Consider the following 71818-nt stretch of genomic DNA (forward strand, 5'->3'; position numbering starts at 1 on the left):
CAACATCAGGGTCTTTTCCAGGGAGTCTTCCCTTCTCATGAGGTGGCCAAAATACTGGAGCCTCAACTTCAGGATCTGTCCTTCTAGTGAGCACTCAGGGTTGATTTCTTTAAGAATGGATAGGTTTGATCTTCTTGCAGTCCATGGGACTCTCAAGATATGTATTTATGGTTTCCACCAAACAAGGGTTTAGGATCTATTCTCAAATTTCTACCGTTAAAGATCTACAATCACCAACAAGCACCACAGCAGGGCAATGCTGCATTAGTCCATTTTGGGAGGCTTATCTTTTCAGGCCTGCTTAAAATGTCGCCCTACAAATATTAAATTTTCAGAAACATCAGGAGCAGTATCAAGGAAACATTAGGTGACCTTACAAGGTTTACAGTTTATGAACTCTGTGTGCGTGTGAGTGCAGAAATACACAATATGCATGCACACGTTTATAAAGATACCTACTAACTCACACTTGTAAAGACTAAAACCACCCAAGAAAGGGCAAATGTGCACCTCTGTGTATCTGTACACTAAGGTAACCTGGTGTTACCTTGTTATTTTTTCAGTAATGTCAGAAGCAGTGGATAAAGTTTGGGTTATTTTGCAGAAGTTGGCTTTATAATCAGGCTACTCCTTTGTTGCAAAAACACTGCCTGCCCTGTGCAAAATAAAAGCAATCAAAATAAAATGTAGCATTCTTTCCACCTGCTGTGTCTATAGGAGACTCTCAACATACGTTGGGTTTACGTTCGGGGGGGGGGGGTCCCAAAGTCTTCTTTTCCTGGAGGCCCTTAACGTGCAAAAGTTAAATGTGTGTAAGTTGCAAGTTACCTGTACTTCAGCCCTCCCCTTTCCATAACAGGATTGCTAAAGACTAAACACATTCCTTAAAAAGAACTGCAGGAGTGGGGGCAGTTCAACAGTCCCCCCCCCCCTTTTAGCTGTGTATTTTTGGCATCAGAATGGAGAGGTGGTAGTGAATGGAAATAAGTGCAAGCTTTTTTTATTTTAGGGCAAGGGGAGCAACAGTGATAGCAAGTGGAAGTAATGTATTATTCTTAGTGTGACTGCCTTTGTTTCCTCAGCTATCAAAACCTAATGCTTACTGCAAGCCCTTTGGGGACAAAGAAATATGCTGATGAAATGGCTATGAGCTACTCTGAGCCCATGGGATATTGCAGGCTATAATGATAAATAAATAAAATTGATAATGCAGAAATGCACTTCGTAACTACCAATTCCCAGTTGACAATTCTGTTCCCTACAGTTGTCAACACTCATACTGACATTTATCACTTCCTAACATGGGCAATTACAATTTCAATGTGTACACTAATGTCATTTTTTTATACATATGCAAATTATTATACATGTCTATACTTGCCTGTTTTGCATCTTATTCCTGGTAATGAGACCACAGCAGGCAAGACTTGGACACAAACAAGTTGTTCTTTATCTACACTCTTATATATGTTACATTCTCCCAAACTCTCCTTCCTCCATTTTCATCTTGCCCCTCCTTCCTTCTACTAGGGCTCTCTAGTGTTGTTTAGGGACTCCCAGTACGTTTCCGAGCACAATTCAAAGTGTTGGTGCTGACCTTTAAAGCCCTAAACGGCCTCGGTCCTGTATACCTGAAGGAGCGTCTCCACCCCCATCATTCAGCCCGGACACTGAGATCCAGCGCCGAGGGCCTTCTGTCTGTTCCCTCACTGCGAGAAGCAAAACTACAGGGAACCAGGCAGAGGGCCTTCTCGGTAGTGGCGCCCGCCCTGTGGAACGCCCTCCCATCACAGGTCAGGGAAATAAACAACTACCTGACATTCAGAAAAAACCTGAAGGCAGCCCTTTTTAGGGAAGTTTTTAATGTTTGATATTGTTGTATTTGGTTTCTGTTGGAAGCCGCCCAGAGTGGCTGGGGAAATCCAGCCAGATGGGCGGGGTACAAATAATAAATATTATTATTATTATTATTATTATTAGGGACAAGCTCTAAACATACCGTATTTTTCTGTGTATAAGACGCCCCCTATTTTTGGGACTCAAAATTAAGAAAATGCACTACACACTATCCATGTATAAGACGACCCCTTATTTTAAACTTCAAAAAATTAGGAAAAAATATAGTCTTATACATGGGAAAATATGATATGTGCACAGAGAAACAAAACAATATAGCTATAAGGATAAGACAGCCTATTCTATTAAAGTTTGTACTTTGTTTTCAAAACTAAATTGTGCTGTTCAACATAGAAATGAAAGTAACAATTGTTCTTTCTATTTTGATTTTGTATTCTGTGTTTTTATATCATGATTTTATCCTGTGAACTGCCCTGGGACCTGTGGGTATATGGTGGTTTACAAATTTAATAAATAATAAAATAATAATAATAATAACAACAACAACTACACAACATCCCAGTTTGCTTCTGCTTCATAAAGCTAAGCAGTGATGACACAGAAACACTGATGGGAATAAGAAGTGATGGGTTTGGACACAATATTATGAGAATAATTCAGATTAAAGCCTGGTCAGGTTCAGGTAAAGGCTCAATAACCTTCAGGGTAAGCTAGAAAACAATCTCAGAGCTGCTAACTATCTTGTCTGAGAACTGGAAGTATTCCAGAAGTCAGGGGGGAAATGTACTGGCACAATTAATACAATAGACAACACAATTTTAGATTATCAACAAGCAGGGCAATATCCCCTTTGTATGAGGTGGGATGGGGGGGAGGAACTTCTGCTTTCACTTTTTACTAAGCTGTATTGGCCTGGTTTGTAACAACATGGCAAAGCAAACTATGGCTCACCAAGATTGCATGGATGCACCTTGACTACAGCTGATGGTTAGCGAGTAGAGGTGTTAACTAACCACAGTGCAGGATTAAAAAAAATGTTCATGGTAGGGCATAGTTTGGCTTACTGTGTCATGCAAACCAGTCTAACTCTTAAGTTAAATATATCAAACCAAGGTTTAATTTTGGTTTGTTTGCACAGGAGCAAGTGTGGGAAACCTTTGGCCTTCCAGATGCTGCTGAACTACAACTCCTATAGTCCCTGGCCATTGGCCATGCTTGCTAGGACTGATGGGAGTTGTAGTTCAGCAAAAGGGCAAAAGAGTCCCTACACCTGAACAACGAGGCTAGAACTTCGCATTCCTCCTCTCCAAGCTGTACTACGTAAGGACTGGGAACCGTGGTTTAGTTCACTGGTCTTCAACGAGTGCGTCAAGTGGGTTTGCAGCCTGATCCAAGGTGGGTCACAATAGGAGCGCTACCACCATGCAAATATATATGTCAGTAGATTAAGCAATGGGACTCCAAATGCATGTTTGGCTTTAAAGTGTGTCCTGGGACTGAAAAGGGTGAATATAGCCCGTTTAATGTAACTCTAGTTCAGGAAAAGCCTCTCCTTTGTAACTTAAATTGCCAGTTTAAAATCTTAATTGTTTTAGGTCAGGCACGTCCAACAGGTAGATCGTGATCTACCAGTAGATCACTGGACGTCTTGTGGTAGATCACTGGGTCCCCCCAAAGAAGCTCAACAACTTTGGCTCCCCTAAAAAAAGCTAAACATTTTTGCCTTGCACCCCAAAAAAGTGGGGCTTTCCTCCTCCATCAAACAAGCTCAACATCTTTGACCTGAACCCCTAAAAAATGGGCCTTCCTAAAAGAAGCTCAACAACTTTGACCTGAAACCCCCAAAAGGGGGTAGATCACTGCCAGTTTTTAACTTTGAGTAGATCGCAGTCTCTTGGGAGTTGGCCACCCCTGTTTTAGGTGATGCATTCATATGCTGAATGCCTTGTACTCACAGCTGATCTACGGCAACCTGTATTCAGATATAATTACAGGGAGGCAAATAGCAGTCTGGAACACCACCCACTGTAAGCACTTAAACTCACATCTATTTTATTAGCATGCAGTGTAGCTGGAACTTATTTCTGGTTTCTTATTTCTAGCTGGCGTGTTTTTTAATGACAGTTTTCCTCCCTCAGCATAAGCAAGCTCATCCCCCACCTACTTCATATCACCACCTCGCCCACTGCAGCTTAATCTGGATCTGGTTTGCACAACATTAGGGTTGCCATACGCCCGGAATTTCCCGGACATAGCTGGAATACAGCAGCCGCAAACAGTGTCCAGGCGGAACACAAACATTTTTGTTTTCTGAGTTTTTAGTTTGCCCGAAGTTGTTGAAAAATGACATTTTTGAGCTATTTAAGAAAATTTACCAAAATCTTGACTTCTGACATGGATTGTCCGGATTTCCACTAATTGAAATATGGGAACCCTACACAATGTCACAAGTGATGAAGATCCCTTCAAGTATGAGTGAAGCACTCCCCCCCCCCCCATGTTAACTGCAGCCTGGTATCTTACTTTCCTCTTCTTTAATTCTAATGGGGATGGGTAATTCCAGAGGTTTGCACAGCTAGAAGACCCCCTAGGAGACCAGGGTTCAAATCCCCTACTTAGCTATGTAGCTTACTTGGTGGCCTTGGGCCGCAAGTCACTACTTCTAAGCCAAACCTACCTCACAGGGTTGTTGTGAGGATAAAATGAGAACAGGTGGTTTACAAATGCAAAGCATACATAAATAAAAAGCTCAACTCAGCCATGACCCTGACCTTGGACCTCTCTCTCTCTGCCCCCCCCCCATGTACCTCACAGGGCTGTTGTGAGGAAAGAGGGAGGGGGGAGAGAGAGAAAGGAAAACCTAGGATCCTGTTAGCCATCCTGAAAAGAACTTGAGATGATGGGCGAGGTTAAGAAATACTTGGGGAGAGAAATAGAAAACACTACACAGGCCTCATTCCTGATGCATAAAAATAGCTCCCAAACCGAACCCCCATCTTGTCAATTCATAACCATTTAGGCTTTCCCCCCCTCTGAAGGAGCAGAGCGGGGATGAAATGGGGCAAAGTGACGTTAAAGGGGGGGGGAGGAAAGGGGGTGAAAATGGGACAGGGGTGAAAAGGGAAGGAGAGTTAAAGTGGGGTATATAAAAGGGATGTTAAAAGGGAGGAAGGTGTGTTAAAGTGGGGTTTAAAAGTGGGGCAATGGGAGATTAAATGGGGGCAGGGGGTTAAAATGGGGGCAGGGGGTTAAAAGGGGAGGAAGGAGTGTTAAAGCGAGGTTTAAAAGAGAAGCAAAAGGGGGGCAAAGAGGGAGGTTAAAAGGGAGCCACGTTCTTGTCCCCCACCCCGCTTCACGGGAGCAGCAGCTAACGCTTCCCCACTGCCTCGTCGTCGCCCCACTCACCGGCTCTCCACATACACACTCCCAGGCGCGTTCCCGTCGAAGCTCCGCTGCCCCTTCTCCGGACCCCTCCTTCCCGCCTCTCGCTCTCCCCTTTTTATAGCCTCGGCCCAGAGGAGCGACGCGAGGACGGAGGGGCGGGGCCGCTCCTACCACCACGAATCGCTCCCTGATTGGCCGCCCTCGGGCGGCTGACGCGGCGCGCCCGCTTTCGGCGCACGTGGAAGGAGGCTGTTGTGGCTCCGCTTCGGGGTGACTCAGTGATTGGCCGGCACCCGGCTTCCGGGGCCGAGGGGCTGGAAGCCGGAAGCAGCTCCCGGAAGCGGAAGCCGTGGAAGGTGCGGGAGGCGTCGCGTTCGCCGCTGCTCGTTTTTTGTTTTTTTTTGGGGCGAAGCTGGGACCCGGGAGCTCGGAGGGCGGAAGGGGAGAGGTTTGCTCTGGCCGCGGCGGAGTCTTGCCTCCTCCCGCGGCCTCCGATTCGCAATGCCTCGGTACTGCGCTGCTACCTGTTGCCGGAACCGAGCGGGGCAAAGCGCCCGGGACCAGCGGAAGCTCAGCTTCTACCCGTGAGTACCAAGGAGAGGCTGAAGGGACGGGATGCGCGATCTCCGACCCGCCAGCTGAGCTGGGAAGTGGGTGGTGTCTTGAAGCGGAGGGGAAGGAGAGTGGGTTGTGGCAAAATAGGGGGGCGATTTTTCTTTTTCAGCTGGTGCTGAAATGTCACCAAAGAAAATCCCCTGTGTTGCAGAACAGAACACTCTGAACAACAACAAGCAACACGTCGGCTAATAATATACTAACAATATTTTTATGACACTATACTGTTTCAAAATTCATAAACAGAAGACATATAATATGTGCATGGAGTCACAAACTAATAAGAATCAAATAAATGTTTCATGAACAGGAATGGTAGGAGTGGTAAGTCACTGTCAAAGATCACTGAAAAGGAGGCAGAATGCCTTTCCAAGTCAATATCCTACAAATATGAGATGATGGGTGCTCCAAACGTCAATAAGGTTCTCGGAGCACAGTAGCGGACAGTACAGTTCTTCCAGGATAATGAACAAATTAATAGTACCCAAATGTACATCAAATGGCCATGGATCAGCTGTCACTAAAAACTGAAACTGACTTCAGAGCAATCCATTACAACCCATTGCAGCCCAACAGGAAGCCCCCTCTGGAATTTCTCCAGAGACATGTAGATGTTAATGTGTTTTAATCTGCATTTAATTGTCTTTTATGGATAATTGTAATGGATTGTGTGGGGTGGTTTGTTTGTTTTTTGTAAACTGGTCTGAGGTTTAATTGCAATCCAACGATAAGCAGTGTTTTTTTCTGGGAGGACACGGGGGTATGCATAACCCTAAACATTTTGGGAATCTTTGTCCTTTTACTGTATTTATTTTTCCTGATTTGAACTACAAAATGGTGGTTTTTCTTGAGTCAAAGTGAGAGTACCCCTAAACATTTGTTTAGGAAAAAAAGCACTGACATTATGTAAATATGGACTGGGACGTAAAGGAATGGAGAAAGTGGGAGTCCACCGAAACTTTTGTGTTGAAAGGGTAGCAGTGATTTGGCAGATTCATGTAAGCGCGTATATCTGGTAGACCGGTAACATGCACGTGTGAATCTGTCTGTGCTTGGCTACTCGGCACTTAAATACATGACCTTTCACCCCCCCTTGCTGTGCAATGCTGCATTGTATCAATTTACTTAAATTACAATTGTTACTAAGTGCTATAATAAATTGTCCAAAATAAATAAATACTCGGCACTTTACACACATCCATTCAAAAAGGGTACATTTTCAAAAAGTAATGTATTTCATCCTTTTCTCTGCACTTTGCCTGATAGTCAACTTTAAGATTGGCGGGGTCCAGTAAGAATGGTGTCTCTAAGGGGGCTACATACAGCTTGGTTAACAAGGGACAAACTAGCAGAGAAACATCATAGTGTAGTCGGGACCTAATTAATCTGCTCTTCAGAGCGAAGTTTCCAGAGAAGGTCCCTACACAAACAAGCTATATCCGTTGTGAAGTTTATCAAAATAGTAGTAGTACAAATAAATAAAATTTGAATCTACGATATTGACCTAAAAAGCGTGGGAAGCTGAAGATTTTCAGCTGTCTTCAATCATCACCTGCCTTTTGTCTGAAGGGACCCATGGAGGGATCTCCAAGGCAGATCATAATGAAACAGCAGTTTCATTGGGAAAAGCAGTCCCTGAGATACCCAAATCCTAAGCCATTTAGGATTTATGTTTCAGTGCTAGCACTTTGAATTGTGATGTTATACCACTGGCTGAATTGTGATGTTATACCACTGACTGATTCATTTTTCAAATCATATAATTTATCCAGAGTTCTCGTTCTTGCTAAGTATCTCCAGTAACAATATGTTTTGTAAGAAACTTAAATGGATACTTTTGCACATAAGAGCCAGCGTGGTGTAGTGGTTAAGAGCAGTAGACTCATAATCTGGTGAACCGGGTTCGCGTCCCCGCTCCTCCACATGCAGCTGGTGGGTGACCTTGGGCTAGTCACACTTCTTTGAAGTCTCTCAGCCCCACTTACCTCACTGAGTGTTTGTTGTGGGCAGGAAGGGAAAGGAGAATGTTAGCTGCTTTGAGACTCCTTTGGGTAGTGATAAAGCGGGATATCAAATCCAAACTCTTTTTTTACTTCTTCTTCTAAAAGGTTGCAGGTAATAATTTTACTTGAAGTGTTACATACTGTTCTTGTAAAAATCTTTTAAAGCAGATTTCCTCTTCACGATAAAGAAAGATTAGAGAAATGGTTACGGAATATGAAACGCGACACTTGGACTCCCAGCAAGCACCAGGTTCTCTGCAGTGACCATTTTACGCCAGATTCTCTTGATGTACGATGGGGCATTCGATATTTGAAAACGACAGCAGTACCGACTATTTTTTCATCATCTGTTAATCAGGTAAAACACAGAATTTCAAATCAGAAACAAACTGTGTAATACAGAGTAAGGATGTGCACAACCCCCACCCTCTGGCTCTGTTCTGAGACCGCTGGATGATGCCAACTCAGGGGCCACCTGCCCCTGAATTGGTTAGGGGGAAAGACTACTGTTTAATATTTGATTAAAACCCCAAGTAAACATATGCTTGGGAAGGACTAGGTGGGAGGAAGGAGATACCGTGTCTTCTTCCCTCCAAAACAAGAGTGGACGGTGCTTTGCTGAACATCATGGGACTTGGTTTTTTTTGCTAAATGTAATAATAAAAAATAATCATACTGCTATATACCAAAATGGGCTTCTGTGAAAGGTTTGTACTGTTATACCCAATGTTCTGGGTTTAAAAGGTAAAGGGGGCCCTGAACGTTAAGTCCAGTCGCGGACGAACTCTGGGGTTGCACGCTTATCTCACTCTATAGTTCCAAGGGAGCCTGCGTTTGTCCACAGACAGCTTCCAGGTCATGTAGCCAGCATGACTAAGCTGCTTCTGGCGAACCAGAGCAGCACATGAAAACGCTGTTTACCTTCCCGCTGGAGTGGTACCTATTTATCTAGTTGCACTTTGATGTGCTTTCGAACTGCTAGGTGGGCAGGAGCTGGGACCGAACAATGGGATCTCACCCCCTCACGGGGATTCGAACCGCCGACCTTCTGATCGGCAAGCCCTGGGCTCTGTGGTTTAGACCACAAAGCCACCCCCATCCCTCTATTCTGAGTTTAGTCTACCTTAAAGAGTGTTTCCAGTTGAACCTTTCTGCTCTCTTTAAGGCTGTATGGTATTTTATATATACATTTTAAGTTGGTTTTGTATTCTCCCAGGGGGTTTTGATGGCCCAGTGGGGAATTCAAGTTTGTTTGTTTGTGTGTGTGTGTCTAATGTACTCTACTAATTTTTGTGTTAGACTTTGCTTTTGGAATGTGATACCAGAAGTATTGATTGTTAAACTGGCCTTTAAAAATCGTTCATTACTTCAATATTATAACTTTAAAGGAGTCTATTGGACTGGAATAGCAGGTGGATGCTATCAATTGGTGTGCAAGCATCAAATTTATTTTGAATGGTAGGACTATGGAATAATATTTCAGGTTGCAGTACTCTGCTCACTTCCTGTGGAGTAAGCCCTCACTGACCACAGTTGGACTTGCATCTGAGAAAACATGCATAGGCTTATGCTGTAATACAATATAGGAGAGGGAACCACCATGCAATGTGTTGTAACAACTTTAATAAAATCAATTATTTTATCCTCTTTAGGAAAAAGGATTTTCCCAGAAAAGAAAACAAGAGAAAACAGATGTCAAACAAATGGATATGAGTATAGCAACTGCATCTCTTAAACTTGCTTCACCAAAGAAAAATATCATTGAAGAAAGCCTATCTAGAAAAGCACTTTTTACAACTTTAAGCAAGTCTCCAGAAAAGAAAGGACTGCTTAAGAACACAGTAAAAGTTGAAGATGACGTTTCCTGCCTAATTAAGTCTGTTACACAGAATACAGAGCAAAGCAGCCCAGTCTTAATGCCAGCTGATGTGCAGAATTCAGCAGCGCACAATTACAGCTCCTCAGAAAATTGTAGTTTTAATAACTCTATAGATAACATCTTCAGTGGCACAACCACAATTTTGCAAACTTCAGTTCATGATCTTCATTCATGTCTTGAGCGCCTTTCAGATTCCAAAGTCACAGTTCCACAGACACATCTTGAACACTTGGGTTCATCTCCAGAATTAAACAATATCACTGTACCAATTAATGACCTTCCATTTGATCAACTGGACTTTCCCATTGCAAGCTGTTCAGTGGAATTGCAAGAAACTGATGAAAACACTGTGTTGCTCCACACTGTTTCACAAGCTTTAGAACAGTTGAATGGTAATAAAGATTCTGTTATCACCATTATAGTTCCCTCTGAGGGTTCAAGAACACCCATGCTGTTAGAGGGTTCATTTCTACCAGCAGAACAGGAATTAATAAACATAGAAACGGAAACATCTGCATCTATTGCCAGTTACAGTGGAATTGATGTTCTGCAGACTGAGCATTCATATTGTAGGCAAGACTCTGACAGGGAACAACTCTGGCAGAAAATTACAAAGCTGCACTCCAAAATAGCACTTTTAGAAATCCAGGAGAGAAAAACCCTAAACAGGCTCAAATCCTTAGAAGCACTTATCGCAAAACTAAAGCAGGAAAATCTGCTCTCTGAAGAAAAACTAAAGATTGTAGAAAACTGTTTCACAACATTTGAAGTTACTATGATACAATAAAGGTTTTGCACTGATTGTTTCAACTGATTACTACTTTGTACTTTGAAGATGATTGATTCCTTCATTCATTTTTAAGGGTACTATTTAATGGCATTTATCAAATGCTCAAGTTTCTTAAAGGCGCAACAGCCACGTTATTCATAAAGGAGAACCCCTGTATTTTATTTCATGATTGCACTGAAGTAAGTTAGGCTTAGCAGTGAAGCTTGAGATCTGCAGGCTTTTTTTGAATGTATGTTCAGTGAGATTTTTATGCAGGCCCAAGTAAGTGTCTAGGGGGCAGCCTTAACTTTCTAAAAAGCAAAAACTTCACTCGAGCCCCATTAATTTAAAAGTTGCAGCTTCTTTGGTCTACTCGGTAGTAAATGTATTCCATGGAAGGTGCACATGGAATTGCAGCCTACATTAAGATTCAATAGATCGTGGTTTCCACTTACTGTGTTCAGGAGAGAGGGGCAGATGGAGTTGTTCTATGGAAATAAAAGGGATTTTATTTAAGATGGGTTAGGCTCAAGACCATAGTGTTTTTCTTTGAAATATTAGTGGAATGCCTCCACTTTCCCCAGAACCAGAAAAAAATAGCTCCAGTGGTTTAACTGAATTGTTGTTTAAACCACTGTAATACTGTAATTTCTAATATCTTATCCCATTACTTCCTCTTTCAGTTGGATAAATTGGCCATGCAAGGTGGTAATTAATTAAGTCTCCTACCAGATCCTGGAAAGGGAGATACTCTGTAGAGATACTTTGCCACTGAATTACAGTTGACTCTACAGTTTTTCTTATTCAACAGGTTGCATACGCAGCCTGAATACTGAGGGAGTGGCTTTGATGAGCCCCTCCCCACCCCCCAATAAGCTGTAGGCTACCCCATCTCTTTGATAGGGATATGGTCCCTTTCAAGATGCATCAGTACTATCCATGATCACAAGTTTTTTGTTGCACATTTGGCTTTAACACACAATGCTCCCAGACCTTTTTGAGATGAGCTGCAGTTGGAGAAGTGGGAATAAGGAAGCGGGAAGGGATAAAAAGTGAAGAAAGAGCAAACTGGAAAGGAAAGGTTATAAGCAAGGCAGGAAGTGCAAGGAAAGGGGAACCCAAATTCAAAGGAAGAGCTAATGGAGTTTCCAGCCACAATAGGGAGCTGATTCCATTACTTTCAGAAGAGTCAGATGGATTATGGGGCCTGATTGCCCCTGTCCCCATCAATCTAGCTACAGGCATTCCTATACAAGTAGAATTTGACTGAACACCTACTGGTTTATATTGATACCATATGAATTCTAATTCCGTAAGTGGGCATTTTTCACAAGTTTCCGCCAGGTGGATGAAGCCTGTGCCAAAATTTGTATAAATGAATAAGGAGCAGTAAGTGGTGTGAGCTTTGGATTACACAAAACCAGGCACGCTCCCAGTTTTTACTTTATTGCGTTCATGAATTGCTTCACATAAAATATTCCAAAGCAATTTCACAGCAAAAACAAACAATTTAAAGATACAGTGGGAAGTTTTCTGTGCAATGCACATTATGAATGTGATACCCTGAGACTGACACTTAGGAGTAAAGGAAATGAGCCATTTGCTGGCTTAAAATTATAGTTTGGACAGTTGAAATGTTTGGCACATCTAATGATCATTTATTGTTAGGTAAAAAAGCTCAATGGATATGAAGGTTAGTGCCATTCTAGATGGTATGAAACGTAAGTACTGATTATCCAGCTCTTACTAGGACTACATAATGGTTTGACGTATAAATAAGGTAATCATCTCAAGTCTTAATCGAGCAAGCTTGTGTTTGCCTTAGCCTGATGAACATTTGATCCACAGGTGAGGCCTTGAGAATATAATAATCTCTACACCTGAATAATTGCCTTAGAAAGTAATACCTTCTCTAATCAGCTATATTATTTTAAGAACAAAGAAGCTGATTTGTAATGTGGCTGTTCTGAAATAATCCAGCAAGTATAAGGAAGCTTTTTTTAGTGCATATGAAAGTTATATTTTATTTAACCCCAGATTCTGACATTAAAACAAATCTAAATAAATTATATTTTGTTACTAGCTGTTTTTACTTTGTTGTGGTGGTACATGTTTTTGTTGTGATGAGATACTCCTTTTCTTTCCTCTCCTAAAGCTGATCCCATTTTTTACTGATGCCAAAAGAGAAAAGTCAAGGGTTAAAAATGATTTATACAAGTCCCACATCTTAGTTAATTGAGTATGTATTAGTTACAGGTAGGTAGCCGTGTTGGTCTGCCATAGTCAAAACAAAATAAAATAAAAAATTCCTTCCAGTAGTACCTTAGAGACCAACCAAATTTGTTGTTGGTATGAGCTTTCGTGTGCATGCACAATTCTTCAGTATGTATTATTTGTTGACCGTATAGCACCATTTCCAATGTGGGAGTCTTCTATAACTATAGCTTTCTATATTTTTTTAATATGGGTGATATATCGCTTGTTTTCTTTGACTCTTTCTTGACATCAGCCCATATGACTAGGCCAATATATTGCTATAGTATATAAACTTCAGTTGGTTTTTCCCTTCATTTGATTTCTGTTTCTGAAATAGTTGGATCCTTTTACATGATATACATGCAATTTCCCTTCCCTATGTCTGTTTCAAACGTGAAAGAAATACTTGTGGAATTAAGAGAAGCTCCACAATCACTAAAATAGATGCCTGCAAATTATTATACTAAAATGCTACTTAATTTTTTTAAATTGGTTTTTAAACAAATACAATAACCATTAAACACTTATCCAGCAGTACGGCTAATGGTGTTTGTTTTATCCATTGTCTCTAGAATACACTTACACATTCAACATTCAAACATATTACTTAACGTAACCTCCCCACTGAGACTTGAGTGGTTGGTATAAGAAGGTCTTTATTTTGGTCACTAGCATGGTTAAAGAAAGGAGTCCATGTTTCTTGGAAGGTGTCTCTGTTCATTATGCCTTTAACTGCCCTCCTGTGTCTGGTGAGACATTCAGACATTGCTGTATCCCAGATACAGTGGTACCTTGGTTTTTGAACAGCTTAGTTTCCAAACAACTTGGAACTCGAACGCTGCAAACTCGGGACTAGGTGTTCCAGTTTTCGAACTTTGCCTTGGAAACCGAACGTGCTCCTGAGCTTCCGTTTTCACTGTTGCGCAGTTAATTTGACTCCCCCGCAAAATAATTAAGGCGTTTTCCCTTCCATTTTTACTATTGCGTAGCTCATTTGAGCCCATCGTAATTAAAGCCCTTTCCCATATGTTCAGGGGTATTTCAGTCTGGCTCTTCCATTGCCAAGCTATTGCTAATCATGCTGTGGTCAGTAAGAAGCCTGCTAGTTCTCTGTAGTGCAGGGTGGAGCCTAAGTCTATGTCCAAAGATAGTGGTGCTAAAGCAGGATTTGAAGAAAGGGTTGGCCTGTAATTGCGGATATAATGGAAAATACTCTGTTCCAAAAGTTGTTAACGTAAAGGAAATCCACTGAACATGAATAACGGGCATTAAAAAAGTGGCAATATCCATTCACTAATAAAAAAGTGACAATATCCATTCACTAATAATCAAATACTGCTTACGTCCAAGCCATTTGTGCAGGTCCATATTCCTTCATACAAACCTGCTTGGGTTTTAAGATCTCGGGGGGGGGGGAACCCTTCTTTTGCTTCCACCAGCTTCTTGGTGGCTGCTCCCAGACTCTGGAAGTTGCTCCCTGAGAAAATGCACTGGCTTCCTTCTTGTTTTCCTTCCATTGGCAGGTGAAAACCTCATTTTTTTCCAGCAGGATTTTGTGAACTGGTTGGTTTTAATGAAAGGGCTAGTGCCGTGCTGGTTAATTTTGAGCGCGTTTGCCTGCACCTGCAACTGGTCAGGCATGTGAAAGTGAGTCAGAAAGCACTTGGCCAGAGCATAGTCTGTATGCTGCTAGAAAGACTGTATATACAACTGTTTGTAACTGAAACAACATTATACGGTCAGTAAAGCAACGGACTCTTCCTAGAACCGTTCGGTGTTTCTCTGTTCTTTTGGCACACTCTGCTGGCATGAGGATGGGTGCTCTCCACATGCCCCAACACTTTTTCCTGTTGATTACATTGCTGTTGTGCCACCGGAGCCTACCTTGGGATGACGTGACATATTTTGCACCATAGAGTGGGGAAAGACACCGGTTTCCCCTGTACGATAACATACAAAAAGAAAAAAGAAGATGGAAGTAGGAGGGCTTGGTGCCATTCTGTGGACACTAGGCTTGCCAATCGGGCATCCAGGAACACAACATGGTAACATAAAAATAGATGACAGGGGATGGAGGAGGGGTTGGTCACAGAAAACGTTAAAGGTGAGACTGGACACTAGGCATTAATAGGGGGGCTGTAAAACCAACCCTGTCTTGTACCTTGAAACAAATCATCACCAAACTTCCACAGGACATTTGTACAAACAACGACGGGAACTGTGCTTTCAACTTTGATGTGCCATGGCGATCAGAAGGTCGGTGGTTCGAATCCCCGTGAGGGGGTGAGCTCCCGTTGTTTGGTCCCAGCTCCTGCCCACCTGGCAGTTTGAAAGCACATCAAAGTTGAAAGCACAGTTCCTGTCGTTGTTTGTACAAATGTCCTGTGGAAGTTTGGTGATGATTTGTTTCAAGGTGGAGGATCCTTGTCAGGGTATTTGAGACGCTCCTTTTCAGCTGCACGGTTTTATTCGGGAAAAGAGACAAACTGTTACATATCCCAAATAAGGGACTTTTTACCTTCTGCATCTGTGACTTCAAGTGCTGCTTCTTGTGGGTGCAGATCAGTATGTGACAGCTACTCTTCATAAAACCTTAAGCTTATGCAAGGCACTTGGGAGCCTGTATCTATCAAGCAACTGCACTGCACTCCTCCTGGAAACATCTGCGAATAGCAAGGATATTCCACTAATTCACATAGCACTGTGCTGTTTTCTGTAGCCTTTGGAGAAGCTCTTAGAAGCTTGGCCTTGGCTACACTAGGAGACTTTGAGCCACATGTTGATGGTCTTTGCTCCTGTCTCAGCAAAAAAAAATTCTTGCACTAGATCAGCATTATGTGCTTCAGTACATGATATCCTAGTGTGAGCTCCCCCCCCCAACCCCGGCTAGTTGTAGCTGTCTGGAACAGGTGAGATTTGAGGTGAAGCTTTATGGCTTCCTTGCTTTGGCTGGCCCACACCAGCCTGAATAGGTGGCCCATCCATTAAATTAGCTCTAGCCCCTTCAATTTGAGCCAATTATCTTCCATCTTCCTTGAATTTCTTGCAGCAACATTTTCAGAAACTCCCAATTCCATATGATACATGACCCTGCGGTGGGTCACAACTGTCTGTGCCTCAGAGGTGGCCTCGTCAACCAGGAGTTGTTGGTACGCCTGTGCCAAGTTGAGCTTCGCAAAGACTTTTCCGCCGGCCAACAATGCAAAGAAGGTGACTCATGACTGGAACAGGATACGCGTGCTGCTGTAGGGCCTTGTTGAGGGTGCACTTGTAGTCAGCGCCTTCCCCTCTGGCCACAAAGCTGCATCCCTCTTGGGGACGCTGGAGACATTGAGAAGCTACTTTGAGTAGCACAGCCCCCATGTGTGTCTCTCCTCAGAGGTAAGTCACCTTGGATTCAAGTGGGGCTTACTCGAATGTAAGTATGTGTGCAGGGAATTGCAGCCCAAATTGGGGGGGGGGGCAGCTGGGCACTTTGCAAAGAAAGGAGGCACTTTGGGTAGCACAGTCCATGCCATGTCTTCTCCTCTCCTTGGATTCACTGGGGCATCTTGAACCCGAGATACAATTTTAATCTAGCTGACTGTTTTGGTGGCCTTTTAGAGGGTTTTTTTTGTATTTACATTCCATTCTCTTTTTGGCAGTACTTCATTATTGTATCATCTTTATTTCATGCAAGGCGTATTGTATACTTGCATAAAATGGCAGAATATAAACAAACTTATTATCCCAAAATACAGACGTGCCTCTACACTTGCAAGACTGGATGTTCTGCCATCTGCTGTACTTGAGGGTCGATTCCAAAAGATCTTACCTGAGAAACGACTTTGCCCCTGTGGAGATGGTAGTATAGAATCAGTGGCACATGTCCTCCTGTCTTGTACCCTTGAAAAAGACCTGAGGAATGAGATCATCACCCCACTCCTACTAACCATCCCAGGGTGCTCAACCACGGCCATAATGCCCTTCTTTCTATCAGACCAAAATGACCAGGTAACAGCTAAGGTTGCTAGCTTCATAGCTGGGGCAATTATAATAAGGGCCATTAACTGATTGATAATTCAGGATTCTAATATCTGCTTTTATATCAAATTTTCTGTTCTGTATACATTGTAATGTTTTATTGTTGCTATGGCCTTTGGCTAATGAGAATAAAGTTTATTTACTTACTAAACAAGGTGTTACTTTTGACAGAAGTGACTTGATAGCTACTTTCCTTTCACACTGATAACATATCTAATTCTGCATCAATTTACCTTAATTAAACCAATTACTGTAATACGCACAAAGTAATTCACTGAACAAACAGTTCAACAGATATCATTACTGCAAAGCCTTCACATAAGCAAATACACATAACTGATAACCTTCTTAATTGCTAAAGACAGGATGTGTCCCTCTATGAGCTCATAATACTTTATTCATCTATGTCAAAATAGGATGATGCTAGCAGACCACAAAGCAGTTAATTTCATGCTCCACCTGTCAGGACTGGTCCAAAAGAGACATGTGATGCCTCTTATAAACACACTGCAGCCTGACATTGACCAAGAGCAATCATGCTCCCCCCAACTGCTGAGAATTGTGTGGTGACTCCACTCTCTGTTTGTGTTCACAATACAGGTGAAACTCGAAAAATTAGAATATCGTGGAGAGGTTCATTTCTTTCAGTAATTCAACTTAAAAGGTGAAACTAATATATGAGATAGACTCATGACATACAAAGTGAGATATGTCAAGCCTTTATTTGTTATAATTGTGATGATTATGGCATACAGCTGATGAGAACCCCAAATTAACAATTTCAACTTTGGGGTTTTCATCAGCTGTACACCATAATCATCACAATTATAACAAATAAAGGCTTGACATATCTCGCTTTGCATGTCATGAGTCTATCTCATATATTAAACTCCAGTAGCTAATGGAAACAATTGCTTACATAAATGGACTTTTCCATTATATTCAAATTTTTTGAGTTTCACCTGTAGGTATGTCTGGGGCAGCATTACTGTAGTCATTTGCACTACTGTAATCATTTGCACTACTTTATTCTACCCAACAGCCAGAAGAGAAGATTGCTGGGAGCCCAAAGTGAGGAAATACAGACGGAGCAAGTTTCCATTTCTCCAGATCCTGCAGTCAATTGCTCTCCTCATTTGCACATTGAGAGGGTAGACACAAATCCGCCATCTTCAGGTGCTGATGAGAACCCTCAAGCCATCGCTGACTCGCTCTCTACTAGGAAAACTCACATTTTACACCATCCAGTTCTTTGAGCTTTGGAATCTTGTCCCCAGTGAGTTTTAAAGCTCTGGTTCCACAGCCCATCTTGGAGTCATCCATGGAAGAAGAATCATCGTTGTAGAAAAAGATTTGGTAGGGGCTCAGCCTCAAAAGGAGGGGAAGGGGAAGTCCTCTGTGCTACATCATCATAGCTCCTTTTGAGGATCATGAAAATGAATCAACTCTACATAGATATGTTTTCATTTTGCATTAAACAGACAAAAAAAGAAGGTCTCCCTAAGGAGCTCTGTGATTTCCTTTTTATTTTTAAAGCATATTCTCAGCTTCATTGCTAATTCACAACGGAAGAATTCTTTAAAATATATAAAAGTCTTTTCATACATCTCTCATTTTGCCCTTGACTTAGACGAAGGACTTGTCTATCTCGCTGCTAGATTAAAAAGTATGCCTGCACTTGGAAGTTAATTTCGTGTTGCGATGGCATGTGTAGGATGGTGAATAGATTCTTCACCAGCGGTGAGGCTCCACCATGGTGGAGACTTGTTCTTTTATCTTGTATCTAATAGTAGTCAGTCAGATGTTTCTAAGCCACAGATGGAGGCAATGGTTTTCCATTTCTTTACTCCCCAACAATGGGGGTTCAGAGGCATTTTGCCCCTGAACATGGCTCATTCCGTTTTGCTGTTGTCCAATCCGTCCAATCTTCTTTGAAAAGAATCCTAGTGAGAGGCTATATCTTGTGCCAGCAAATTCCTTATTGTCTGAATAAATTCTTTCACCTGGGATCTACTACCAAATTTCGTTGGGTGACTTGAAGCTCTCAAGGGAGGAAGGGGAGAGCTCTGTTCACAATTTGATAGATGTCTATCATACTGTCTTATGAAAGAGAACCAAATATCTTAGGCTTTCTTTGTAGGAAATATGCTCCAAACCCTTGATCATTTTGGATTCTTGGGTTTTATTTTTCTGCTTTATTCCCAGTATTGTTGTAACCTTCCCAAACCAGAATTGCTATCTGCCTAGTTCAGTGGTTCTATTTCAATTTAAAAGGTAGGAAACAAATATTTTTTTAAAAAAACACGGTCCAAGCACTACATTAAAATGCAAGAATTTTAATGCAAGGAAGAAATATATTATTTTGTTTTTGCAAACACAGCCTAAAGCTGCTTTTCGTGCATACTATTTCCCAGGAAGAGATAGGGAAACATACTCCCCCAGCAAGTTACAGTTCATCATTTGCCCCAATCTGCAATCAACTTTTCATGAAGAAATATTTTGGTTCCTGCCTAGTTCATATTTATTTTTGTGGGTATCCAACAGTCCAAAGCAAAGTTTCCTTGTTTATTATGTGAACCATTTAGGGTGTTGTCACATAAATAAGAGCTAGATTAACAAGGACAGGCACCTGGCTAAGTTTTAACAAGCTAGCAAGTAGGGATTTTCAGTGAGCAGGAAGTCAGCCTTTAAAGGAAAAAGCTAAAGTCTAGAAGTTGCAGACCTGGTTCAGAGCCCTAAAAGATTTATTATTATAAACTAATCTGGCCAATAGGGAGTTCACATCTAATTTGCTGAGCAAAAAATAGAGGACAAGGCAATAACTGTGAACGCTCTTTGACTGCTTTCAGGTGCAGCAATTCCTACCCCCTCAGCTGTTTTGTCGTTGAGCTGGGAAGACAGTTAATAGCTTTTAATGAGATGAAAGCAAAGTGCTGACAATAAAATACAGCAAGTCTTGAGACTTGAAGGTTTTCTAAAGGAGCGAAAACACATGGCCAAGTAGCTATGAAACTGGCAACAAGCCCACCACATCCCTTGAACTAGTATGGGAAAAATGAGACAATGTTCACAATAAAAAGAACCCCCCACCTATTTTTCACCACAAGCAGGTATGCCCATATACTAAAGTGTGTTGTCTATCTTGTTATGCAAACATTTATAGACTTTTGAGCCATCTGAGCTGCTGTCGTCCGTTACTGGGAGAGACTCTTCTGAGCCTTACAATTTCCACTTAAAAAAAATAAAAAAATGGAGATGCCATAGATGGAATTTAGGTCCATCTGTGTAAAGCATAGGCCCACTTATAAGTTTTTACCCATGAAAGTGGTAAAGTCACCTTGACATAGTCCTGTTGACTTTGTGGCTTGGCTTCAGTATAACTGATTTATTTGTTATCACTCATAGAAAGACAAAAGGCATTTCTCTCAGTTGCTTGGCTTCAGGTAACATTCGCCCTCTGTGACTAATTTACTGGGGGGCGTTATTGGGCTGTTCGTCTGTGAACTGCCCTGAGACCTCCGGGTATAGGGCAGTATATAAAATAAATAAATAAATAAATAAATACCTACTGCTCTATGAGTAGTATGACATAACACCCTTGTGAATTTGTTTAACTACTTGAGTATTCAGAAGTATTTTATTAACTACCAATTGTTCTTTTAACCTGAAAGCTGGAGAACAGAAGAATGTTGAGCTGTGAGATAAGCAATAATTAACAAACTTGGAGCTTATCTGTTCTCTCAGCACCCCATTTATCAAGTGAAAGCCCGGAAGGTGGCTGAATTCAACACTCTAACTATTGAGATTTTAACTTAGCCTCTTGAATCTAAAATGCCATCCAGAGGCAAGAAAGAAATCCGGACCAGTCCCAGTAATGATACTGGAGCTCATAAATGCAGTATAGCAGAGAAAAAGATGAGGATGGACTCCGTATAGCGGAGAAAAAGATGAGGATGGACTCCTAACTCCCCACCGTAAGGACAATGCCCACTTTCTCCTTATGATACCCCCATTTCCCTGTAGCTTTTTAAATCGTTAGTAAAAAGTAAAGCTCCTAAAATAATCTGCTTTATCTCTCACACATTAAATGCAAGGAATTCTCCACTGCACACCTATCTCTTAAGCAATCTTTATAAGTAGGGCAGTTTCCTTACTAAGATCCTTTGACTCCACCTACAAGCTCATCCACCTATCAAACACCACTTTCAATTTCTCTCTCTCTTTTCAAATTATTTTTTATTGATTTTCCAATTTATTACAAATCAAACCAAATTGCTTTAATTTGTTGTTGTTTAGTTGTTCAGTCGTGTCCGACTCTTCGTGACCCCATGGACCAGAGCACGCCAGGCACGCCTATCTTTCACTGCCTCCCGCAGTTTGGCCAAACTCATGCTAGTCGCTTCGAGAACACTGTCCAACCATCTCATCCTCTGTCGCCCCCTTCTCCTTGTGCCCTCCATCTTTCCCAACATCAGGTTTTTTTCTAGGGAGTCTTCTCTTTTCATGAGGTGGCCAAAGTACTGGAGCCTCAACTTCAGGATCTGTCCTTCCAGTGAGCACTCGGGCTGATTTCTTTAAGGATGGATAAGTTTGATCTTTTTGCAGTCCATGGGACTCTCAAGAGTCTCCTCCAGCACCATAATTCAAAAGCATCAATTCTTCGGTGATCAGTCTTTTTTATGGTCCAGCTCTCACTTCCATACATTACTACTGGGAAAACCATAGCTTTAACTATATGGACCTTTGTCAACAAGGTGATGTCTCTGCTTTTTAAGATGCTGTCTAGGTTTGTCATTGCTTTCCTCCCAAGAAGCAGGTGTCTTTTAATTTCGTGACTGCTGTCACCCTCTGCAGTGATCATGGAGCCCAAGAAAGTAAAATCTCTCACTGCCTCCTTCATTTCTGGCCCTTCTATTTGCCAGGAGGTGATGGAACCAGTGGCCATGATCTTAGTTTTTTTTGATGTTGAGCTTCAGACCATATTTTGCACTCTCCTCTTTCACCCTCATTAAAAGGTTCTTTAATTCTGCCATCAAGGTTGTGTCATCAGCATATCTGAGGTTGTTGATATTTCTTCCAGCAATCTTAATTCCGGCTTGGGATTCATCCAGTCCAGCCTTTCGCATGATGAATTCTGCATATAAGTTAAATAAGCAGGGAGACAATATAGGAGTGATGAGCCTTTCTATTGGTTGTTGTTCAAAGTCTTCAGTTCTGTTGCTGGTGACACGTAATGTGCGCGCCATTTTTTTGCCTTTATTCTATATTTTAGGCATGATAGGTTTTTTTTTTTTAAAATTTTTTTATTATGCCAGATCCTTCCTTGATGGTCATTACGCTGTGTCCTAAATTTGATGCACTTTGGTCCAGCGGTTACGGAGAACATCGGTGTCCGCAGCGCACACAATGGGAACATTTTTATATATATAGATGGGGACAGGGAACAGTTCCTCCCCCTTCCCTTCTCATTGTGGCCTGTGTTAGCACAGGGAAACAATGGCAAGGTAAAGAAAAGATTTCCCACACCACTCCAGCAACATCTTTGCCCCTTACTGTTCCTCCCACAGCAGAACCACCAATAGGTTCAGTTTGAGGGGGCAGGCCAGCAGGAGCCCCAAACTCTCAGCTGCCTTGCTTTTCTTTTTGGAAAAAAATCTCACAGAATTAAGAGAATTGCTGTTTGTACTGTTTTATTTTGTATGTTTTTATTTTTGAAAATCAATTTAAAAAGATTATAAAAAGTGAGAGATTTTAAAGTGGAATCTGATATAATTTTTTGTGTGTGTGATTCTACAAAACCACCACCACCCTGAAGACGTTTATAAAAAGATAAAAGATAAAGAAAAAATTACAACCCTACTTTAAAACATGTAGAAGTTTAAATACTAAAGCAGATTAAAATTACCTCAACTTTCTAAGCACCTGGGTAGCCTTGTCTAAACAAGATTGTTTTATACAGTACAGGCACCAAAAAGTGTACAGTGAAGGCACCTGCTTGATCTCAATAGGCAGGGAGTTCCAAAGTGTAGGTGCTGCCATATTATTATTATTATTATTATTATTATTATTAGAATTTATATACTGCCTTATACCCAAAGGTCTGACTAAATGATCGAGTTCTTAAAAATGCAGAACAGGTATTACAGAGCACCTGCAGCAGTGCTGATTCTGCAAAGCCAAGTGGTTCAGTGGGCATGTTGGGTAAGGTGATCTTGTAGGTAAACTGGTCCCAAGTTGTTAAGGGTAGCAAATTGGCAACTGCTGCAGATCTCTGAGTACAAGAGAGCAGACCTACAGAGAAACAGGGAGGGGCCGTCTTTGCACCATCCCGGCCCTCGCCTGGCCTGCTCTCCCAGTCAGCAAGTGTGTGTGTTTTGTGCTACACCAGTGGAATATCTGGCTGCAGGTAAGCGCGTTTGTATTACTTGTAGTGTGACTTATTGCTTGATTGCTGGCTGGAAGAATGCAGCTGGGAGGGGTGTGGTCCAAGGCCTGCCTTACTATAACAGAAGGCCCTGCCTTACTTTCTCCCTGAGAGTAGACCCACAGAGAAACAGGGAGCAGGTGAGTGGCTGGTTTTGCAACATTCTGGTCCTTGCCTGGTCTGCTCTCCCAGGAGGCGTTCTGTGCTGCAACAGTTGAGCACAGATTTACTGCACATTCAAATGAATTTCTGCAAGGAACTAATAATGTAGAGAAAAATCTGTCCGTGGTGCTGATTATAAACAGAGCAGTGCAATACTGCATGACAAAAAAAGAGAAAAGGTTTTGGAAAGGTGTGATATACATCTCTTTAAATAAATAAAATATTCTTGATCACACCCATGAAGCACATATAACATTGATGGCGTTAATGAATATTGCAGAAACTGCCATCCACATTAACTGATGGCATCACTGGAGACTTTAGGCTTATAAAGACTTTCTCTAGGAAACAGAAGGTTAATGTTTCCATCGCGTGTGCTCTGCAATTGTTTTTTAAGTTCAAGTTTCTGTCCCCTCTGTTCTGCAGTTGTCGCTCATTAATATGGTTCACTTTCAGGCACCTTTTGCCCTCTTTGATTACACTCTAATCACTCTTTGTAAGAAGTATAATAGGAAACCTTCTCGTTATTTCTCTCCTGCACATTAAAGGCCCTATTGAAATCTGTCTTGAAATGGAATTAGATGTCTCTGTTCTTTCTGAACTGCACAGCTTGATCTGGCACAAACCGAGAAGCCAGTGGTCCCACCGAACCCAAACTTAGAGGAATAAACTTGAGGTCCCATGCAGTGCAGGAAACCCTCTCGCAGAGCACAGCAACTTCACTAGTCGTAATGTGGCATTCAGGAAACTCTGATCATGACGGCCAATCGTAGCACCAACCATAACATTACACAGGTTTCCCCCCCTAAAAACTGTTTAGGGGTACTCTCATTTTCCTACTCATATAGAAATACTGCCCCTCAATGAGGCCAAACTTAGATTCACAAAAAGTTTAGGGGTATGCGTACCCCTGCATCCCCCCAGAAAAAATGCACTGATGTTACACCAGGTGCTTCCCAGTTCCACAGCATCCATTATGACATTGGAGATACCTCCCTTTTGAATCCAAATTCAAGTGATGATAGCTGCTCTTTGTATACGGCAAGGGCAGAGGCAAGGATGGGGAGACTATGCTCCCCCTCAGATATTTTTAGACTTGGCTCCCATCAGCTCTGGCCACCATAGAATGAGATAAAACTTAAAATATATCTAGTTGGAGCTCAGCAGAACTGACTACATTTGAACAAACAGGTTTCGAATCTACCACTTTTCTAAAATAAAATAAAATAGACTGTCATATAAATTGTTCCTCAAAACATTGAATCCAACAAGCCAGGAACTGGCTAGTTTTATCAAATTAAAATCCTGAGAATACATGCAAAGCATTGATGAGATTAAGAGAAAATTAAGAGTCAATCTGTAAGAAAATCATTTCAGTTTGTCTTGCAAAGATTAATTTAAAAATTAGTTTACTGATTACTTAATCAGTAAACTAATTTTTAAACTCCAAGTTAATCTATTTCAATTTATTTGATAATTTACACTGAAAATGCATCAGTATTATGTTTTAGTTTGGCTGATTTGAGGCGCTTCCTGGTGATACAACTTTACTTGTGAATAAAATGAAAATATCCAAAGCTTTCTGTTGTATTAACTGGTTGGCTGGCACCTGTCTGTCTTGGAAGACAATGGAAGAGTGGTCCTTTGTGGGTGAAGTCAAACTGTTGGAAGGCTACAGCACCTGCTGTGGCTTGTAGAGACCAATATGGGAGAGACATGTTTTGTTGCAGCTGGAGCAGATGAAGACATCTGCTTCTCCTGCCTTTAAATGAGAAGTGAATAGCATCTCCCCACATCCCACCTCAACCTTGTAAGCCTTTCACTGTATATCATTTTAACTCCACTTTTTCCATTTTAAATTGCTATGGAAATACCATAGAAGCACCCAATATAGCTGTCTAGAACCCAACTTATAGATATAGATCTTAATTTTTTACTGTGTGTCTGCCAGTAAACGCTCCCCTCAAACTGTGCATGTGTCTGGGAGAGGGAGAGAAGAGGTTTGCTACTTGTGTAGTAACAGGTGAGGTGGAAGATCGCATGCTTTGGAATTTACCAACCGAAATTTACCAACTGACTACAGGTCTCTAGCTGAAAGCACATCCCTAACTTACCTCAAAGGTCCAGTTCAGATGTCAAGTTCCCAGTCTGCAAATTGTGGAACTGTTGTGTTGTTGTGCATAACTGCCTGTGAGTGTGCATTAGGGTCCCCCCTCCCTTCCAGGATCAAGACACTGCTTTTCAAAGTGTTGATACCCATTCCTAGGCTAAAATTAATAAGAGGTTTCTAAGCAGCCATTGCGGGTGGATCATTTTTCCCGCCTTCAAATTTTGGAGGTACTAAATCACACAAAGAGAGCTTTGCATTAATAACCCCTAAATTTTAATTAACATGGCGTCTCATTCATGTACAAAATTGAAAGCCCAGCTTTTCTGGAGAGGCTCCCCTATTTAATTAGGAGCTTTTGCTGCACTAATTGTTACATTTGTTCATTCCTTTCAAATCATACTAATGATGGCCAGATGGTCCGTTCTCCCCTCCCTTTAGATTACTTACGAAGGGCAAAATTCTGCTCTGCTCACACAGAAGGGGAGGGGGGAACCAACCTTTTCCTGCCGACATTGACCCTTTAGAAACTGGCTGTGTTGCCAAAGTACTCAGATTTCAGGAGCGACAAACACCAGCACAGTTTTTAAACATGTAGTTCCTACAGAAGTCAGTGGGAACACTCTGCTTATGGCTGTATGTAGAACTGCAACAAAATACTCAAATTATGCTGTGCGATCATCTTGTTCGCAAATACCGGTTGTATTTGTGTGAGTGTTTGGAGGGGAGGTTATATTTTTTTATGGAGGTGGACCCAGAGCACATTGCTGGTAGAACCAAGAAATTAGTTTTGTTTCCAACCTAGTACCTGCTGTGCCCTAGAAGGGACTGCATTAGTACTGGGGAAGAGGAAGATGGTAGGCAGTACAGAGTGTGCCGGTCAGTTATCACACAATAGAAAATTGTTGAAAGAGAGAATGCTGGTTTTGATGGGCTCCTTCCTCTGATCCAGCAAAGCAACTTCTACATTCTTGAAATCTTATTCTATCTTTAAAAATAAAATAAAAAAATCATCTGGGACAGAAAGCCCCGAATAAGGCAATTGTGATCTGTAAAATGACATTTGAAAATTAACATGCGGCTATTGTATTGTAAGCTGTGATAAAACTCCTATTATTAACACCCTGCCCTTTCTTATTGCCAGCTTAATTTCATTCAAGGTTTAACACTCTGCTCCTCAATTGTGCCTTGGGGGGTTGTAGTATAATAGAACAATCATTTTCCTTTCTAATTTCCTATTAAAATACCAAGCTGCTTTGCCTCTAAAGTTCAATACTCTGTTCTAGTTCTCATTTAGCTGCTTAGGTTGAAAACTTGTATCTGGGCAAGACCACTTCAAGCTGCAGAGGGGTGCTCACATGCTCCTCATCACATACCAAAAAAAAAAATTCATTGGAACTCTGGCGTGGCAGGAATTTCACATTTTGGGGGGCCCTGAGGAGCATTCAGTTGTGAGCCCACACATCTCAGCCACAAGTTGGCTATCTCAGTAATAATTAGGCTGCTCTTTAGTAGATGTTTCTCTTTGGATTAAGAATACCAAACCCAGACTGACAACCTGGACATGTACTTGTTCAGGTTTGTAGAACAAGATGTTAATTTGTGTTTTGAACTGCCCCACAAAGAACTAAGAATCATGTAATTGTAGATTTAGAAGGGACCCCATGGATCATCTTAGTCCAAACCCCTGCAATGCAGGAATCTCATGACAGATGGCCATCCAACTTCTGCTTAAAAACCTCCAAGGAAGGAGATCCACCACCTTCCAAGGGAATTCATTCTACAGTTGAACAGCCCTTACGGCCAGAAAGTTTTACTGGTGTTTAATCAGAATCTCCTTTCTTGTAATTTGAAGCCATTGGTTTGAGTTCTACATATAATCCTGCTACTTCCCAGTTCTTCAGCAATATCAAAAGCAACATGCTGACCAGAAACAAATACAATATGGAATGATTCAAAATATCAAAACTACCAAACTGAAGTCTCTGAAAGTGTCTGAAAGTCCTTAAATGAATCACGATGCCAGACTTTACCCAGCAGAGAACAAGCTGTGAAGCTTTGTATAGTTTCATTGAATTCTTCATCAGCGAATTAGTTCAACACTCGTTAATACAAAGATATGTTCTTCATTAACTGAAAATAAAATTTTCAAACAATGACCTGCACATGCATAACAACAACTTCAAACAGCGTAGAAATTATAAAGTGTAATATAAAGAAGTTACATACCCAATCTGTTTTCAAATATATATAATATACATGAAATTAAAAATACTCTGGAACACTGCTCATGCAATTATGTAGTCACTGCTACTAACAATATTTTTTGAAAATGTTGATACTAATGGTGATATTAATAACAAGGAGATTGAGTTTAAAGACACAGTACACAGTAACAGCCAAGAAACAGATAATCAAATAAAAAAATTGAGGACTAGTTAAGAGTTAAGTCCCCCTGGATGAATAATTTTAAACATGAAAATAAACCGGGTTTCTTGCTGCCATAACTGTCACTCATAATCTTTTCTGATACTAATTATCTTCTGATTCACACATAAAACTGTAAATAATAAATCCGTGTCTGAATGATTGTGAGAAACAAAATGTTGCTGACTGGTCTATTCCTTTTGAATAAGCTATACCCTTCAATTTCTACATTCCAGTCATGAGTCTTATCTCACCAGGTTTCCGTAATGCCTGTTAGATCATATTTGCCACTCAGTATTAAGAGCTCAAATTTGTCTTGCTTGTTTCCCATACTGTGTATTAATACAACTGAAACTATGAGCCATTCCCTCCAGCAGCTTCCTTCTTGTAGTCTCCTGCACTTTAGCAGGTTTCTGTAGCAACACTTCAGTTTCCTGTGCATCAACAAAGCTATTATCCCCAGTACCAGATGTTCCCCTGTCGTCTGTAATATTGTCTACCTCCTCTCCAGGAATTAGTTTAAAGTTATCCTGATCAGGTTCGTGAGACTCATAGCAAACATATTCTTGCCAACCACTATGAGGTGCAACCCAGCTCTTGCTAGAAGTATTTTTTCCCCCAATGAAGCAGAGGCCAGTGTCAATGCGGTAGTGCATATGGATCTATTAGCTTCAGAAAATTGTTCCACATATATCTACATGTGTGTGTGTGCGTGTGTGCGCACACACGTGTGCATGTGAATTCACCCACATCTGCCCCAAATCTGCTCAGGAAGCTCAGCAGAACCCCTGGAACAGCATGCAGGGAGTGGGGAGATTGTTCTATCTGCAGAAAATTGCCTTAGCAAGGCATTGCATTCCACCCATGTATGTTATTGTTTAGTCGTTTAGTTGTGTCCGACTCTTCATGACCCCATAGACCAGAACACGCCAGGCACTCCTGTCTTCCACTGCCTCCCACAGTTTGGTCAGACACATGTTGGTAGCTTTGAGAACACTGTCCAACCATATTGTCTTCTGCCGTCCCCTTCTCCTTGTGTCCTCCATCTTTCCCAACATCAGGGTCTTTTCCAGGGAGTCTTCTCTTCTCATGAGGTGCCCAAAGTATTGGAGCCTCAGCTTCAGGATCTGTCCTTCCAGCGAACGCTCAGGGCTGATTTCATTAAGAATGGATAGGTTTGATCTTCTTGCATTCCACGGGAATCTCAAGAGTCTCCTCCAGCGCCATAATTCAAAAGCATCAATTCTTCGGTGATCAGCCTTCTTTATGGTCCAGTTCTCACTTCCACCCATGTATACTTAATCACAACTTGATTCACTCATCTAATGATGCTTTGAGATTTCAGGAACCGAGGTCTTATTAGCATTGCTGGAAGGTGGTGTGACAGCTGTGGCACACATGAAGCATTTATTTGCTCTTGTCAAGTATTCCCCCTGGCCCATCCCTCAAATCATTCCATGAACATAATTCTGGTCTTTCCAGGTGGGATTCCTTCTCTTATAGCAGCAGTCTCCCCTTAGTGCTTTACTAGAACTAATCAGCAATGTTCTTTCCTTTTTTTTAGTGAAACAAGGTGGGGTTAGCTTTCCGGCACTTCCTGAAATGTGCAAAGGAGCTCTCAGAGTAAACATTCTTACTGGCCCTTCATACCTACATAACCTTACATTCTGCTACATATTCTCTCTTAAACATTTGACTTTCAGATCAGCAGCTACACAGACTGCCTGATGCCAGCATTTTTCAAGCCATTTGTTTCCCATATGCTTCTATTTTCTTCCTCTTCGTGCCTGCCTGCTTATAAGCAAGCAAGCAAGAGAATAACTTGTTCCCCACCTACACGTCCTTCCCCCTATTTGCCCTGCTTGCTTCTCACTGACATATTCTCCAGACAGACCTGCTGCTTACCTATTGAGGGATGTACTGTACAAAGGTACTGATTTCCTTTCTGACTCATGTTTGTCGCATGCCGTGATTTTGTTTCTGTTCTTCTGCAGTTTGGCTTCTGACAAAAACGTGAGTCATCTCATTGTCTGCTGTGGTGGAATTTTACATAATTAATTATGTGATTATTATCTTATTCTACACCATTTGTTTTGTTTAAAAGGAAACACAATTCAAATTGAGGGTGGGGTTCATTATGTATTGTTTGCATACTTAAAGCAACAGCCAATGCCAATTGCATTTGCTGGGTTGATTTCTTTTCCAGACATGGGACGAATAGGCAAACAATTGGCAATTTTTAGTTCCATTTCTGTTGGAATTCTCCAACATCCCTGCCTACTGATTTAACTTTTTCCACTAATGAAAGAGGGGAGCTAACATGATTGAGGGACGGCTTTTTAGAAGCACATCTGGCAACTGGCTGTGTTGAAGCCATGTGATTGCTACTGACTCTCACCAATGCCACACACACACACCCTGCACACAGACACATGTCATTACAGATTCATTGGGGTTTGGCACTTGACAGCAAATACTTGAAAGGCCACAACTGCAACTGAATGTCCAATCTGATTTGCTGACTTCTCCACATACCACTCAGCAGTCGCATAGCCACCTGTCTGCAGCAGCACTGCTAAAGATTAGCATGAATCAACTCCCCGCCACCACAAAAAAATCCCAATGGCGGCTGTAGGCTCTCAAGCAACTGGGTGTTCGGGGTCTGCAACACGTTGTTTTATGAGAGCTTTGGCCTGATCATGTCCCATGCTGAGTGAAAAACCTGGAGAGAAGCCCAGGGTTGAGATTTCAGTTGCCACAGCTTGTTTCCATGTGGAATGAAAATCACAATTCATAGTTAGTGGGGCAAGGCCAAGGGAAAATAAATATAATCTGAGTTAGTAATTGAGTATGGTCACCCACACTCTAGCCTCCACTTTTATGAAAACTGTCTCTAGTCTCAGGGTGGCATTAGGGACACATTTTGGGACTTGAAGGGCTGATCTTAGAAATTTGGATTGTTCAAGTTCTAGGGGTGCAAAATTGGAGAAGGGGCCCAACTGGGCACCATAGAGAAGTTGTGAAGGGACAATCTTCTAGTGCAAAGATGGCCTCCTACTTTCCCACCTAGCATGCTCCCTGAACTGCTGAGGCATTGTGAGAGGCATTTGGTTCCTCAGGGGAAGGAACCTACGAGAGTCCTGGCTCTGATTCTATGCGCTATGCTCCCATGGAAGATTGTTCTGTGGGTTCCTGTCTATCAGCTTCAGACTGATTGGGTTTCTGCTCTCCAGAAGCAACTTCACAACCCTGAAACTAGTCTAGCTCTTTAGGAGACTCTGCAGCCTCTGACCCTGCATCATGATCATTGCTGGACTCTGGTATCATGATGGATATCATCTATTCTGTTTAGCAGCTATTTGACTGTAGCTTGACCTTCACTTGCCGAGTCCTTCAGCTGGTGTTCAACTGGACCCTCTACAGGAAAGTAACATGAAGCAGTGACTGCACTCAGCATCCTCCAGTACCCCTATGACCTAATCAGAATTATTTTATTATTATTTTTATTAAACATTATTTGATTAAGCATATACAGAGATCAAACACATTTCTTCCCAAATCCATCATTATAATATTTAAACGTTCGAGGATTTTAACACATTGTTAAATATTATCAGGTGAAAGCTCTAAATATAGATAGTTTGGATTGAACTGGCCTAGTATTGTTGTTCTTTAAAGACTTTTTATTTCGGTTTTTGAACATTACAATTATTGTTGTTGTTGTTGTTCAGTCGTTCAGTCGTGTCCGACTCTTCATGACCCCATGGACCAGAGCACGCCAGGCACGCCTATCCTTCACTGCCTCTCGCAATTCCAGGTTCCTATGCAATACTTTTCTTTACAGCATTGGACTTTCCTTTCGCTTCCAGGCATATCCGCAACCGAGCGTCCTTTCGGCTTTGGCCCAGCCGCTTCATCAGCTCTGGATCTACTTGTACTTGTCCTCCGCTCTTCCCCAGTAGCATGTTGGACGCCTTCCGACCTGAGGGGCTCATCTTCCAGCGTCATATCTTTTATATGCCTGTTGTCTTTGTCCATGGAGTTTTCTTGGCAGGGATACTGGAGTGGGTTGCCAGTTCCTACTCCAGGTGGATCACGTTTGGTCCAAACTCTCTACTATGACCTGTCCATCTTGACCTGTCCATAGCTTCCCTGAGTAATTCAAGCCCCTTCGCCACGACAAGGCAGTGATCCATGAAGGGGAAAAACAATTATAGTAACATACAAATAAAAATTGCAAGTCAAAATAGGAATGATGTTGACATGAGTTATAGTGTTTCGACCATACAAATATACTGTATCACTCAGTATGATGCACGTCTCAAGCTAACCAAATGTTCTCATATTTCTCCTCATTGTGTACTTGTCAATAAATGGCCAGTTCAAATAAGGGCAGGGAGTGCAAATTGTTAATCCACAGCTGTATGGAAGGCAATGATGATGCCTTTTTCCAATACTGAAGCAGCTTGCATTTGGCTGACGCAGCAGACACATGACACAGAAAAAGCCTGGTGGTAAATTCCAACTATTGAGGATGTAATTCAGCAAAACATGTACATCTTTTAACTGCTGTGAGGTTTCCAAGACTAAATTAATAATTGGTGGTGGAAAGAGGGAATCAGAAAGTGAATATGATATCCATTTCCAAGATTGTAGTGCTCCAATGCTTCCCATGGCCCCAGGAGGGCATCCCGGCAGAATATTGCAGGGTTAATCTGTTTTCTTTTTCAGTATTTCACATATATTATTGCTGCTGCCAATATCAGATTATCAGAGAACAAAAAGTTCCTGCTAAGCCAGCTCTTCTCAGCACTGTGCCTGCTGTTCTGCAGCAGGGATCTATGCTTTTCCCTGTTCCTTATTTCCACAATGCAGAATATGCATGGTTGGACCTTGTAATTCAAATAGTAACAAAAGAAAGTTTTGATTTCTGTGTCTCTTTAAGATTTGGACTCAACTGCAGCTGGAGATTGAGAAACCTGTAAAGCAGAGAGATAAAGACAAAATAGAAAAATAAAAAAATTCCTTCCAGTAGCACCTTAGAGACCAACTAAGTTTGTTCTTGGTATGAGCTTTCGTGTGCATGAACACTTCTTCAGATACACATGCACACGAAAGCTCATACCAAGAACAAACTTAGTTGGTCTCTAAGGTGCTACTGGAAGGATTTTTTTTTCTATTTTGTTTTGACTATGGCAGGCCAACATGGCTACCTACCAGTAACTAGAGAGATAGAGAGTTCAGTATCCTATCATTTCCCAGATGATTTTCAGTATCCTATCATTTCCCAGATGATTTTATTATTCCCCAGAAATACTTTTCTAACATGTTCAGGATTCATGCCTCCACATATGTATTTATAAGAATAGATTTTGCATGCATTCTAACACTCCTTCGACAAGCGTTCACTGGTAGCTGGTGGAAATCTCTTGACTTGTTTCTTATGTTTTTTGTTCCAGGAAAGCCGTACCCTGAGGACAGCCTATTAGTTATATATAACCCCATATGACTCCATAACACATCTTCTAAAAGGCTCTTCACCAGACGCCAAATGACTGGAGAAATGACAGCCTCAGATGATTGACACCAATTCTGTAAAAATTTCCAGAGGTGCAGCAAAAACAACAAAGGATCTTGTGGCACCTTAAAAACTGGTTATGGCATAAACCTTTGTGGGCTGACAAGGGGCTTTGCATCCGAAAAAGCGCCTGCTATAATTTGGTAGGTTGAAATTCAACTATGCTTTGCTCAGAATTGACCCACTGAAAATAACGAACATGCCTAAGTTACATCCATTGATTTCAATGAGTTTACTCCAAGTAAAACATAGTTACATATCATCCTTTGGCTGCAACCCTATGCCCCTTAACTGGAAGTAAGTTCCATTGAATTTGTTGGGCCTTACTTCTGAACAGCAGACAAGTTTAGGATTGTGTTGTTAGTCTTTAAGGTGCTACAAGACACTTGTTAATTCTGCAAACGTCCCTTTATTTGCTTTTTATTTTTACTATTTAAAAATGAGGCTGTCTAGTTTAAAAATAAACTAATTAAAACTACATAGTAGTGACAAAAATGCTCTAATGTGCGCCCAAACCAGTTATCAACAACTACATTTTAAAATGTCTGAAATATCTCAGAAGTGGACAGGATACCTGAACCAGCGGCATAGCAATCCTTGCCGGCGCCTAGGGCAGACCAAAGCTATTGAGCTTTTTTAATGAAGTATAAGTTGTGCAGTTTTTTTGGGGGGGGGAATCAAAGTTGTTGAGGTTCCTGTCCCCACCAATTTCAGGGACAGGAAGTGCCCCCCCGCAGCACCCAAAATGCCCAGCGACCGCCACGATCTCTCTAGCTCCCCTGCTGCCCAACACAAAACAGCCACCATACCCCCTAGAGACCCCCATGCCCCCTATGTTCCCCCCTGCCCAGTGTGGACTGCCCACCCCACCTCTGGCTAGCTATGCTACTGACCTGAGCGATAACTGGTTCTCTAATTTTCTATAGTAGTGGCTCATATTAATCCAATTGAACTATGAGGATAGATTTGCTAACCAGAACACACTGAGTGCTACTGGTAGCCTCAGGCTATGGAGGACGTTCTGCTTGCAGAAACTCATGCTGGTGGCAATGGAAGCTCCTTTCTTCCTCATCCCAACAAAGAAAACTGCTTTCTACTGAGAATGTAGGCCCACCTAGTTCAGTGTTTTTTTCACTCACTTGCAGCAGTTCTTCAGTTTGAGACAGGAATCTTCTCTAGCCCCACCTGGAAATACCTGCCTCTGTGGGCCTATCAAATATTCCATAATCATTTGCTTCTGTTCCGTCAATCCATGCTTGGAGCTTGATTTGAACTACAACTGTTGGCTATAGTTCAGCATTGGCATAGGAAGGGCGTGACGTAGGGGGCGGTGCACCCAGGGTTTCGTGCATGCACACAAAAGCTCATACCAAGAACAAACTTAGTTGGTCTCTAAGGTACAACTGGAAATAATTTTTTTATTTTTTATTTTGTTTTGATCATTTATTCTGTTATCACCAGGTTGGTCATCACTTTCCTTTTGGGTGAAGACAGAGGCAAAGTAAGTGTTGAGTAGTTCTGTCTTTTCTCTGCAGACTCATGCAGTCTGCACCAGATTGCACACTAATGGGCATCAGCCTATCAACTGTATACCTGTTCAGAACCCAGCCCTGATCAGCCCAATGTATGGAGCAGCATCACTGTCATATTGCTACTTGTCACAATATGCCTGGTTGCAGACATATATCCTCAAAATCTTTCCATCACTTCCTGTCTTAGCGTTATTACAATCTGTTGAATTTCATGCAAATTCACAGCATTTTTTGGGCTGTGGAAAAGTATGCAGTATGTTTCATCTATTTGGGTCCCCCCCTTCACAACCACACAATGCTAGCAAGTTACATTAGCGTTGCAAAACACAGAGAAAAGAGAGTAACAGCTGCATAAAACAAATGTCAGGTGCTTGTCTCAGGCAGGCAACTTCTCATATTTATTTTAGAGCTCAACATTACTATATTGTTCTTTTTATTTGATAACAGCTCTGGTAATGGCTTTCATTTGCAGTAAATCTCTCATTCTGTCTTTCTCTTTCTATTAAAGCTAGGACGATGACCTTTCTGAGATGCCAACACGGAAGCTTTAAGAAAGAAAAGAAAGACAGAAATATAGCCAGTGCTAAGAGGGTATTTAATGAAAATATAGTAATTATAATATCCCGGAGCCCTTAGAAAAAGCTGCCCAGCCTGCAGAATACCCAAGAATGTAATAAAGTATAATCAGTTCAGTGGTTAAAATATGTAAAACAATATACCAAAAATATTTTATCAGTCAGCAAGTTTTCCATAATGAAATGTCACAGCCACAATAACTGTTGGATCATAAATCACATTCATTCTCCCAAAGCTTGTGTGAATAAGTGCTTCTTCAAATGGCACCCACATTTTAAGACAAAGGAGTACAAGCATAGTTGTAAGGGAAACAAATTTCAGACAGAGTGCCACAATGGAGAAGGCCCTGCCCCATGTCCCAGGAGTTCACCATGTTGTGACTGACATGATCAAGTCACCTTTTAAATCTCCCTAATGCACCAGGGTGATGCTATGTTGGAGGCATGGAGGGCAGCTGGGACACTTGCTCAGTGAAGCTGCCTGGGGTGCTTTGCTGCAGGTACTCAGTGCATTTTACAGCACTGGTCATTCCTTTTAAGAAGTTTTGGGGCTAGCTTTCTAGAGCTCAGTGGCATGCCAGAGTGAACTGTCTCTTCATTTCTTAATGCCATAGCATAGTGCATGGAAGGGAATAAAGGTCAGCTCTCTTGCTTCTGCGTATATAGAAAACTAGGTCATTGGATCCAGCACTGTAGACAGCATATATTGCTTAACCAAACTCCAGCACAGAGTTAAGAGCTCCCCATGTTTTTCCTAACTCATATCGGCATCATCCATTTTTCATCCTAGATAATAGCTGCTATTGCCCCTTTCCATTATGAACTTAATAAGGGGACAGTGTGATGTTGTCAGCTACCATCTACAATATTGCAGTCTAGTTGCATCTTGAGATAGCTCCAGCAAGGAATCCTCCAAACTAAGCCTGCAATCCTAACCCCATTTACCTAGGAGTAATGCTCCTTCATGTCAATAGGACTTATTTCTCAGTAGACATGGTTAGGATTATACTGCAAACTGTTTAATGACTACATCCCCATTGGGAAATAGTGATTTGGGAATTTTCTAACCCAGAAGGCATTTCCATGCAGTCAATCACGCGAGAACTGTATGATGATTCTAAAACCATGTATTTTGACATGTATATGAGCTGCCCTGGAAGGATGCAAATTTTAAAAGGTTAATTAATTAATCAACCAACGGGGGTGTTGTTGTCAAAAAAACCAATCAATTTATTAAGGAACAACTGTACCGCTAACTGGAACCAGTCATTGGGATTGTATCTCACTGGTGCTTAAGTAACTACACTGGCTCCTGGTCCATTTCCAAACACATTTTAATGTGCTGCTGTGGTGCTTACTTGGAAACACTACAGGCACTGAGACCTAAGCATCTGAAGGAGTGCCTGCTCCTACCTCCACTAGCCCTTACACTACAGGACATCTTTGGAGATCCTTCTCTGAGTGCCCTTGCTGCCTGAAGTGAATGGACTGGAATATGGTCTTCTTGCTACTGGAAAGGACCTTGTACCTACTTTGATTTCCTGCCAGCACCAGTCAATGTCATTATTCTCCCAGGCCTTTTAACTGTTTTTGATTGGACCATTTTAACGCTGCAATTTTACCTACATACATTATTGTTTTATATTGTGATCAGTCTAAAAATATTTGTGTTGAACAGTGACACAAAAAATTATGAAATAAATAAAATGCCCCAGGCTTTCTGGTGAATATATACTGCTTGTGTTGCATGCAGTATAAATACATATACCGGTACATCATGTGTATGTGCACATAGATTACACACAATTTCTAAGTACCTCTCATACAGTAGAGCTGTGATGTGCCCCCAGCCCCAGCACACTTTGCGTGTTAAGTGGCAAAAGGAATTAAACGTAAGATGTTCTTTTGGGTCCTTCACTCTCTCCCCTACAACCCCATTCTCCATCATAACCATGCATTACATGGTACCTTCACTTAAGTGTGGGTATACCTCATGTTGCAGGAGGTAATCAGTCTGGTTATACTGCTGCCTTCCATTTGAATTTTAAAATTATGCATATATGGATTTGCAAGAGGTATTGTAAAATAACAATATAGTCTTATTTCAACAACCTTCTTTGGGACGAAGGGCGGGATACAAATTCAAAACAGATAAAAGCCAAATTTTAAATATGGTAAGCAAATAATTGTATCTTTTTGTTACTTGTTACATGTAGGATGTCATAAGGAAATAATTCAGTTCCTAATATTCCTTGCCCCTTCATGGTTCCTCCCCCTTTTCAGGTCCTTTTATGCATGCAGAGTTCCCATGGGTCTTACGTGACAAAATATATCCAAGGCAGAGTACAACAGGATCTATGAATTTAAATTTTAGCTACACATGCATCCCACCACATACGGTAATTAGAAGTTCATCTAACAGGATTATCAGCTTCTATTAAAAAGGGTGACTCCTACTATGATTTTTTCATTTAAAACAATGTTTTAACCTTCAATCAGAAAATAAGGCAAAATTACAGTGGTTATCTCAAGATAAGCAAGCAGTTTAAATTCATGTCAAACAATGACTATTTTGTTAGCTTTCCGAGCCTCAATTAGGTTATCATTTTCACTCTATAATTCAAAACATGTACTCCTCTGGTAAAGATGCGTAATAGCTGTAAATTGTGTGTGAGTATGGGCATACTTTTGACTGTTTCAGCTTAATGTGCTTAGATTCTTAACAGACAAGATAAAACACAAGAAGGTAGTGATTATCCACAATATTGTATGCCTCCACATTAACTACCTGCTAATATGCCACATGCACTATGGGAAAGAGACTCTGGTTGTAATCGAAATTAAGAGGGCCACTCGTTCTAGAAAGAAATGGTTCTTGAAATGAATCCATCAGCTCACTATCCTGCTATGTGTTTTTCAACATACACTGCCAACAGCATGTTTTGATTTCCCTTGTGTTTAGACAATATCAGCAATCTTAAGTGTCCGGGGGTGGGGGGGGGGAGGAACGATGCATGTGAATGAACTAGCAGCCTGATCCTGCTTATAGAAGGCCCTTGTTTTCTTTTATCAGTTGTTATTTATGCCAATTCAATTGCAATACACATCCTAAACGTTTACTTGGAAGTAAACCCAGGTAGCCGGTGGGGCCACCCCAGTGCTCAACCAGTCCTCCAGCCAGTTGTTTCACTGTGGGAAGCAGTGGGGTTTTACTGTGGGAGGCACTGGAGGAAGTCCAGGTGGCGGGGAGATTGCCATGCTGCAAACACATGGGCAGAAGCACCAGATTGGCTTCACAAACCTTTGTTGTTCTACAAAAAAGCACTCATATTTCAGTAACTTTTCCTCCCTCCGGTGCCGGTACTGTCATCAAAACAAGCACGAGCCTTATGAAATTCATGGATCGCAGGCCAAGACCAAGATCCTGTTTTGAGAATCTGGTCCTGGTCAAAACAACCTCAAAGTTTGCAAGAAAAAAATTAAATGCAGAGCCAAATGCAACTATTCTCAACTGTTTCGTAGTCTAAGCTACTGAGCCTCTTGGGCTTGCTGATCAAAAGATCGGCAGTTCAAATCCCCGCGACAGAGTGAGCTCCCATTGCTCTGTTCCAGCTCTTGCCAACCTAGCAGTTCAAAAGCATGCCAGTGCAAGTAGATAAATAGATACCACTGCGGCGAGAAGATAAACGGCGTTTCCATGCGCTCTGGTTTCCGTCAGTGTTTCATTGCGCCAGAAGCAGTTGTCATGCTGGCCACATGACCCGGAAAGCTGTCTGCGGACAAACGGCAGCACCCTTGGCCTGAAAGCGAGATGAGCACCACAACCCCAGAGTCAAGTTTGACTGGACTTAACCGTCCAGGGGTCCCTTACCTTTTTACTACTACTACTACTTACACGCCACCCATCTGACTGGGTTGCTTGTGGGATGCACTCCCTGAAGAGTCCTTTCACCGATCAGCCTTTGTCTCTGGCCTTTCAAACCACTTTTGTAGGAGTTATGGGTGGGTGGCTATGCCTTTTCACGTTTTGGCAAAGGGCATTGTCGTGTGAATGTTACAAAAAAATAATAATATGTTCTATTAATCCACGTTTTGCGACAGCCCCATGCTCTTGACTCGCTGTGGCTATTCCTGATATTATCATCCCCTTCCTCTCCTCCATTATACCTAATTTAATGTTTGTTTGATGTTTTATCGTGTTTCAAATATTCTGTTGGGAGCCGTCCAGAGTGGCTGCGGGAACCCAGCCAGATGGGCGGGGTATAATAATAATAATAATAATAATAATAATAATAATAATAATAATAATAATAATAATAATAGTAATCCTTTGTAACGAAAAATCATTCAAACGCAATTTTTTTTTTTAAGGAAACGAAAATTTCTATCGGCCATGAAGCCACATGTTTTTTGGGTCGTGGGGTTGTTTCCTTGTTTGGGGTTGACCGCGTTCACACGACGCAGCCGCGCCAAAAGCACCTCCTTTCCCTCGACAACCGCCGATTTTATATCCCGCGCTTTTTCTCTTCACAGGTTTTCCCGCTTCCCCCCCCCTAGCGCTGGGAGCGCGCACGTGGGGCGGCGGGCGCGCTCCCGCGGCCCGGCCCCGCCGTCCCTTACCCGGCCGTCTCCTCCTCATCTTCGAGGGGGGAGGCGACCCGCCTCAGCCGCTTCGCCGCCCGCGACGGATAGAGGAGGACGGAGGGGGCAGCGATGGTAGGTGGCCCGGGCCCGGGCTCGGCTTCTCCCTCCGTCGCCCCGCAGGCCCTCCCTCGGGAAGGCCCCGGTGCGGCGGGAAGAGAGGCCCGGCCCTGGCCGCCGGGGAATGGCGGGTCTGGGGCGGCGGCGGGACTGGCTTAGCAGCGGGGCAAGCGAAAGGTGCTGGGTCTTACCTCGGGTGGGGGCTGGGATGAGACGGGCCGGGCCTTCTGCAGTTCGGGTGCCATGGCGATATCCCTCCCTCTCCCTTGGCACTTTTTCTTATTCTCTTCCACCACCACCACCCTCCTCCTTGCTGTACTGCTTCTTTTTTAAAGGTTTTGGCCTAGTTTTTCCTCCTAAAGACCAACCCGATCGACCTCAGGCCGCAGGTGGGGATCCTGAGTGATGAGATAACTCTCTGCTTCCCCCACCCTCATCCTTCTGCAATCCTGGGGATGCCTGCTCAGAAGCAAGCTCCATTCAGTTCAGTGGGACTTCCTCCCGCAGGCAGATAGGATTGCAGCCATGCACACACAATTTCCTGCAAGTAGGAAGCCAAGTCCCATTGCATTCAGTGGGACTTCCTGGGCAAGTATGCATAGAATTTGCAGACACGCACACAATTTCTTACAAGCAGAAAGCTGTATTGGGGATAAGGCTAGATTAAAACCTTTCCATTCCTATCTGCTGATTGAAAATGAATGTTTTAGCTTGGCACCCAAACTTTTTTGTTTGCAGGGATTTTTGTTCTCTTGCCTGGAGGAAGGTTTTTGCTAGTTAAGACTTGGACCAATGAGAGATTGGTCACTGTGTGTGAAGCTAGTCCGAGAAAGGCTAAGCCTGCAGCTTTCTCCTTGACATGCTACTTAATAATACTTCACAACATTAAGGGATTTATATGCATATGTTGCCAAATGTACTATAACTTCAGAAGTGATGAATACATCTTTTTACCACTTATAGGAACTTAAGAAGTTGCCTTATACGACATTTAACCATTGGCCCATCTAACTTTTTGTATATGCTGACTGGCAGCAGCTCTGCAGGGCAGTACTGGGGGTTGGCACTGCAGAAACCCCTGCAGCACTCACTAGCTGCCATTGAGAAGTAGCAGCCACTGCTGGGGGTGGAAGGGGGATCCTCTGGAGATTTGGGCTCCCTCCTGTGTGCGGTGGCATTTAAGGTAGGGACAGCAATGACAGCACTTCCTTTTCCAGCAAAGCAGGTGGGCATGTGGCAGGTCAAAGCAGGAGTCATCTCTGCTTGCCTGCCTCCTCCTGCACCATCTCCCTCCGGAGTGCTGGGGATTGGGCCCAGGGCAGCCCCTTGCCTTATAGAGGCAGGGGAGCAGAGATACCTGCTGCTCACAGGGAGCAATGGTAGCAGGGAGCTTGCCATGTTCCTTTGCACCATGTGGTGTATTGGGCTTTGTTTTCCACAGGCATCTGGTTGGCTACTGTGAAAACAGGATGCTAGACTAGATGGGCCATTGGCTTGGTCCAGCAGGACTCTGTTTATGTTCTTGGGGTCACTTCTGCCTCTCAGTTGCTTTCTGTTGCTCCTGAAGGAGCGTCTCCACCCCTATCGTTCTGCCTGGACACTGAGGTCCAGCACCTAGGGCCATTTGGCAGTTCCCTGACTGTGAGAAGTGAGGTTACAGGGAACCAGGCAGAGGGACTGCTCGGTAGTGGTGCCCGTCCTGTGGAACGCCTTCCCATCAGAGGTCAAGGAAATAAACAACTATCTGACTTTTAGAAGACATCTGAAGGCAGCCCTGTTTAGTGAAGTTTTTAATGGTTGAAGTTTTATCCTGTTTTTAGTGTTTGGTTGGGAGCCGCCCAGATGGGCGGGGTATAAATAATAAAATTATTGTTATTTTTCTGTTTCTGACTGGCACAACACAACTAACCACTTTGCCGTGATGGCAGCAGCTATTGCCTCTGCTGCTTTGTCAGCTGCCTCCATACACTGGCTATCTTCTCTTGGTTGATGTGGCAGATAATCCCAAGGACCTTACGGCCCAGAGATAGAAAGTGAACAAGGGCAGTGGCTTCTTCTTCCAGGTTTCTTCACTGCTGCATTGCCCACTAAGGCATGTAAGCAGCACAGGGAGTTCAAAGAGAAGGTGCACCTGCAGTTTCTGCCCATTTGCTCTTTGCTTCTGGGTGGAGAAGACCTAAGTCCACAATGCACAGACCTAACTGCTGTACCACCTAAAGAAAGAGAGAACAGAGGTGACAGCTTCTGCTTCCTGCAACTGCCTCTGTTGTTCATTCAGGTGAGCAAGCAGTGGTGGCAGCTGTTGCCTTTAAATGCTTTGCGTCTCCCTTTGGGCAGTGTGGCAGGGATGTTTTCCCACTGGGGAAAGATGGAGGGGGCCCTGAGCATTTTTGCAGAGAACCCACTTCCCCAGCTTGGAATAGGCCGTGTCCCACTACTGAGAAGCAGCATATCTTTTTATGGTGGAGGATATGAAATTCACCCATGTTCTTAAACACCAAAGTGGCATTATTCAAGTTGTTGAAATAGCTGTCAATTTTACACACACACACACATGAATGATATGTTTGAGCTGTTGTTCAAGTGAAAAAACCAATGAGAACAACATGAAAAAAGTTCTCAGTGTTTTCAGTGCTGCCTCAAAATCTTTGGATGGTTGGTACAGTGCTAGTCACTAGGGCAGTAAATATGAAAGGAATGTGGTGCAGTTTTCCAATTTAAGTAACTTGCAGTGCAATCCTACCTCTGTCTACTCGGAAGCAAGTATCATTGCATTTAGTGGGGCTTAATCCAAAGTAAGTGGGTATTGGATTGCATCTTTATTATGATTGCCTTTCTTTTCCCCAAAGGGGGTTACAGAATAACCTTGCATATTGGTGGGTTTCTTTTGTTGGGGTATCCTACGGCCCTTGCGTGCATGCATTTATATCTCAGAGAAGTGTTTGAAAGAGCAGGAAGTCATCAGATAGTCAGCCACATTAGAGAACTCCCTCCTCCAGTCTTGAGCCTGGTGTTAGAAATCTGAAATCTAGGTATCTGATTGCCCCTTGGGTACTCTTGTCTATAGGAAGCAGCTTGGCAAATCCAGGACACCTCGAGAAACTTCCAGCATCTGTTGCATAGCTGTGAACTTTTCCCCTTTCTTGCGAGGAATCCTATTCGGAATAAGGGAATTTCCCTTTAAAAAAGGGAAAAGTTGACAGCTATGATCTGTTGTTCCTCACCAGCATGTTTTCCCATCAGTTGTAAGAGACACATGGACTGTATTCATGCACTGGCATGTTTATGGTTCTTAAAGTAGGATTCTAAAGATTTATGCTACATTATTATTATTTATGTTGATAATAAAGAATACAGGTAATGCAGAAGTAGTGTGTATGTAGCAGCCAAAAGAACTTAACAAGGCCTTTACTAAATACATACAGTATTTATTGTTCTGCCAGTCATGTCACCACTTCCTTGTAGGTCCCACCAATGATTAAACTGTGTACACAGCTCTCTGCTTGTCATATAGATTGTATTAATAAATAGTTTGTTTCTTACTCCCAGAGAGCTGTCTCTTACTGGTGTGTGGGTGGGGGGGAGGGGGACTATTCATTTGGAAACAGAGGGTGTTAAGAAAACCAAACACATTGTTCCTTGCTAAGCCATGAATATGGAGTACACACTTTTAAAACGGAAAGAGGTAGGCAAAGAATTGCAGTAAAAATATTGGCTCATAAATGAATTAATAGGCAGATTGTGACTAAAATATTAAAAAATTCAATAATAGATCTAGTTTTTCAAATGAAAATTCTGCTTGATATTCATCGTGCCTTGAGAGCATTCAGTCAGAACAAAACATCCACAAATGGGGAAGATTTATGCAAATTGGAATCTTGCTAATTTCCTGAAATTATGAAGTTAATATGAAGCAAAGGCTTTCACCTGCATGTTAAAGGAGCCCAACTGGCACATTTGCATCGCTCATGGCATTTTAAAGCTAAGTTTGTGGTGCCTGGTAAAATTGAAAAGCAACTTAACAACGAACTAGGGCAGTATTTAATCTCTTTGCATCCAAAAGATAAAAAATAATAATAGTGGATGTTCACATATTCAAACTTAGGAACATAAGAAAAGCCATGCTGGATCAAACCAAAGGTCCGTCTAAGCCAGAATCCTGTCATCACAGTGGTGAATGAGATGCCCCTGGGAAGCCCATAAGCAGGATATGAGTGCAAGGGCACTCTTCCTCCTTTCAGTTCCCAGCAAGTGGTATTCAGAGGTTTGGGTCACGGGTGGCGCTGTGGTCTAAACCACTGAGCCACTTGGGCTAGGTGATCAAAAGGTCGGCGATTCGAATCGCTGCGGTGGAGTGATCTCCCGTTGCTTTGTCTCAGCTCCTGCCAACCTAGCAGTTTGAAAGCACACCAGTGCAAATAGATAAATAGGTACCGCTGTGGCGGGAAGGCAAATGGGGTTTCCGTGCGCTCTGGTTTCCGTCACGGTGTTCCGTTGAGCCAGAAGCAATTTAGTCATGCTAGCCACATGTACCGGAAAGCTGTCTTTGGGCAAATGCCGGCTCCCTTGGCCTGGAGCAAGATGAGCGCTGCAACCCCATAGTCACCTTTGAATGGATGTAACGGTCCAGGGGTCCTTTCCCTTTTTACCTTACCTTATTCAGAGGCATAGTACCTCAGATACCGTACAAAGCCATCATGATTACTAGTTGCCTGTCCTCAAACTTCCAGCAGCTTTGTTGGCTAGCTCCTGGCTCTAGTGTTATGAGAGGAGGAGAAAATAGTAATTTTATTTTCTGTGACAAAGTGGATGGGACACCCTGCATAATTTTATACACCCCTATCACGCCCCGCCCCAGCAGTACACATTCCCCCCCCCAACTAAGGAAGCACCAAATGTTTTAAACTTTTTTCGTTGAGAAGTTGCTCCACCCCTTTGATCATTTTGATTGCCTGTTTCTGAACCATTATTATTATAACCTTTCCCAGGCTTATCACAGAAATCAAAGGGTACAGCTATAGACCTAAAACAGCATTGCAAGTTATGTTCCTTGCATCTGGCACAACACTGTTCTGTGTTGCTAACAGTATACATTGTTTTCTTCTTCCAGTAGTTCTCTGCTTCCAGATTCTATGTAATCAATTTAGTTCTGAACTCTTGGGCTGTTTTTGTAATTACCAGGGTGCGGTTTATTTTCTGTCATTGACATAACCCCACTCCTTGCTTGTATACGAGTTCAAAGTATAAACTATTGTAGAGTTATAAACTGGTTGGTTAAATTCATTTAAATATTTATATGATACCAAGCCTTAATTTCTTCTGGGTAGCCACAGTGGGAGAGTGCTGTTCCAAAGTGTAGGTGCTGCCACTCTAAAATACTCTACCCATGTCAGCAAGTTATTGGTCATTGCTCAAAGAAATACCATGTTTAAATGTTTCTTCACCTGACAGAAGAATTTAGATATTGAGAGTTCAGGGGTTCACTTTAGAAAGTGGATGTTCACACATGCAAGTCCTACCCTCAATGTCCCCAGATGTGTGGACTCGTGTTTAGACCTTTGTGTGATTAGAAGGGGAATTTAAAGTGCTTTTTGCTATAAACCCACTTAGGAAACTCCCCTTGATTTGGAGCCCTTTCTTACCATGGTTCCCAGTAGCAGGGAGGTTTCAGCAGAGTGCAGTTCAATACTTCCTTCAAACCTTTGTGTTAGTTGCACCAAGATCTGAACAGGAGCCAGCGTGCCTGGTGACACTAGGGATGAGGCTTGTATGTGACCCCTGCTCGCATCCATGGTTTCAGTGTTTGCATATTTGCAAGGATGCTTGAACACACCTGAGTAAAACATTAAAATGTCTCAAAACTGCATCCAGGGTCTCAGTATCATAGGAAGATCCATATTTGAAAGTAGTGGCATGAACTTTGGTTTGCAACTGCCTGCTCTGGCAAACTGGCTATTGCTGTTAGAAGGGAATCTTAGTGTTAGTAGGTTGGTGGCTTTGCTGTAAAAGATACATTACATATGTGCAAGCTTTGGTTCCCCTCCCCCCCCAACCCAAGGGCTGTAAGTTTAAGTGAACTGTGGATAAGAAAATGAAAATGATAAAGGGAAGAGTTGTCTGAAAAAAGAATAACCAACTACCCTGCATATTCACACATGAAATATTTTTAATCTGCATCTGTCTAGGCCTGGTTGTATTTCCCAGGCATTCAAGAAGACAAGTGATAGCATAGCAGTCCTTTGAAAAATATAAAGTGAGTAAGCCCTTTGCTTCTTATAAGCTTAATAACAGTAGTGGCTTCCACAAGAAACAGTTGTAGATCACGAGAAGACGAGCTTTGTATCCAAATGGATAGGGACATTCTGATGAATCGCATCTGAAGTTGCTCCTTAAAAGTAATAAGCTTTATTTATTTAAAGCAAATCTACCAAAATTTTCTCCCAAAAAACTCCCACAGCAGCTTATATAAAATCACGAGAAACAAGAAATTCCCCACCTGTATGCTTACAGTCTAAAATACACAACACAAAACAAAAAGGGGATATCTGAAGAAGTGTGGTATCTGAAGAAGTGTGCATGCACACGAAAGCTCATACCAGGAACAAACTCAGTTGGTCTCTAAGGTGCTACTAGAAAGAATTTTCGATTTTGTTTTTTCAAAAAGGGGATAAGGAGGGAAGAGGAAACTAAGCAAACTCAGGCACCAATTCTTAAATTACAGAGTTCTTATAATGACTCAGTGGTACGAAAATAGCAAGAGATGAAGCCAAATAGCAGAACCAGTGGGGTACCTTGCTTTCCACCATTTTGACATGATGGGTGGCTGCTGCTAGGTTCTGTGGTTGTCAGCCCCACCAATTAATCAAAGAGCAAGTTATACCCTGCAATTAAAGATTTAATGGAGTCGGTCATTAATACCACAAGATTATGTCTATTAAATCAATATAGGGCAGATGAGTAGCATTTGTGCCAAATCAACATTAATCTGCAACTTAAGCATAGTGTAGGCAAAACTTGTAGTAGCGTAGTCTTAAGTGTATCTACTGTCATTAAGTCCCACAGGGTTCAAAGTGGTTTACTTCTTAGTGAATAAATGTGTCCTCCCCTCTCCCACAACAGGATTTGGCTGTTGCATGCATCTTAAAATGGCAATGGAATATTGTCTTAACTGGTAACAAGAATAATGGGAGGGACTGTGTACTGTGGTCTGATGATGACACCATTTTGTAGATATCTGTTATTTTCTCCAAGTGAATTTCATGACCAAGTGTGAATTTGAACCCAGGTTCTCCATCCCAAATCTAACCCTAGCTCTCAGGATTACATTTTAGGTGCTTTGTAGCCACCTTGACTTCACTGTTGAATTTGTTGATAGTTTGCTTTGACTCCAGGTTTGGATTTATAGGTAAATATTGATAACATGATGGTCAGTGCTTAATGTTTCCGTTCAGGTTTAGCGTTCCTATATGCTATGTGAATACTGTTCAGTCGTTAAATTGACAACATCTTCTAATGAAGTACAGTATATGGGAATGAATACATTCGCTAAGTATGTTAACTAGTGTAAGGTTGTATGATTGGGAAAATTACAATTCTGTTGTTGTTTAACTAAATGAAACAGATGGCTATTTCTTTTTTAAAGTACTTAATGAAAATAACCATTATAGAGTTATAGAGGGCTAAACCCGCACTTCTCTGTACTGTATTTGTTTCCGAGATTAATCATGGTGTTTTCCCCTTAATTGTATTGTCAAGAAGCAAATTATGCATAGCTAGCACTCTAAACGTTTCTTGGTAATTTTGTCAAATGCACAGTGGGAAAATAAGTATTGCCATACTGGTAAAATCATACAGCGTAGCAGGGAAACTTAAAATATTATTCCATTCCATTTAAAGCTGTTTGGTGGAACAAAATGACTGTACACTAATTAGTCCTAGATGCAATTTCAGTCCTGAAGGGTTCTGTCTTTATGACACTTCAGTTTTCCAACTCTGACGTGGGTATTCCTATAGGAGGACACTGTTGCTAGGGAAGGCCTGAACATACAGGAAAGGAAGGAAGCAGAATGAGGATCAAATTTAAAAAAGAACAGTGATGCCTAAGAGGAAGTCAATCTGAACAGAGGGAACCAAATGCTACACCACACAAATGGCTTATTTAGTGTTATTTTGTGGTTGGGGCAGAATTCCCTAGACAGTTAAACAGAAAGACTTTCTACCGAAGGAATCCCAGAAAGCTCCTGGCAATCATGTTGACTAATACTGGGCTTATAGCAGTGTGGGCTTTCCTGTAAAAAAAAGAAGAAGCTGAAAAAGAAGTGATTTCCCCCCCTTTGCCCTCTCAGTGGAGATCTCCTTTAGCATGTTTGCCTTAAGAGTTAGTAAACAAATTATATATGCTGTATGAATAACTGGGACAAAAATACAATAGTCCAGATTAGTTGAATTGAAATATTTGAAAAGGGAAAAAAATAAAGTGCACTTTTCATTCAAAACATATATTCAAGCATATTCAAAGCTTTACTGGAAAATTATTGTATTGGAATACTTGTAAATATTTTAAGACATAACAACCTTTACTATATCTATCTATCTATCTGTCTGTCTATCTATCTATCTATCATCTATCTATCTATCTATCTATCTATCTATCTATGATAACCGTTTAATAACACATAATTACATATTTCTGGATTGAACAAAGCCATCCACTGATGCATCACCCTTGCTTGTGCTAAGAAAATCTAGCTAAGACTGCCTACCCATATAAGGCTCAGAAAAATATTTTATGGGCTAGATATTTTGTTATATTGTGATCGTGTGATCCTCAGATGATGGGTGATACAGAAATAAAATAAATAATAAATATGGAACATGGTCTCTGTGAGTGGAACTGTAGCTAAAAGCCATTTGGTTGTCCTTTTAGTTGTCATTTTTATCAGAGATCCATTCTCTACAAGCCTTTGTCCCTCCAAACCATGTATTTTGTCCTACAAGGTATAGTACCAGATCCTTTTTGAATCCATCTTAAATTAATTCTCTCTGGCTTCAGCTTGAAGTCCCCCTTCTCCCCAAACAAAACACATGTAGATTCTTAAACGGGGCACCCCCAAAACCAATGAATTCTTTCTAGTGTTAAGTTTCCTTCCTCTCTCCCATAATCAGATTTAGTATTTGATGCAGTAATTCTTTTAGGAGCTCAGGGTTGTTGCCAGAAATTTATGTACGCCTGACCTACATAAAATGCAAACACCCCTGTAATACAAAGCACTCTTCCTAAAATTGCCAGGATGGGGGGCATTCAGCATGTGCTCCTGCACCAGCAGGACATAAGATTTGAATTCTGGTAGTATGACACAGCACTATTCGTGTTGTACATAAGGCACTGCTGAGTAATGGTAATGTTTTCAGGGCAACTCTGGCGACTGAGTGGGACTGCTTATCACTAATCTGTGTGGCATTTTGATGTCCATGGTGCACCCGCAGAGGGCTCCAGCCTTTTGGAGGCCAAAGGCACATTTGCAAACCAGAAAAACGGATGTGGCCACCATACTGACACAGCTAGCGCAGTTAAACATGCACTGCCATCGCACACTCTCCCCTCTGTCAGCAATTTGGCTTCAAAAGTGTTAGCTCTCCATTCCCAGGTGTCACACACGCACAAACCCCTGAAATCGCTCCCTACATTGCAGGAAGGCGTCAAAGAAGCCTGCTATTGGCTACAATAAAAATGTTTATTTCAAGCTTAATTCTATGGGAGGTGGAACAGAGAAAGGAATGGGATCTTGCAGTTACCATGTTCGTAATGCATGAGCTAGGCAGCTCAAGACTGTAGGCTCAATATTTGCAGGCAACTTTTTATCAAGAAATTACGGCTAGTGGGTAGGATGCAACTTGTACAGCTTCTTCTGTGTCTGGAATTTATACCCCACTGTAGTTGTGCACCTCTGTAGGATGATTGCATCCTATCACATTCCGATTATTCTATTATCAGGCGCCTTTTTGCATCATTGACCTGTTTTCAGAAGTGCTCACGTTTAACCAGAAACAAGCTGGCAACTCTTGAGATGCAGGCTTCTAGAAAGAGGGGTTAGTTTTGAAACCTGTTTGATGTTTTGTTTCTGGTACCCTAAAGTGATGGCTTTTTAACTTCTAATTTTTTTGTGATGCTGATGGTGTTTTGAACAACATGTTTTGAAAGTGAGATGCCAGCTTGGTACTGTACCACTCAGTGAACCCTTATTTTAGAAATTTGCCAACACAGCCTTGTGCCGAGAGAGTGGAATGCTCTAGCCCAGGAGGAGCAGAAGGTAGATTTGGGGTCTTCTGGTAGAAGGTCTGCAGTGGATGAGTGTGGGTTTCTGACTTTTAGTGGTCAACAATAGCAAATAATTAATGTCTTAGAAATAATTCACATGGGTTGCTGAAATTTAAGAATGCTTGGTGGAAGAATCTGTACATGCGTTTTTGTGCAAAAGAACTGTAAGCTCAGTTTTTATAATTGGGGGGGGGGAACCTTCAGCAGATATGCTCAGAGGCACGCTCTTCCTTAATTCTCAGTGTTTGCCGGCCCCTCCAAATCTTTTTTTTAAAAAGCAAATAAAAGTAGATCCTGCAAGCTTGAAACCTGCCCAACCCTTTGGGTACAGTGCAAAGTGCTTGCAGTACCCCCCCTTCACCCAACTCACTCTGCTTTGAGGGAGGGGAGCTATACATGTACTAATGCAGGAAGCAGAGGTGGATCCAAGCCCTGAAGGAAGGGGTGAGTTTATGCCAGGGAGGGGGCTAACACCAGATCCTGTACTTACAACACATCCAATTGGTGGGATGCATTAAGCAACATGCCAACACATAATAAACCATAATTACTTTAGTTTAGACCCTTTCAAATGCAAGAAGTTTATATCTCTCTCTCTCTCTTTAAACAATTTAAATTCATGTCTAATTTGATATTGTATGTTTCTTGTACACATGGAAGTTTTGCTGTGATTCTGTGCAATCACCAGTGGTATAATTTGGCCTAATTAGCCTTTGCTTAGTGATTTGGGATGTCTATCAAGGACTGTTATGTTCTCAGGAAACGTAGTGAGTTAAAAGCTAATGTGGTGACCTCATCTCTATTCATTAAGCTCCAGAGTATAAACTACACTGGAGAGGGACTGTTAAACCGTATCAGTCCATTTTTATGCTGCAAGTTAATCTGCTTTAATTTGGATACTAAATTTATCCAATTTAACATTTGCAGTTATAATGGGAAATTATTTACAAGAAAAAAATCACTTCCCTTTTTGCCTTGCTTGCAAACGTTTCTCAGGATTTTGTTGGTGGTGGTGAGGCACATTCATTTTTATTTTCTTGGGTTCTTTAAAATGATGTTCATGTTTGAAAATTAGTATGGCTTCAAGGGGAAATTATTAGCCAAAGACCAATAGAAAACACATTTGTATCATTCACTTTGTGCGAGCGGTTTGCCTTTCTACTTAAACCGATCATTAAATGAGAGTGCAGCCACCGGCTCTTTAATATTAGAGCTATATGCACACTGTGTCGCTGTGCTGCTGGTCCAATCGCTCTTTGTGACTTCAGCTATTGGCTCAGAACGCTGCTTGTCTGACTCCATCTGCAGGGCTCTAACACCTCCTGCACTCAGATCCATTCAACACACAACTCGCGCCAGCTGACAAGCAGGCAGCAGCAGCAGCATATCTTGCTCTCCTACTTTGTTTTGCCACACAACAAAGCTCTCTCGCAAGCAAATGAAGCTGGGAGTCATGATGGGGAGGAGTTTGACAGATCAAGTATTGGATCAAACTTAAAAAGCTAATACCTTAATTCAGCATACTGGGAAAAAAGGTCACCTTGCCTTGCTGGAAAAAGAAACACACAATCTCAGCCTTGCAGCTCTGTTCGGTACCTTTCTGCTTGCCTCTGTTCTACTTAGTTAGGCTATCTGATTACACAGACAAGGATACTCATGGTAGATGACAAGGGAAAGAACATGAAATGTCTCACCTTCTTCTTGATGCTTCCAGAGACAGTTAAGAACAGGTCCAAGAAAAGCTCCAAGAAGGCAAGCAGTAGCAGTGGCGGCAGCAGCAGCAGCAGCAAGTTACCTCCAGTTTGCTATGAAATCATTACCTTGAAGACTAAAAAGAAGAAGAAGATGGCTGCTGATATTTTCCCCCGAAAGAAGCCGGCGAACAGTAACACCACTGCTGTCCAGCAATACCACCAGCAAAACATCAATAACAACAACATCATCCCAGCTCCAAACTGGCAAGGACTGTACCCCACCATCCGAGAAAGGTAAGCAAGTCGGGAAATGGTTTCTTAATTGTGCTTTTCAGTTCAGTGGCAATCTGTAGTGAGATGTGTGCCCTCTTTTCGAACAGCATGCCTTCCCATTAGGCAGTGCTCAAAGAAGGGGAAATGCTCTTACTTTCCCCTTGTGCATTTGTTATTTTTTCGCCTGATAATGAAGAATATTTTTGCATGCAAGCTGCCTTGCTTTAACCTCTTAGGCATTCTTCTCTCATGAAGGCACATTCATGCCGTATTAATCTTCATATTTGATCACACAGTTTAGCATTTTTACTTTTACAAAAGTTCTTGCTAAGTTTTTCTTGCAGTGTCTTACTTTTTTTTTTATTAAAAAAGGACATACCTTGGTACATTTAATGATTATTAAAGTCATTTGAAATCTGTTCTGCTTTTTTGAAAAAGGACTATTCTTTCTCTCTTTGTGTTTGTGTGTTTTCTTGGTTGCTCTTGAAAGATTGTAACATTTTAATGAGCTGAATTGCAGGTATGGGATGCTGAAACCCTAAAATAACTTATTGTCTCTGTTTGTAGAAATGCAGTAATGTTCAACAATGACTTGATGGCAGATGTTCATTTTGTGGTTGGTCCACCAGGTGGGACCCAGCGGTTGCCAGGACACAAAGTAAGCAACAGCTGCATTACTAGATCTGACATGGGAAAAGCAAGGGAAACATCAACTGTTGCCATTGTAACTTAGTGTGGGAGGCTTGGGTACTGGAACTGACATAATTATGGAAGCTTTTAAGCATCTTTGCCTGGTGAAATGCTTTAGCAGTTTCCCCTCCAGTTAAATACCTTTGCTACTGTAATACTGTACAAGGTTGGGGAAATCTGTGTCTGTTTCTGGACCACAGTTCCCAGCCATGCTAGCTGTTGGGGATGAGAGTTGGGAGTTCAACATGTTCCTCAACTGTGCAGTACAATATTACCCCCTCCAAAATCTTGTTTTACTGATTTATGACATTATTATCCTATCCTCCCACCAATCTGCCCTCCTTTTAAAAACTCACAACAACCCTGTGAAGTAGGTTATGCTGAGACAACGGCTGGTCCAGAGTCACCCCATACGTGGGAATCTGATCCCAGGCCTCCACATATAACACTCTTAAGCACTGCAACACACTGCCTCCCAGTGGGGATAGCAGTGTATTAGAATAGCAGTCTGTTCAAGGGTTGTGGATGGGGTTTCTCCATGATTCTCTTAGTGAGTTTTGCTTTAAAAATTTACAGTGCAAAGTGAAGCCATGCCGTGCTCTCTCATTACTGTTGATTGCCTTCATGGCTTCATTCTTAATGCTCACTGTGGCGCTGCCACATTTCTGCTTTTCTGTTGGCGATGAATTTTGTTCTAAAGCATGAAATAATATTTCCCTTTTTGAACAGTATGTCTTAGCTGTTGGAAGCTCTGTATTCCATGCAATGTTTTATGGAGAGCTTGCTGAGGACAAAGATGAAATCCGTATACCAGATGTGGAGCCTGCTGCTTTCCTCGCTATGCTGAAGTAAGCATCCTTCATTGCTGGAAGTGAATTTGTTTGTACTTGCTCTGGTAATGCCAACGTTAAAAAGTTAGGCATTGTCATAAAGAAAGAATTGATGTGCAAACGCAGTCATTAGGTTATGGATACGGTGTCTGTAGTTGTGTGTTAATTATAGGACTTTTAAAAATGAATATTTTATTTATCCCTCCCTGTGGAACACCCTTCAGATGTCAAAGAGATAAAGAATTACACAACTTTTAGAAGACATCTGAAGGCAGCCCTGTATTGGGAGGTTTTTAACACTTCATGTTTTATGATTTTAGATATGCTGTAAGCCACTCAGAGTGGCTGGGGAAACCCAGCCAGATGGGTGGGGTATTATTATTATTATTATTATTATTATTATTATTATTATTACTACTACTACTATTATTATTGCTATTATTAATCCTTCACTTCCCCTCCCCGCCTACATCTCCTGCATATTTATTTAGTCAGCAGCTCACATTGGTCAAGCTGCTTTTCCTTATACTTTATAAATAATGGAATATAATAAGGAAGAGCTTTGAAACAGGGTGAAAAGGAAAGATTCCAAACTACTGCTATACTGTTGTCCGTTTTAGATGCAACACCAAGCCAAACCATGGCTTAGCACAACTGAGCAAGCACGCAAGTCTCCAGAGTGAAGATCACAGCCTCAACAATCCTATTTCAATCTTGCTGCTGTCATGCTTCCTGGGGCTAAGCCATGGTTTGGCTTAGTCTTCCTTCCATGATCCAGGGTCATGGTTTGACTCACTTCAGAGATACAATGCATGGCAAACCAAGAACAAACCTTGGTTGCAGCTGGTGGTTTGTCTGGTGCAAAACGAACCATGGGACACAATCTTCACTCTGAGATCTCACACGTTTCCTCATTCCCAATAAACCATGAACTGGCTTAGCATTACAGGTGAACCAGGTCTGCATTTATTTGTGCTACCCCTTTTTCTAATGACACAATTCCTTTTTATTCCTGATAAGCGCAGCTTCTGATGATACTGTAAACTTCTGAAGTGCAGTCACTGATGATAACGTTTTCTTATAGGCAGGATGAATTTTCAAATGTTAAAAATAATAGTAATTTCCTTAAATGCGGTTTCTGCATTTTAAGTTCGAACTGAAGAAAGGACATGCATGGGGGGATGATTTCTCTCTCCACCTGGCTTGTTTTTCTTGCATGATGAGTGGGAAATAAGAGCAAGTTGCTTTCTAACAATGATTGCCCATTAACTCAGGATTTAATTTGGAATGTGTATTTGGAAACATCTAGCATTTCTTATTAAAAAATAATCATTGTTTTTCTCTGTGTCGTCTGTTACTGTTTTATATGTGTGCTCATATATTATAAGAATCTTTTCACTGTCCCATTGAATCCCCCTGCAAGCTTTGCCTAACCATGTACAGTAATTGCTAAATGTTATTCTCCTGGCTGGATTGCCTTGGCAATTTTGAAGGGCACTTTGTAACTTTTCCTTAGGGTGCTTTTGCTGTATGTAGCTGTGGTTAGTCAGCACATGAATGTGTGAAGAGCTTCAAAGAAAGGAGATGACACGTACGAACCGGCAAGACACAGTTGTGTCGTCATTTGTGGCTAGAACTGTCAAGCTGCGAATGTTGCAGTATTTAAATATAGGTGTTACGTCCTGATGCAAATAGGATGTTGTCAGGTGAATAGTATGATCTGTTCAGGTTATAAATACCAGCAGTTGCCTTAGGTAGATATGGGATCTTCGGTTGAATCTTACCGTGCCAGAAAAAACGGATTTACTGCTTGATGCAGCTCTACAGTGGAAAGAGTTTATATCTTCCTAAATGCAGGCACTAGGAGGCATACTCAAACAGAGCACAGTCTAATACAGGTTTAAGGGCACTTCACAACCTTTGATTTCAATAGGCCTTTGATTTCAGTAGATGCTTGTGTGTGTTCTGCTGTGCACTTGATTGTACTCTTGGTGTGCACAGTTCTGGAAACACGGATTTAAGAGTAAGAGTAAGCATTTACACTGAGCTGGACTCTCCCCTGTCAAAATAGGGTAGCAGCGGAAACACCACAATGGAAATAGCATGTTTTCACTATCCATAGCTAAGGTGTGCCAGGAGAGAAGAAAGAAGGGGAGAGTGCAAACCAGGCCACTGTTATCTCCATTCTTGATTTTTTTCTTTTGGTGATAACCAGTTCATTATCTTTCTGTGGCAATTTTTAAAAAGCATCTCTAAAATTAGGAGCCAGACATTTTTGCAATTAAAGAAAAATATGGCTCTTAGAGTAGGCTTAGGTGTACTTGATTGTCCTAGTTCATGACCAAACTATACAAGTTGTTTAACTCTTTCATCTCCTGATAACAGTCCTGAGGAAGGTCCCTCTTTGAGGCTGGTATTTCATTTGTAGGGGAAATCTCCAAAACCAGGGTGGAGGAGAAATTTCCCTCAGACTTCAGCTGGTGAGATTTACCCCAAACTGCCTGGTGTTATTTGCAGTGTTGAAAAGTGGCCCACTAAAGACACATTTAACCACATCTAGGCAAGGTACAGCAAAAGGTAAATCTGTAAACTGGCTTAAAGCATATCTTATTGATATTTGTAAGCCACTCTGTGAGACTGTTTTTTGTTGAAGAGTAGGGTTAAAATTATTTTAATAGAAAAATAATTAGGCCCCTGGTTTCTAATATGTGTACAATATGTTAAAGTATGTGGTGTTAAAATCTACTTGGTTTCCATATCTCATGTTTTGAATGCATAAAACGTCTACACTGGTGATGTGCACATTTGTCCTGAACATAAAAGGAAAATATGCATTTTACTTAAAGTATTAGTTATCATTTCTATGTATGGTTAAGTGTCACTAAAACAGTCGAAGCTTTTGTCTGACAGTTGCTTTTAATCCACCAAAAATCCCCAAAGCAATTTCATTGTTATAATAAAAGTTTCATTTTAAAACGACCGCAGGTAAAGTAGCCTGTTGCTACTGTTTATAATAGCTGTGCAAGTTAGATATTTAACATCCCTAAGTGCTGTCTTCTATGTTGTATTCTTTTTGACACTGAAAATCTCAAGGGCTAGAAGTACGTGTTAAAACATTGTGCATCCAAGAGAGATTATGGTTGCCTTGTAAATGAGCAGCTAGTTCCCCATAGGGAAAATCAAAAGAAGTAAACACAAATCTTTTAAACAAGAGCTTAAGTGAAATTGACATCAAAGCTTCACAAATATAGTTCACAATATTCTGCCACTCCCCCCCCCCAGCAACAAATGGCTTTTAAACACTGTCATGACTATCTTCATCCTCCTTCCCTTCCCCCAGTGCCAAATCAAAACCAGTTTGTTCCATTTCCCTCCCTCCAAATAATTAACTTTGCTAGAAATTGCTATGTTTCCCAATGTGATCTGCAAGTCTTACATATATGGCTGCTCCAAACTCTTTTCATCATGGTCAGGTTGAATGTTCAGCATGAATTGCATCCAGAGTATGCAAAACTGAAACCAGATTGAAAGAGAAGTATCTTTGCCTTGTTCATGTGCTCCAGTAATGCCTCCTTCTCTTCTTCTTCATTGGGCTTGGGAGCTGGAGGAGGATAGGCAGGAGAAACTAAGGGTACTACTGGATGTGCATTTTTGGAGTATGCTGTGAGTTCACTTGGGAGACAGCCTATCAGCTTCTTACGGGGACTATCCCAACCTTAAAGTTTGGCTTCAGAACCCAGCTAGTTCCCCTAACAATCTTTTGCAGGCACACTACAACCTGCCCCATAATCTTGTGTGCAATGGATTGTGGAAGATGTTCTCTGGAATACTTTGAACACTTCTCTTGAGTGATCCAATTGCAATGTCAATTGTCAGAAACAAGGAAAATAAGATCTCTGTAGATGATAGGATGAGGGTGTCCATCTAGTTTACCACCATCCATGGCCAGCCCCTGGTGAAGCCCACAAGCAGCCCCTCCACTGCCTGCAGCTGGTATCAAGAGAGACACAGCTATTGAACCTAAATAATCAATTTAACAAGTCATAGTGAATAAGCATTTTAGAGAGAGCGGTCTTCCACAAATATGTCTGCTCTTTTACTGACTACCTAAGCCAGTGGTAATTACCACATGTTGTGTTGGCGAATTCAGTACAGTTGTACCTTGGTTTTTGAACAGCTTAGTTCTCGAACGTTTTGGCTCCTGAACACTGCAAACCCAGAAGTGAGTGTTACAATTTGCGAACTGTTTTTGGAAGCCAAATGTCCGATGGGGCTTCCATGGCTTCCAGTTGGCTGCAGCAGCTTCCTGCAGCCAGTCAGAAGCCACGCTTTGGTTTCTGAATGTTTTGGAAGTCGAAAGGACTTCTGGAACAGATTCCGTTTGACTTCCAAGGTACGATTGTATTTTAATTGTATGTTCTGTGAAGAAGTGCTTTTTGTCTGTCGTGAGCAGTTATTGACATTTTTTCCTGAAATACAAGTCCATTATATTTCACCATGCGCCAAGTTAAATTGGTTGTCAACTTTACACTGTAATGAGCTAAAGCTTAAGATGATTGATTCATGGGGCTGCCAGTTAAGGGCACACTTGTTCATGAAGGCAACTTCCGTTTCAGTGCATTGCAGTGCTGTGGAATGAAAAAAGACCATATGAAACATTGCCTCCTAAGCATTTGCAGATTTTGGCATCATCTTTAAAAAATCGCCCATATTGAGGTTTTGATGAGCTTAACAAAAGGTAGATGATAAATCAACAAATTAATCGTAATTCCTGAACAACTATATTAGCGTTTTATCATACATGTGTCTTTCACTACTAGTGTTCTTGAAAAATGTCCATCTGTTTTGTTAACAGTATTACATGCGTGTCTTTTATTGCAGATACATATATTGTGATGAAATTGACTTGGCTGCGGATACAGTTCTGGCAACTCTTTACGCTGCCAAGAAGTACATCGTTCCTCATCTTGCCCGTGCATGTGTTAACTTCCTGGAGACGAGTCTGAGTGCAAAAAACGCTTGTGTACTGCTCTCCCAGAGCTGTTTATTTGAGGAACCAGACCTGACTGAGCGCTGCTGGGAAGTGATTGATGCCCAGGCAGAGCTGGCTTTGAAATCGGAAGGCTTCTGTGACATTGATTTTCAAACACTCGAAAGCATCCTCCAGAGGGAGACCCTGAATGCCAAAGAAATTGTGGTTTTTGAAGCTGCTCTCAGTTGGGCCGAAGTAGAGTGTCAACGCCAAGAACTACCTGCCAGCATAGAAAACAAGCGCAAAGTCCTTGGGAAGGCACTCTATCTCATCCGCATCCCTACAATGGCGCTTGATGACTTTGCAAATGGTGCTGCTCAGTCCGGAATCCTGACCCTCAATGAAACAAACGATATCTTCCTTTGGTACACGGCTGCCAAAAAGCCAGAACTGCAGTTTGTGAGCAATGCCCGGAAAGGCCTTGTCCCGCAACGCTGCCACCGCTTCCAGTCTTGTGCCTACCGCAGCAACCAGTGGCGCTACAGGGGCCGTTGTGATAGCATACAGTTTGCTGTTGACAAGAGAGTTTTCATTGCTGGCTTCGGGCTCTATGGCTCCAGCTGTGGATCGGCCGAATACAGTGCCAAGATTGAACTCAAACGGCAAGGCGTTATCCTAGGACAAAACTTGAGCAAGTACTTCTCTGACGGATCTAGCAACACTTTCCCAGTGTGGTTTGAGTACCCCGTGCAGATCGAGCCAGATACCTTTTACACAGCTAGTGTGATTCTGGATGGAAATGAACTCAGTTATTTTGGACAGGAAGGGATGACAGAAGTTCAGTGTGGCAAAGTAACTGTGCAGTTCCAGTGCTCTTCAGACAGTACCAATGGCACTGGGGTTCAGGGTGGGCAGATTCCAGAACTTATCTTTTATGCCTGAAAGAAGATGGGTTCCACAACATGGAGAGTGCTGTTCTGTGGTGTATATGTCTGGTCCAGACCTGTTTGATACTTACCTTGCTGTCTGCAGATAGGTGATCAGTACAGGTAATATGTTCCTGAATGAAGTGAACAGCTTAATGCTTGCTGTTCTTTTATAGCTTAAGTGTAAAATTCTTTTTACTGGGAGCTCCCAGGAACAAGCAAATTAGCAAATTATAAAAGTCAAGAGTTTCACAGCCTTACCACAGATGAGATGGCCTTTTTTGTGAAAGAAAGGAAATAGATGTTCTTCTCCACGCTGTTTCCCACCTACCCTTTTAACTTGCTACTTTCTCCTGTCCTTTTGATTTATTTATTTTTGTTTCCTCCGTGTCATAGGCTTTTCAAACATCTCACTGTTTGTTTTAACGGACACCCCCTCACACTTCCACTGGAGGCTGATTTGGCAGCAACACCACCAATTCACACAAAATCAGTTTTGCTAGAGAGACAAGTTTGGTCTTCCTGCATGTGCTAATCGGATGTTGGGAAGTTGTGTTAATTGAGATGGACCACTGGGATGAACTGGTGCATTGAGAATGTCTACAAAGGAAAGTAAGTCTCCTCAAGGAGCAAAGTGGTTTATGCACAGTCGATTCTTACTTTCTTCAACACCATTCTCCCAAGCTTGTCCTGAGACACAAAACAACCCCTGCTTGTCCAGCTAGTGCATTGAAATGAATGGTGTTTTCACCACGGCAGTGCCTCAGTGACCATTTCTTTTTAATAAAGCATTTCCCCATTTAAAAAGCCTTTATGGGTCCTGTCCCTTTCCCACAAGTTTCTGATCCGTAGAAAAGGAGCAAATCCCTAGTGACTATGTTTTCTTTTTCCAAAGGCAGTTGAGAACTTTTTGGCTTGGGGTTACTTTTACCACCTGAGCAAAATAAGAATAGCAATTTTTGTAGTATTATATTACTTTAAATTGCTATGGATAGTTCACAAATTGACTAACTTGACAGATAAATGGATAGAAGAAGCAAGTAGGTTTCAAAGACTTCTCCATTTCTGGGTCAATATCCAAATACAGTGGTACCTTGGGTTAAGAACTTAATTCGTTCTGGAGGTCCGTTCTTAACCTGAAACTGTTCTTAACCTGAAGCACCACTGCACCGCCAGAGCAAGATTTCTGTTCTTATCCTGAAGCAAAGTTCTTAACCTGAAGCGTTAATTCTGGGTTAGCGGAGTCTGTAACCTGAAGTGTCTGTAACCTGAGGTACCACTGTAGTAGGTTGGACAAAATGCAGTTGTACTTAAATATTCACCCACATGTTTGCTTTTTAAAGATGCTCCAGATCTGTGATTTTTTTTAAAAAAGATGCCCAGATTTCTTGGCTTTCAGAACCCCCTTAACTACGTGCTGTCTCTGGGATCAGATAGTAACATGGCTGGCGTGAATGCTGTTTGTAGTTTTTCTTCTTAGACCTGCTTTTTAGCACAGCTGTAAATGGTTGCTTTGAGTAGCATTCATTACCACACTGCATAGAACGCCTGTTAAGATGCATCTCTAAAACATGTATATGTTCATTTTATAGGAAGTTTTGATTTTTGTGTAATTGTGATGAAATTGGTAACTGCCAGCATTTTCTGAAAAGGTGACATTTGTGACTTAGATTTCCCCCGTTTTAATCTGATCTACATTCAGATCTGAAGTGCAGTTTTTCATTGACCAGAAGCATTTCTCTCTCTCTTTATTTTAAATTGGTTGTCAGGCTTCCCGTAGAACCATCTGTGTTCTTGGCAGGAAAGGGCTGCAGGCTGGGTGGTAGTAAAAATGAAAGGAAATAAGCATAACTGAATGATACAGAGCAATTTCATGTTCATGAAATAATAAAAGGCACATTTTCAAGTAGGCAACACTTGTCTCTGCTTGAAAGTTGCTTACAGTGGTATTCCCAAGCTGATTTTCAACCCCCCTTGCTTTAAATTAAGGATATGATTTATTCAGTAAAGTAAGCATGAATGCTTACTGCTATATTGTTTAAGGTGGGAGTGTATCTCCCCAACACTAAATCTACACACTGATACAACTACCGTATATACGCGAGTATAAGCCGACGCAAATATAAGCCGAGGCACCTAATTTGACCACAAAAAACTGGGAAAACTTATTGACTTGCGCATAAGCCGAGGGTGGGAAATGCAGCAACTACTGGTAAATTTCAAAACTAAAAATAAATAAAATTACATTAATTGAGACATCAGTAGATTAAATGTTTTTGAATATTCATTTCAAAGAAAAACAGGGGCAAGGAGTTCCATAGGCTTGACTCTGCACCACAGGAATAAGCGCTTTCTTTTTTATTTGCCCCCTCCCCTCTTCCAACAGTTAGGCTTTCCTTTTTATTTCTTTGGTGTATTTTATGTCCAATATTTCCATCCCCCTACAACCTCTATCAATAAATGGGTCTGATTCCTGAGTGTGAGGGGGTTTATTTTCAGGCCCTTTTCTTCCCTCCCCAAAGAACCCTCCCTTCCCAAACAGCCAAGCTGTGAATGGATCCAAAGGAAGATAAGAGTTGCAGAGCTCCTGTGACCTTGCCTCCTCCTGGGCTTTGCAGAGAGGAGGGGGGCAAGAGCCTCTGTTCCTTGACTTGGGGGTCCTCCCTGCACCCTCCCCTTCATCCCAGGGACCCCCTCTTCTCCCCAATGGACCCTTTGCAAGATGAGCAGAGACTCACTGGATTCAGGAGGTGCCTGGGATGCAGCACATGCAGAAGAGAGAGACAAAGGCCCCCTCCTCCTTTTGTAGGTGGGCTTGGTATTTCCTGACCTCTCTAGGAATCCCACTCAATCCTTTTTAACCCTTGGCAAGCCAGTGCCCCCAGCTTCTCTGATCCTGTCCTGTGCCTTTTGCAGGAAAGAGCTTCTCTCCACTTCTCTCCCCCCCCCCAACTGACAGAGGGGGAAGCATTGTGCAGTGCTTCTCCGATCCTCCATTCTGTGCCTTTTTGCTGGTGAGTGGAGGCAGAGGCATCTTTACCCTTCCAGCTTGTGTCTGGAGGCGCTAGGACCTCGCAGACAGCTGCAAACGCACGGGATGGGATCGTGCGGGATCGGAGAAGACGCTCTCAGATCTCCATCCTGCGCATTTCCTGGTGGGGTGGGGGGGAGGGAAGCGGAGAGAAACTCTTTCTCTCTGCTTTTCCTACCCAAGGAAAGCGGAGAGAAACTCTTTCTCTCTGCTTTTCCTTCCCCACCGCCCGCCTCACTTGCGCATAAGCCGAGGGCGACTTTTTCAGCCCAAAAAATGGGCTGAAAAAGTCGGCTTATGCGCAAGTATATACGGTATATAAATGTTTCTCCTACCTCTCCACCCACCAATATGGTACATTATCTGTTCATGTTCTTGCTCTGAATACTCTAACCTGCTGGAATCCTGGCTTCTAGTAGTCTTTTAAGTGCCATTAAGAATCTAAAATATGGTAGATTGGGCATGAGAAAATCCAGCTTTCAAATGCAGTTTTTTTCTCAGATGTGTATAATATAAAGGAAAACACAGAGGCTATTCTTAAAGGGGAAATTTATTATTGCCTTTTTAATTATTTCAAACGGTATGATGTAAAACAGAAGCATATAAATGCTCTCATGTTGTATTGGAGTTGCTTCCTGATCAGATGTACCTGATGGTATCGTCAAGAACCATTGTGGCTGGCACATTGGTCTTAGACCCAGGGAGAACCAGCTAAAAGCCCTGCTCAGTCACAAAATTTCCTGGGTGCACTTAGGCCAGCCTCTCAGCCTAACATTCCTCACACTGATGCTGTGAGGATGAAATTGGTGGCAGGGCATCAAGGAAGGTCAGGATAGAAATGAGAATGAATAATCTGTGCATAATGTGCTGGGGGAGGGGGAGGGGCTTCTGCAGATGCTTCCCCATGCTTTTTCATGAACCTCAAATAAGAGTCACAATGGAATTGCATGGTTTGAGCAAGTAGTTCCATTTCCCCTCCTATGAAAGCCAATTTCCAGACTAGGGTCATGTGGGGTTTTTGGTGCCCTGCGCCCTCTTGGCCTCTAGATGGCATATGTACACTGCTGCTTTTACTTGATGCCCCACAGAAACAGATGGCTGTCAAGAGGTCCAGAATGGTATCCAAGTGTAGCACTTTATATTTCCCATAAGCGTGAATGTCTTGCCATTCACTTCCATGGGGGGAAGTAACTGGGTTTAGTTGGGTGTAATGCTGGGGAGAAAGACGGCTAGTTTAGGCGGCCCCTGATTTTGGAATGCATAGCTCAACCTCCCCTGAAAAGGGGTGTCCTTCTGTCCCCCTTCCCTTGTTTGTCAAAGTGACAGGCACTTCGTCTGAACCTGAAAACAAAAGTGAGTATCATTTGAACTTCATCATATTTGCCTACCATGATGAGCAGTTCTTAAACCAGTTTGCAGTGGTAAATTGCAATCCTTTTTTGATGGTACATTTCGGTGCACCATCTCCTTTACTGTACAAGGGTAATGTCAATGATGTGTGCTGCCAGACACAAAAAATGCATGTCTTAAACCAATATAAAAATTAAGCAATATATTGGTTTACTCTTAAGATAAGGGAGGCATAGCTTGCTGCATAAAAGTTAGCATGTGTCTTCTGCAACTGAGTCACTTAAGCTGATCAAGAGGCCTGGACTTCCCCATGTGTTCCTTGAAAAAAGAGAGATCAGTTCAGAGTTTAAAAAGTATTAAATTTGTCTTAGTATGGACAATATTTTAAAGCATATTTTGAAACTGATTTGCATTCAAGGCACATACTGCAGAGGTGTTTAAAAATTATCTCTGCAACCATGAGAGCTAAATACCTTCACAGCTGTCATGAAAGCACCCTTCCCTGCTTTTAGATTATACGGGAGAGAACTAAGTTATGCTTCCGGAGAGAACTAAGTTATGCTTCCAACACGACTGGGTGTTTGTATTCTGCTTGGTGCACATTATTTTACGTGCCTCACAATGCACTCCTATGCACATCTACTCAGAAGTAAATCTCGTTGAGTTCAGTGGGTCTTACTTCCAGGTAAGCATGTACAGAAGTACAGCTTTAGACAGTAGAATTTAAAGTGTGCATTGCACTACTTTCAGCAGCTTTCAGTTAAAATGCCTTTAAAATTACAATTAAACTTGGGCCACTTCTAGTATGAATTATTTTTATTGTCAGCATCTGTACCATGCCTTTTTGAGGCATATTCAATGCAACTTGTAATCAAAATAAAAAGAATGCACAACAAAAAGAACAAAAAATTGAGGAAAATGGCAAAGCAATAAAAAGGACTTAAAACTATAGGATAATCTGGCAGAGGGATAGTGAAAAATGAAGATACGCTGCAAAAGCTTGCTGAAATAAAATTGCCTTTGCTGCTCATCTAAAAGTGAGTAGTGATAGGGCCAGGAGCACCTCCTTGGGGAGGCTGCTCAGATGTATGACTGAAAAAGTATAAATGGGATCAAAATGAAAAGTCAGAATGCTAATATATTGATAAGGAGAGAACATAGAAAGAATGGGGAGGTCCGCATTTTCCGAGTGTGCTGCAGAAGCTAAGGATTTCAGAGTTGGTTCTGTAGATAACACCAGGAAATTCAGCCAAATGAAATCTGCTACCTAAAGTGGCACTTTAACCATGCAACTAGCAATTTTATGAAGGAGGTTTCGTACCTTTCAGAATTGTCCACGTTGTTCTAGTTCCTGGTCAGTTGTTACTCTCCAAGGAGCAACCTGGTAAAGAGCAACCTGGTAATGTGTGGTACTGCATTTGGTTGAATGCAAGATCTCCACGGTGTTGTATTCAAAGTAGAACTAAGGCTGTTGTTCCATCAAACACAAACCTTTCTGCTTGCTTGACAGAGCTATCTCCCCTCCCTCAGCATGCCATTCTGAGGATTCTCCCAAACCCCTGGAGAAGATTTGGGGAGAGCGCATTGGAAATTCCCAATGCACTAGAAGAAATCGTGGTCCTAAGGCTTCTGGTTACTTTCTTGAATGGGGCAGGGGGTTAGAGCACAGTAGATTGCATACAAGAGCCCCCAGGTTCAAGCTCCAGCACCTGAGAAATGCACACACATACCATCTGAAACTAAAGCTCGTGCCATTCAGTGTATACTATTAAGCTAGATGCACCAGTGGTCTGACTCTGTAGAAGACAGCTTCCTGTGGATAATGAAACTTCTACGGAGTTGAGTTTGTTCCATTGCTTATTAACAAAAGTGCTTTTTGCCTGAGGACCTGCGTCACTTTTAGAATGAATAGAAGAGAATGTCCAGTGAAATATGCCAAATAAAAAAATAATTACAGGGTTGGTTGTCATTCAGCATCTCTGAAATGCACAAATGGCAGTGTGTGGACTTTGCTGTTCTCTTAATGAACAAGGGTGTGCAGTGAGGAATCTCTGTACATGCACAGAGGCACATCTCTGTGGCTACAAGGTCCTTGCATGCAGGGGGACTATGCATTTGTCTCTTAAATGCATAAAGTGCCCCACAACTGCTGCTAGGGGTATCTGTTAACATTAACACTAATTATATTATTGGCATTCATATTTTAATAGTGCTATTTAAAAGTATCTGGTGGTGATCATACCACCACTATCAATGAAAGGCTTTACCCAAATGGCATTGAGTCAATCCTGTTTTCTTTATCTACCCATGTTAGGTTGGATTCATTCAATGTATGTTGCCTTAAATGGTTTGTGGATTGAACTGTAAGGCTGCCAGCATCAATCTACTGGAAGCAGGGGATGTCCGTAGAATTGTTTCCAAATGAGAGCTTTGTACCCTTAAATAGAAAGTCAATATCCTAAATGTATGAACTCCTGAATATTTTGGTTTATTCTTCTAAAGCACCAGACATATTTATCTGGAACAGAACAGAGCCTGAGATACGAGAAAATATTATAGATGCTGTTTAAATTACGCCTAACATCTTGTTGCATGGCGAGCTGGAAGGGGGAAGGGAAGCTGTTAACTGGATTTGTGGTGTAATATACTTTAAGCATATCTGACATAGTATTTAAGTAAATGTTTTAATTTCTACAGTACTTATTGCACTGATTTTTTTAAATGTTAAAATTCCGTTATTTCAAAGACAACTGCGTCTAGTTGTGCTTGGAGCAGTGCTTGACTATAGCAACCGATGGCATTATTTATGAAGGACAGATATATATAAATATGAAGTACCTCAAGTTGAATGTTATCGTACTGTATCTTTAATGTAACAGTGCAGAATTTTAGTAGACACATGAATGTGTATAATCACATTTAAAAGGCAAATAAAAATTGAACTGGTTCTTACACTGTTTCCTAGTGTGCTTCTGAAACCTTAATAAATCTGCACTAATACTTGCTGGACTTTGGGCATCAGAAAGGCTTGATGTACCTAATAAGTTCCACCTCGAGGAGGAACAACAAATGGGTTGATCAGTATTTTGATAAAATGCTAAAACCGAAGCAAAGGAGATAGGAAGGAGTCGTGGGTTCGAACTCTTCAGAAATGTAAATACAGTACTACAAAAGGTGGAATTTAACTGGGCAAGATCCAACTTGGTTGGGAACTGTACCTTGGTGGGAAGAACATGGAAAAGGTCCCAGGTTCAATTTTCTTCAGGTAGAGCTGGGAGAGAACCCTGTCCAAAACCCTGGAGAGCTTCTGCCAGTCAGTGAAGACAATACTAAGCTAGATGGACCAATGTGCTGATTTAGTATAAGGCAGCACACTAGGTTCTGGTGCTTACAGCAGCCCATGAACAGAAAGCTCTTCTACATGGGGTTGGTGGGTGGGCAATGGTATTTTATCACTCTCAACCCCGGTGGCAGCCCTACATGTGATGGTGGTAGTGTCATATGTCATAATGTGCTCTTCCAGGTTGTTTAATCAACCTATTCAGTAGTTTTTGGAGGGGGTGCTAGAGGAACTATCTGTAGAGGTTGGAGTGATCATGGCCACCAAGGTGAGGGGGGCGGGAAATACCCGTTGGCACATCTATTCCTGGACAACGAAACTATGCACACACAGCAGGCCAACACTTTCCTGTCCTTACCCTTTCACAGAATACGAAGGTCAAGATAAAATGGAACTTTCTTGAAATCTTTCCTCAACTAGCTTCTCAAGTGCAGATTATCTTTCCCTATCGATAGCAATAAATGATCAGAGATGCTTGCATACAACACAACGGAAAAACAACAATGTACTGAAAATAGGAGCTGCCTAATCTATTTTGTCAGCAGGGCACATGCCCCTTTTGGGGCGCTACAGGAGTGAGAAAATCAGTGTCTTAAGCAGCATACAAATTGACAGCCAAAGGTGCACATTATTGGCTGCTAGTTTTTGCTGGCGGGGGCAAAAGTTTGCATCAAAGAGCTCTCCTTGCTACCTCTAGACTAAGATGGCACAGAGAGAAAGCAATCCTCTTTTCAGGAAACGGGTATCCTTAATCCAGTGTTGCCACTTGACTCCCAATGGGCCATAGTAGCTAGGAGTGCCTTTTACTACTTTTAGCTGGGATGCCAGACACAGCCATCTCTCAAAAGGGCTAACATAGCCACAGGGACCCATGTGTTGGTAACCTCACTACAGGACAGGTGCACTTGGTGGGGCTTCCCTTAAGGCTGGTTCAAAAGTTGCAACTAGCAAAGGATGCTGCGGCTAAGTTGTGAATCAACTTACTCCAGTAAACCAGGCCAGGTTTAAGGTTTTGTTGATGGGATATAAAGCTCTAGACAACTTAGGGCCAGGTTCCCCAAGGGTATGCCATTCCCCATATAGATCTACCCAGTCATTATGGTCTGCAAGTGAGCACCATCGCCCCTTCCAAACCACAGCTTGAACTGTTAGTGGATGCTGCTGTATCGTGTCCTATTAATTAACGTACCATTAATTTTATCTTTTTCATTATTGATATTAATGTTTTTAGATGGCTGTGGACTGCCTTAATATTATTTGAATAAATATGATATAGAAATGATTTCAATAAATTCTTAAATTAAGAAAGAGTTGTATTACATTACTGCACAAACAGTGTCCTACTTGGTGTGCAGAAGGAATATACAGTCCTTTTGCGGTCAGAAATGGCACAATAGTAAATGGCACAGAGGAGAAAACTGATTCTGCTGACTTTGAGTATTGGCTCTACCTTTTGCACAAACTGAATTAAAGAATTAAGTGCTATCAAACCATAAGCCAGAAAAGTTACTGCAGGAGTCTTTCATCTGCTTTTTACCTGCAAAGCTAGCAGTTGCTAGCAGGTAAAGCAGAATATGGCAGTTTTGTTTTTTATTTGCCTATTCCACCCACACATTAGACCGTTTGCTTGGCTTCTGTAACAACATTTTCAAAAGGATCGGCTCAAAGTGAAGGTGAAATCTAGAAAGGTAAGAGTTATTCTGCTTGTAGGGTATGCTTGTGTTGAAAGAAATAGATTGCAGCTGCTGCTTCAAACAGCACCAGCAATATCTTTTAAAGTAACCCAGTTTGTGGGAGTATATTAATATTCATTTTGCTGCATAATGTTTGGCCTTGTGAAAAAGCAGGAAATAGACCTCATTTTAAACTTTATAGACCTAATTAGTGCCACTCTCAATATAGGCATCTTCAGATCAAGCTTGACTAAATTGATGCTTTCTATAGTGTAATCTGGGAATGTGGGCAGATAGTTTTAAATAAATTCAATTTTATTTTGCTGTGCCCCAAGGGTTTTTTTCATCTGACTCATGCCAACCACTAAGGTGCATATGTACTAGATTGATACCCAGACAAATTTATCCATTTATTATTTGCATGTATAGCATGTTCTTTACCGCCCAGATGTGAAGCAGTCATATGAGACCAAGGTGGATTTTAATGCTAGGGATGGTATATTCTGCCCAGAGGTCAAGAGAGGCCCAGGCCACTTGATGGTCCGAGCCATACTTAAAATAAAAAATGATGACACATGAAAACAAAATAAGGCACAATCAATCAAAGAGTGGTTTGTTTATACAATCAGCTGGTCCAAAAGGACCGTGTTCATCATGGTCTAATCTTGTGCCATCGGGACAGATAATATTTTTGTTTATAAATATTTTTTAAAAATATGCCTTTTACCAAATTGCACCTTTTTTTTTTTGCTTAAATTTGCAGATCTAAGCTGATAGATAAGGAGTGAAACTGATCAAGTGACAAAAAAAGTGTTAAAATTGACGCCTCACTTTGAGCTTGTGGCCGTGGGCTAAATGGCTCACCTGGACCCCACTCTGATTGGCCCTGATTCTACCTCCCACATGGCCACTGATTTGAGTAGAAGAAGAGTTTGGATTTGATATCCCGCTTTTCACTACCCGAAGGAGTCTCAAAGCGGCTAACATTCTCCTTTCCCTTCCTCCCCCACAACAAACACTCTGTGAGGTGAGTGGGGCTGAGAGACTTCAAAGAAGTGTGACTAGCCCAAGGTCACCCAGCAGCTGCATGTGGAGGAGCGGAGACGCGAACCCGGTTCCCCAGATTACGAGTCTACCGCTCCTAACCACTACACCACACTGGCAAATGGTAAGGTGCAAATGGATAGATGGATGTAATCTCTAACCAGCCAGAGTCCAGTTTGCAGCACACCTTTCAAAGCCAGATTCACGGAAATGAAACACCAAACAAAATACTGACGAGAGCATGACTTGATCTGGGAAAGGAACCTGCAGTAATTACACCTAGAGAACTCAAACCGATATCTAATAGAAAAAGATACCTTAGGGAACAATGCTGAAAAGGGATAGAAATGATGGATTAATAGGTTTTCTACATCACTAATTTTTATGTTCCAGTACAGAGAGTCAAGAGAATAGGGGAGATACACAGGGAGGTGGGGCATGGCGCCATATGCTCAGGAGCTGATAAGGACACTTACATAAATAGAGAATTGGGACAGCCAAATAAAGCCCCCAAAGGTAACAAAGCACATCTCTGCTGTTTGTCATGCGGCTGGAAAAAGCGGGCAGGTGACACCTGCTCTTGTCGAGCTCCTGCTAAGACTCCCTAGTTAGTTAGAGAAGCAAATTACCTAAGGAAGGCCAGAATGAAAGGCTCTTTCGGAGGTTATTAGTGGGACTGGTCTCCTCAATGCGGCACTTGATTGGAGAAAGACAGAAAATTACAGGGCTTTGATTGTAGAGGGGAAGCTTTTAACTGCTTCCTGCTGTTCTGTCATTTGGTACTAGCCCCAAGTGGCCAAATTAAATTTGTGTCATGTTCCTCATTCCCTGACCACAAATCACTCTCTTGCAAGCCAGTGTTTTAAGAAGTGGGGGAAGCTTTGCACATGGTAGGAAGAAAAATATTCCTTCTAAATGATTGGGTGGGGGTAGGGATCCCAGTGACCACCTGTGATCTAGAATAGGGTTCTTAAAAAACAAGCAAACCTACTAGCAGTAATTTGTAACCATCGTTCCTTCAGCTAAATTCATAACCCGCCCCCCCCCCTTGCAATCTGTTTTGCTATGTGATCAAACAGAGCAGCGCGAGTGTTTTCTGCGATTTTGGAGCAGCTTTTACCATTTCAGCTATTATTTCTGCAGAAAGGAAATACTTTGGGAGCTCGACATTAGAGGCTTCTTTGTGTGCTGAGCATTCTGTGAGGTCATGTTGACTTACTGGGCAATTTCACCGTTAGGACTAGAAGAAAAGAAACAAGAAGGAACAAATAGCCAATAAATCAAATCCCCTTTCATAGCTTTCTTCAGACTTGATTCGCACAACAGTGTTTTTTCCTCAAATTAGGAGGTCATTTCCCCCCAGTCACCCCCTGCTGGGTATCTTC

At 41.9% G+C, this 71818-nt stretch overlaps 3 protein-coding genes across 6 annotated transcripts in view; 2 read left to right on the forward strand and 1 right to left on the reverse strand.

Moving 5' to 3' along the window:
- Nucleotides 1–7383, reverse strand: part of DNAJB9 (DnaJ heat shock protein family (Hsp40) member B9) — a 10574-nt gene extending 3191 nt beyond the window's left edge. The window contains exon 1 of one of the 2 annotated variants that reach the window (XM_033142869.1): nt 7361–7383. The gene's annotated coding sequence lies outside the window, so the exon portion shown is untranslated. Of the gene's footprint in view, nt 1–5262; nt 5366–7360 lie in introns of those variants that run through there. The other variant, XM_033142868.1, reaches the window with a different exon arrangement.
- THAP5 (THAP domain containing 5) lies at nt 5659–10552 on the forward strand. Of its 2 annotated transcripts, none has more exons than XM_033142866.1 (3): nt 5659–5825; nt 8025–8217; nt 9512–10552. In XM_033142866.1, the coding sequence occupies exons 1-3, from the start codon at nt 5743–5745 to the stop codon at nt 10523–10525; spliced, it is 1290 nt and encodes a 429-aa protein (XP_032998757.1). In that variant the 5' UTR covers nt 5659–5742; the 3' UTR covers nt 10526–10552. The 2 variants fall into 2 exon arrangements, with proteins under 2 accessions (XP_032998757.1, XP_032998758.1); XM_033142867.1 differs by having other exon boundaries at nt 8028–8217.
- A 29684-nt stretch (nt 10553–40236) lies between these two features.
- BTBD3 (BTB domain containing 3) lies at nt 40237–60260 on the forward strand. Of its 2 annotated transcripts, XM_033142871.1 has the most exons (5): nt 40237–40307; nt 52325–52598; nt 53145–53235; nt 53997–54115; nt 58979–60260. In XM_033142871.1, the coding sequence occupies exons 2-5, from the start codon at nt 52456–52458 to the stop codon at nt 60009–60011; spliced, it is 1386 nt and encodes a 461-aa protein (XP_032998762.1). In that variant the 5' UTR covers nt 40237–40307; nt 52325–52455; the 3' UTR covers nt 60012–60260. The 2 variants fall into 2 exon arrangements, with proteins under 2 accessions (XP_032998762.1, XP_032998761.1); XM_033142870.1 differs by lacking the exon at nt 40237–40307 and having other exon boundaries at nt 51762–52598.
- The last annotated feature ends 11558 nt before the right edge of the window (nt 60261–71818 follow it).

This window comes from Lacerta agilis, chromosome 3 (genome assembly GCF_009819535.1).
Source record: "Lacerta agilis isolate rLacAgi1 chromosome 3, rLacAgi1.pri, whole genome shotgun sequence".
Classification (NCBI taxonomy): Eukaryota; Metazoa; Chordata; class Lepidosauria; order Squamata; family Lacertidae; genus Lacerta; species Lacerta agilis.

Coding starts and splice junctions, on each gene's coding strand:
- THAP5 (XM_033142866.1), top strand. CDS start 5,743: ATGCCTCGGTACTGCGCTGCTACCTGTTGCCGGAACCGAGCGGGGCAA. Junction 5,826..8,024: donor CGGAAGCTCAGCTTCTACCC/GTGAGTACCAAG, acceptor AATCTTTTAAAG/CAGATTTCCTCTTCACGATA. Junction 8,218..9,511: donor TTTCATCATCTGTTAATCAG/GTAAAACACAGA, acceptor TATCCTCTTTAG/GAAAAAGGATTTTCCCAGAA.
- BTBD3 (XM_033142870.1), top strand. CDS start 52,267: ATGGTAGATGACAAGGGAAAGAACATGAAATGTCTCACCTTCTTCTTG. Junction 53,236..53,996: donor AGCGGTTGCCAGGACACAAA/GTAAGCAACAGC, acceptor CTTTTTGAACAG/TATGTCTTAGCTGTTGGAAG. Junction 54,116..58,978: donor GCTTTCCTCGCTATGCTGAA/GTAAGCATCCTT, acceptor CTTTTATTGCAG/ATACATATATTGTGATGAAA.